Source organism: Brachionichthys hirsutus, chromosome 5, assembly GCF_040956055.1.
Source record: "Brachionichthys hirsutus isolate HB-005 chromosome 5, CSIRO-AGI_Bhir_v1, whole genome shotgun sequence".
Classification (NCBI taxonomy): domain Eukaryota; kingdom Metazoa; phylum Chordata; class Actinopteri; order Lophiiformes; family Brachionichthyidae; genus Brachionichthys; species Brachionichthys hirsutus.
In genome coordinates this window covers 4,850,696-4,911,297 of record NC_090901.1, presented here as the reverse complement: position 1 = coordinate 4,911,297, position 60,602 = coordinate 4,850,696, and the positions used below count along the sequence as shown (strand labels likewise).

The following is a 60,602-nucleotide window of genomic DNA, read 5'->3' as shown; positions in this document are numbered from 1 at the left end:
AAACAACAACTTGTTATCTTGAGTGATCAGCCTTTGCTGGAAGGTTTGTCCTGCTGAATTCTTCACAGTTTCGTGACGTGCTACAGGTATGAGCTTTCCTCCGCAGACTGGGGGGAGATAGAAAGATTGCCCCGTGAGTGAGGGTAGGCAACAGCTGCACCTTCAAGGCTCGAGATTCCTGAGATAAGGATTACCTGTGTGCCAAAGGTCAGACAAAAAAAGAAAAACAATCCCCATGAATACTTATCCTGCCACAGCAACTCCGAAATAGCAGACGGGCTCTTGTTTGATATGACAACTCCCGAGGATAATCTATCACTTTATCACGCCTCTTCATGATTTAATTATTCCCTGTCAAAGGAGAGAAATCTTCCCTCTTTTACAAGCCAGCCAACCGCACACATCATCTTTGTGGTACAGCTAACCCGTCAAGGCAAAAGGGTGGATGAGTAGCCTTGCAGATGAAAGATAAGAAGGGAAACCTGAGCGTCAGGGCAAATATTTAGAGAAGTTTGGGGTAAAATCCGTTGGGTCTTGGGCGGAGTTTCCCGGCACCGTTTCGCCTTGAGCACGAATGTAATCAGAAGTGCAACAACCTTAAGCAAGCTCACAAGTGAGCGGGGAACCCTGCGAGACATGCACAATACTATTCTCCACCTCCTCGCCTGCAAGGCAGATGGGAGGTGACGTCACGTCCCCAGTGTCTTCCCACCCTGATTCGCTCCTCTGTTCACCCAGTGATTAGGGAGGGCAGCTGCTCCCCAGCGTGCTGTTCTGAATGCCCCGTGTCTGACAGCTGACAAACGCCTGCTTTTTCTATCACGGTTGCATTTATGGCCTCACACACAATTCTATTAGTGCAACCTCAACCATACAAGCACATAACTAAGTTTTATGCTGCATTTATCTCAGTCAGACAAATGCAGCAGTGCTGACGCAGGCTCGATAACAATGATTGGAACTATTCTCAAGGACAAAGACTTTTATTTGCTCTTTTATTATTATTATTATTAGTGTTTATCAGTCACAAAAACCTTCTGCCTTGACTTTGTGCTTTATATGATGCACAAACCCCTGAAAATGAGTGAAGGATCAGATGTCGTTTCTGGCATTGTTTGATATTTGAAACCTCTCCATTAACCCACAGACACCCACATTCACTGGCAGAGCGTAACCTTATTTCACGCTGGCTCTCAAATAGTGCTGAGAATTTGTGAGGCAGTTAGTGGCCCTCATTAATAACAGCCTAGCCTGGGTTGACAGCTGCTGATTGGAATGAGGAGCTGCTCCACAGCAGACAGCTACAAATTTCCCTGACAGCCAGGTCTCCATTACTGGACGTCAGCTGCCAAAACAGCAGTAATCAGAGAAGGAGAGAGGAGAGAAAACACGCTTTCTCGCAACGGACTCTCTCCGGTTCCCTCTGCTGTGCCAAATCATAAACACAAACACGGATGTGAACACATGCAAGTTGCTCCTTTATTGCCACCTGGAAACTGCTCAAGCCGCACATTTGATCTGTTTCAGGGGCAGTTATTAAAAGGTTCTGAATTTTTGGCCAACCCTCATGTTCACTAAAATGTAGCCTTCTAGATTTATGTACTTGCAGTACTACCAATTAGCAACAATAAATAACCTGTGAAAGAAATTATTGTCAATTATGAGGAGGAGGAGGAGAGAGGAGGGAAAAGTCTGCACATTTTCACACTATAAATCTCATAAGAGATAACAAATATTAAATCGGTAACGGGTTGCCCTTCTTCCATTTAAGTGTGCCTTCAATACAGATTATGAACAGATTATGCAGATTATGAATTTCTTTTCAAATTCCAATAGGTGAGATTATTAACCATTATAAGTAGGTCATTATCAGCAATCAATATTAAAAAAAACCTCACACTGTATTCAACAGCATGATGATGATGATGATGATGAATATATTTATTAGATAGAATGTTAGAGTACAAGTACAGTCACACAGTAGCATGTATTACAGTACAAATAACGTCAAACATCCTGTCTAAGAGGAGCATTTCAAAAAAGCCCTTGCGGGCTTGTTTCCGTTGAAAGTCCTTCGTACATAAATCATCCACAATTAACAATACAAATAAAAATAAAACCAATATTAAATTACACAATTGATGCAACGTAACATTAGAAAAACAAAAAGAAAATGATTTTACACCGCCAGTGCAAACTAACAAAATTGATTGATACTTTATAGCCCTGCCTGCTATAGTGATTGTTCATTTAAGCATTGGAGAAGCCCGGCGCTGGCGACACGTCCAAGGTGCGCCCCCGCCGCTCACCCGTAGTCAGCTGGGATCAGGCGGCTAAAGCGGTTGAAGACGAGACGATTGAGTTTGTCTCATTTACAAGAAGATGGATGGATGGATATATTGCAGGGAAATCTGACACACATTCGTCTCCCTGCATAATGAAATGTAACAGCTTTAATGATCCCATATATTTTAAATGACTCAACATGCCCAGTCAAAATTTAGCTCTATTCGGACGTGGCAAAATTAACAGTAAACCTCGTAAACACAAGTCACGTGCCACTGCGATCATGATGGCATGCAGATTCCGATTAGCATCTAGTCACTGTGTTTCAGCCCCACACAGCAGTCAGCTGTCAAATCAGACAGGAAGAAGGAAAAATGTGTGCTCTGTTGCTATTAAGGATAGAAACACATGTTTAATTTACAGTATATGACCAATATTACCATGGCAACAGTCAGTAGCTTAAACTGCGTGAGGGTACAGTCATGAATTTGATCTTTATTTGTTTGCAAGGTAGGGCTTTTTTTTTTTTTACTACTCGTAAGGGTACCATGAAACTGTGTGTGTGTGTGTGTGTGGGGGGGTAAGGCATGTGCTGTACAAGAAAACCTCAGATTCTAGAGCAGATCTATTTAAAGGAATTCCTGACTTAATTTTTTTTTTTTTTTTATCTTTTATCTTCTGTTCAACTTCCTGTTGAATTTTTAGGTGAATTTGTGGAAGACTGGAAGATGTTAAAAATGAATGCAAGCTCAAGGTCAGTGGCTTAAGATGGATCCAGGCATTCTCTTTCATCCGTTGTTGACATGGTGACAACCTTGTTTTACTGTAACAAACTACAGCAAGTCGGCATGTTAAACGACCCATTTCTCCATCTCGCGCCTGTTGCTGATCTACAAATCTGCGTACAGACCAGATTAAGTATTAGAGCCTCTTAGATAACTGTGACACGTAAGTCTTTTCCTGAGGCCTTTGTTATTCTAGAAATGCAGCCGCTCTTCATATATCAACCAAACAAACACATGCACATCAATCCTCCGCACGCACATACAGCACAGATGAACACGCATGTACACAAACCGCAGAGCTTTCACGGAGGTGGCAGATGACAAAGAATGGGAGGCTTCATTTTATAGCGGCCTCCTCCTTGTCAGCTTTACTCCTGGCAGCAATAAAGCAGTCCATAATAAAAGCCATATCCCAGAGAAGCAGTCAGGACTGCAGCTATAGATAATCCACTCAGCTCACACGCCATTTTGCATTTCTTGCCCCAGAATTCATTTCGTAGGTTTACGCCAGCATTCTCTGGTTTAAAGCACAATAGAAATGGGAGAGCTATACGACTTAGCTGGGGGATCAATACCAGCAAAGCAATACTGTGACCTGAGCGACAAGTGGGTGAACAAGCTGGTTAACTATCCCTGCTGCATTATCTAAACAAGACATAATTAAACCGTGAGATAATAACTAGTAAGGGGATGCGCATTTTTGTTTATGGAGTCACTTTTTATTAGAGTCAGTCTGTAAAATAATGAGGAAAAAAATTTCAAGACTTCTTACAATATTTGTTTGAGCGGGGAAGAGAATTCATAGAGCACATTGTTTCATTGAATACTATCACTGCCTATGGATCATTCACAACAGTTTATGTCTTTAATGAGCCTATCTCTAAGAAAAAGCATGTCAGATTATAGGCAATTCTAATCACACAAGATTGATTTAATATTTATAACACAAGATGGAGCTGCTCCCTGTCTGCTGCCCCCCCCCCCCCCCCCCCCCCCCCCGAGGATGGACTGACTTGAGCACCAGCAACACGCAGGACATCCGCCTTCGGTGAGCTCCTCTCCCCAATCAACAAATATTTAGACCATTGATTAATCATGAATGAGTTAAAGAGTCTCATCTTATCTTCTATTATTACGAATCTGTCTGTGAGTGTTGAGAAAGTAATACCGATATTAATAAATCATAAAGATAATTAGTGCTTGCGGCGTCAGTTTAATTCAGAAACTAAAAATAATGTGTAAATGCTGAGGATTTCTAGATTTTCAAGTGACATTGTAAAATAAAATGTCAAAAGATGTTTTTGGTGGGAGGAAGCCGGAAAACCTGGAGAGAACACAAACGCTATATGTAATTTCAAAGCAGTATCCCTTAAGTATAGCCTAAGGGAGCACACTCTAACAAGGCAGCATCCCTGATTTAACACAGCATGAAACTCACGTTTGCCATAGATCGCAGTGACAGAAGCTCTCATTACAACCTGGATATGCATGGAACGGTTGTCACAGCGACGGAGGCACAGGGGACAGCCAGGCCTGATTACCAAGAAATGGGATATCTGATCAGGCTTGCCAAATATTATCTTATTAAGTATAGAACTTCAGCTCTTGGTGTCCAACGTGGCAGGGGGGTAACAAATAGAAGCACAGATGCCGACTGAGAGGCTCTCTCTTTTAAATCACAAAGAATGAAGGGAGTTCTGCTGTAACATCTAGTTTTGGCACCTTCCAGCCTCTCGTATCAGAGCAGCCCCCCCCCCCTCCACGGCCTTCTGTCAAGTGTCGCTGGATTGCCAGGTCTGCAGGTGCACAGCCTGTCTGCACAGTGCAGGTGGCAGAGGGGGGGTTCACATTCACCCTCCTCTTGGCTCATTAAAAGCTTCAGCTTCCACCCACCCCTCCACCCCCTTGCCCCCGCCTCATATGGCTACTCACACCACGCTGCACTGATCACACCAATCAAGCTTTGATTTACAGTATTTACTCCGTCCTCCCGTCCCCATTGTAGCAACGGGGAATTTGATGAATGTCCCTCCCCTCCCTGCCTCCAGTGCAGCCAGCATCCTGCTAAATGTGAGCCAATCGCTGGTGGTGGGTGGAGTGCCAAGCCACAGAGTGCTTCTTACCATTGGCAGCCGTCCCAGTGGTGCCTCTGATCGCAGCACAGTGTTAACAACACGTGACCTGGCCCCCGCAGCCCACAGTAATTGAGGTTACATCCCAGGCAATACCTTGATGAATAATTAAAAGGCCAGGAACAGAACTCAGAGTGACTTAGCCAGTGCTCTGGGGTCTAATAACGTGCTTGGGCTGTACTGTATTAGGTAATTCATCCACTGGTGCCGGTTAGGGTCACACACTCGTGCATAAGCGCACATTTGGGTCTTCTTAACAGCAACATAACATTGTCAGTGCTGAGCACGGAGCATGGCTCTGCAGGAAACAACATGAGGAATCATTTCATGGTGCATAGTGAGCTCTCATCGTACCAGTGATGTTGAGCGTAGTTAGAAATGCAGCAAAACCGTCTGTCTGACATCACGTGATGTGCAGGGATGTGATAAAAAACATGAAGACAAACACTCAGAAGATTCAAGGATACTTGAATACCTTTGTATTTTGTCATTACTGTTAGATGTAGCACGACTTCACCGAGAAACATTCCTAGTCTGTGAACCCTCGCTGACAATGGCAATAAACTACTTCTGATTCTGATAACATTCGAAACGCATACATGCACGCTTTGTGTTCTTTGTGTGTGTGAGTTCTTGCATGTGTAACAGGAACTAGTTTGTGACATTGACCATGCTAACCCCATTTATAAGTTGCCACCTGCAAAGGTGATAAAGATGTATGTCCATACCGGCACAGGACGTTAGAGGCGCTAGCGGCACTCGCAGGGTTGCAGAGGTCATTCACACGCTGCTAAAATATGACTCGTTTTATGGATTGCAGCCCCGAGTATAAGATTAGAAACTCCAAATCATTCTGAGTGACAAAGCACAAGAGAAGAAATAGCTTGTGAGGGTAAATTGTTGTAATCATAAGCGATGGAAGCATGCAAATACATTGAGGGAAGAACGAACTTAAAAGTGCAATAACAATCACAGAAAACCGCTGAAGTAATTGCAATGCAAATAATGACAAATTACATCTATTGGCATGAAGTCTCATGGGAAAACATGAAATAATCACAGCATAAATGACACCTGGCTTAAAACATGTACTAAAGTACGCCAGGGGATGCTAATTTCAAACCTTATGGCAGATTTGTATTTCGACCCCACTGACTCAAACGGCTGTTGGCATGTTCTGTGGGTGCAGCGTGTTAGGAGAACACTATGGCCCTTTCCTCTGACAAGCCCCCCCCCCCGTGTGTCACGTCTTCAGCAGCAAGCTGCCAGTGCAGAATAATTAAGACTTCTGTGGCAGTGACAGGGTCACTAGGAGGTATGCAGCATAGCAAAGCTCCTTCTCTCAGCTGCTTCCTCCGTGCGCTGTCACGGCTGCTGCGTATTTATAGCGGCATGGCGCAGCACTCTCCTCTCCCCTCTACCTCCCAGACAGATGTCACCTTCAAGCCAACGTCTCCTGGGCTAAACACAATGCTTTCACCCGCCTAACAAGCGGCGCGCACACACACAGGCGATCAACAGAACAACAAGGAGCTGGAGGACAGCGTCAACGTCGACTCATTCACGCCGACTTAGCCGAGTTGAGCAAACCTGCTTCTCCCATTGAAATGGGCTTCTTTACATAACAGCATAAAAACCGAGCGAGTCAGTTACTGTTAATCTGCAGCATGAAGGCCCTGAGGCAACAACACAACAGCAACAACAACAACACACGCAGACAGGGAGGAAAAGTTACAATATCTGCCACTCCAGGAAACATTTCGGCGAGCGCAGGGCCCAAAATAGTTCTTAATAATTCAGCTGCATGCTGACGCTTCTGGGTGCAAGCATGAGACTTTTAATTTGATTCCATCCATAAATAATATCTTTCAGTGCATTCTCATCTTTGGCGTTGTAAACAAGGCAAACATGTCCTCGCGGCAAACAATAGAAAGATTTCCGCTCATTTAAATTTCCGCACGGAAATATATTTAGGGAATAAGTATGAGAACCAGTGTAATTTATATGTGTGTGTGTGTGTGTGTGTGTGTGTGTGTAATGCAGCTGATTTTATGTCTGTGCCTCAGATAAGAGACGGATGGGGAGCCGCTGTAATGTAAGCCTGCCTGACTGAATGTGTTGACATAGCTTTAATTCAGCTTGATACCAGACACCAGTAGTCTGTCTGAGCCTCTGAGCACAGGGGGGGGGGGGTGTTAACCTCTCAGAGCTTCTCAAAATACACAAACACCAAGCACGACTGGTCAGGAGGGATTAAAATAACTTTACAGAGTGCCTTGCTTACGTACTGTCGTTTCCACACTTGCCTTCGGCGAGCGACGCAACGTTTTCAAACAAAGCAAAGCTCCGGTTCAGAGATGAGTAGCGCCTCCCGGTTAATCATCTATTAGAAGCGTTCCTTTAGATATAACTAGAATCACATTTAGCCCGATGAAATCACTCTGCTCTGCGTATCCAAAAAAAGAAAGTAATAAAGTTCAATTCCAGCACGCAGACACACAAACATCTTGTGTGGGTAATAGATCCATTTCATGACCGCCGCTATGATTTGATTCCTTAACCTTAAGCAGATTGTTAATGTTGTCAGACTATCGGCCCAGCAGTGTGTTCTCAAGGCTAGGGTAGCAGCCTGAGCCCCCCCCCCCCCCCCCCCTATAGATGAAGTGCTGGTTACTCGATATGAGCATGTCTTGCAGGCCATGAGCCTGTCGCTGCCAACGTGGGTTTCTTTTACTGCCGCAGCGGCGATAATCAGCTGATGCTGGCTGTCACCTGACGTGACTGTGAGACAGACAGGGGACGGGCTCAGAGGACACCCGATCGCCCTGCTGACAAGTATCCCCAACCACAGCTGCTCTGCTGGGTCCTCTGTCATCCGGGAAGGCCAAGGGGGAGGGAGGTGGCAACGGAGCCCCACTGAGAAAGGGAGAGGGAGAGAGTACACATTTCAGCACCTCTACACCCCCCCCCCCCCTTACTGGCTGTAGAGCTTCACTAAAGCCCCGAGAGAGCAGGGCAGTGAGCAGACAACCAGCGGCCCCAGGATAAGCCAACAATCAGGTGCTACATTGTTTAGAAGCATTAGCTCAGATTAGAGTGCTATTGTCAATGTCACAGTATCTTTTTCTTTTCATGTGTGTGTGTGTGTGTGTGTGTGCATATATATATATATTGATTGTGTGTATATATAAACACATCTTTCAAGCACTTTCTGATAGACAAGCGACATAATGATTCTGAATCTGAATGACTGTTAACTCGTTTTGGCAGTCCGCTACTGCAGTTTCACATTACCTAATGGCCAACATGCAGAGTGTTCCAATAGCAATAAATCTCTGATAGCCTAATATTAGGACGTCCGTTGGCAAACCGACCAGTCAGATTTTACTATGAACATAAAAGAACATGATTAAAGTATAATGTATAAAGTACAGTTCGATATTGTACCATCTACGACTGTATAGAACCGTTACAGTTCATCTTAACTATATTACAAGTGCTAATAATAAACTACATTAAAAAAAAAGAGACTGACTGAGACAGTTTTGTATATTTTAATGGGACATTTTGCTGACCTAGATGAACTGTCCCTCAAGTCTCCTGATCTGTGCACTCAGGTGGCAGTTTTCATTTGGATTCAGCAGAATGAGAACGTGTTGGATAATGTTCCCTGCTGTAAATAACCCTGCTGCATCTAAGATTTAAATATAGAATTGTGTCCTCTGCTGCTTGGACAGCCATGCGTTGCCTTTAAAAGCTCAGTCGCGTTAATTAGTGTAAACTTAACTGTGGCCCCTTATAGGTGTGGCATATTCACAGGTCACTGGCATGCTGGGTTCATCTGGGGACATGGTGGCGAGTCCAGGTTCTTTGAGCGGGGGGGGGGGGGGGGTTGACCCCTTTGGATTTGATTGGCAGATAAATGGCTCAACCAGAATCTTCTTTCCTGAAAAGTGTCTGTCAGAGTAAACAGCAGCTGGCTGGAGTAAAAGCTGAAGATCAAGTCAGCTTTAAGTGTTAGAATAAGATCCTGGCAGCTCTCGCTGCCATTTAACAGACAGCATACAAGAGTCTCCCTTTGGACCCTCATTAGTAAACCAAGGTGTTGTTATTGCAGTGCAGAGAGAATACCTGCTCATGAACAAACACGCACGATTACATTAATAGGCCTGCTGCACGTTGTCAATGTACAATGAGGCACGGAAGCATCTTTTCATAACCAGGAGTAATTGTAACCTGATTTTTGAACTCTATGACATCAGATATTATTCACATAGCGAGGGGATCAAAGGTTACTGTGAAGGCTCACCGTGCAGATTCAATGCCAGTGTTCTGCTGAGCTGCAGAAAGACACACCCCCACACCCCCCACGTCCCCCCCCAGTCCCCGTCAAATACAAGTGTTGGGGTGTTGAGTGTTGATGTATGCATATCCTCTCGCATGCAGCAGTTAAATTACCAGCGAAGAGGCTTGAAGAGCACTCAGGCTCTCGCTGCCTCAATTGCACGACCTATGATTAGAAAAAAATATTCGTGTCATTTCTTCATACTGAATTTGAGTATTCCATATATAAACACCTCTGCATTAACCAGCTACGGTATCATCAATCTGAAGAATGACAGGGAAATTGATTCTGCCGATCAACGCCCTTTGTCCACGGGTATAGGTTTGCATATGAGACAGAACTATCCCTACCAATTTGTTTGCGCTTTCTTTGGGGTGAAGACAAATGAGATAATTCCCTCCTAGAGGCCACATATCAGAGGCGACTAAAATAGATATGCTATGCTATGATTCTGGCATTTGATTGGCTGAAAAAAGAAGGGAGCGCAGAGGCTCATGTCAGGAAATTCGATATTAGAAATGTCAACTCACAGACAAGGAGGAGGCGAGAGATGATCAGTGTGCTGACAATGGTCGTTATCGGGGCTAATTTTATATACCTGTACAAAAATAGCAAAAGCAATACAATTATTGGCATGGATACATGTAAGCGGCGACAGAAAGTCAAATACCTGTTCCTGCATGCTCCCCCCTGCTGATTTTAACCACTGTGGAGACCAAACCTTTGACCTTGACTTAATCTGTTTATGAACATGCACCACTAACCCACAAAATCAAAGTATCTCATTTCGAATGAACACTGGAAGAGGATTTGTTTCCGTGATGAATGCATTTACTCCATGAAGCCCCGACTGCAGCCTCTTGATCAGAGGATTGTTGGCTGCTGTGCCAAACGACCTCCTGAAATAAATCCCTTTTCCTTGAAAGGCCCAGACTTTCCATTAACCTTAATCTATCACCTGCGTTATTCTGCATGATTAATCAGGGGCTTTAAATAACCGAGGCAGGCTTGATTAATCGAAAGGGGTGAGGTGTTAATTTCAGGCCCTGCAGAGAATGCGCAGAGTCAGCAAACACCTTGTACTTCTATGGCCACTGCCATCTGTCTCCCAGTGGGACTTGTTCCTCCGCAATGCCCCTCGCGACTACGCAACTACACTGCTAACAGATTTCTGACACATATAACACATACAATACAACCCTCTGCTGGGAACTAGCATCCTACGTAGCAGACTGTTTGGAGCCACAACGTAAAGGCTAAAAATCACACAATGCGCTCCAGCAGCTCAATTTCTCTCATTATGCACGAGATGTTTTACTTCACAATGACGTATGTGTCTACGCAACATCATGCAAGCCTGCACTCATCATCCGCCCTGCCCGTTGTAAACCAATGGCTCCTACTCCCAGTGGCCCTTGTGGGGGGGCCGATGGGTGCCACACATTTGACTGTGGTAAATCTCAGAGGGTCTAATGCAGCCATTGCAGCATTATCTTGATTCAGTTTCTAACTGCTTGGCTAGGTGCCCAAAAAGTGTTGAAAATAGTGGAAAGGGAGCTATTGCAAACATTTCTGAGCTAAAAAAGGAAACTTGTATTGATTTACCAACTCTGATCAATATATTGTTAATATAGGTTCAGTTTCCTCTTTCTAACGATTATTGCCTGGCTTGCATTAGAAGTCAGACGTCGGCTTTGGCCGCTGACTTCATTACTCCGTGTGAACATAAAGCCTTTTGATCCATGGTGGTAAACCATTAAATACTGGCGCCTGACTGTAAAATTTATGATGACTATTGGAAATTGCAGTTATCAACTCATAGAACCATGACCCTTGCTCCTGTGAGTATCTGGACCGACATCTGCGGGTCATGTGAGCCATAAAATAAGAGATACGACCATTTAACCAGTGCACTCAAGCTGTTTTAACTTTAGTGCTGAGGTCAAAGCATGCAGGGCCAAGGACCGATCCACTTTCATAACCCCGGAGACAACACCCTCATTTATATTAATATCACAGACAAAAACAGCTAAGAATATCTCTGTTGAAATTCATGTAATAATTATGGTTTGCTTCACACTAGAGCTAAACCTCCCACTGTTATTGTAGCATTGCATTTTACACCCATCTGATAATGACACGGCATACTGGCCTAATGATGTCATAAACACAGCCGCTTAATGTGGCTATTAATACAAGAGGCGCTTCCTCGGCCCGTCGTATTTAATTCATCGCTAATGAAATCTGACAGAGGCACAGAATTAGAAACTGCTTTTCGCATGACGCTATATGCAACATACAGCAAATGCTAATTCACATACTGTTGATGGAAGGTATGAATATATTGTACAGTCCTTGATCTGTGATTTGAGCAAGCAGAAATAACAACAACATTTCCATATCAGGAAATAATTACACATCTAAAGCATTATTCTTTTTATGTTGATAGATTTAATATCAGTCATTATCATTATATTGATTAAGATTGCTGCCACTTAGCACCGTTTTGCTGCTCATGTATCTTATTTCCCCACTACAGAGAAATTGGAGGAATTGAGAGGAACATTCTGTTAATTGGACGTCGAGTGAGGATAACAATATGCTATGCATGGGGAAATTTGCCTTGCAGAGCCAGGCGAGGAATTATAATTGGCCATAAGATGAGGAGCTCAAGCCAGCTGTACACGTTCAAACTGTGACATTGGACTCTTATTCCCCTCTTCTCCGTGAAAATGAGCTCAAGATTTACACCCTCGGGAGACATAATACATGTCACAGCCTACAATAATGGTTAATTTGAAATCATGTAGCACCCCTCTCTCTTGTCGGCTCCCTCATCTCTTCCCTTTTTCTATTTCACTTCCTCTCTCTGCTTCTCTTTGTTGCTCTTTCCACGTAAAAAAAAGAAAAGAAATCATCTTAAAAATTTTCATTTTTTTGCCTCCACCCCCAGCCCTCCCCCGTACGCCATTAAGCCCCATCCCTCCATGCTCTAACGACCAAATGCATTTCCTACATTTTCTCTCTTGCAACCCTTATTATCCTGGAGCTAATGTTTAAATTCAATTGCAACAATCCATATCCAGGCCAATTTACTGTCTCCCTTTAAAAAGCAGACCGCCCAACGCAAGCTTTAGTGAGTCACATCTGTGGAGTGCAGATAAAAGCAGCTGGCTTGCCATATATGATGCATCCCAAAAACAACACTGTTGTTTGCTGGTAATATATTCATACAGAATGTCCTGACAATACACAACCGCCTCCTCCACATGTCGAAAACGCTAAAGCAAATGGGCTCAAAACATGCATGTGCATCCTGAAGCTTATACACACGCACACAAACACACACACACACACACCAATCACATACAGTCTCACATGATCTGTACCGGTTTCTCTCCAGCTGGAGGCAAACTGCAGCAGTGGCTATTAATGTTTCACAACACAGTGTATCTGTGTCTGTCTGTGTGTGTGTGTGTGTGTGTGTGTGTGTGTGTGCGTGTGTCTTTATTTTTTCAAGGGCAGACTGCCTGAAGGAAAGTGCGGGCGGGGGTTGGGTGTTCAGACATAGACAATATTTCCCCCATCTCTCATGCCTCAATGCTTCGCTGCTCACCAGACTCAATCACATGTGCAGCGTGCTTTCATGAATTAATAACGGGCACTTTAGAGGCCTGGCAGGAACATGGTGACCACACACTGATGGAAGTTTAATGAGCAGCACGGGGACCGCACCGCACCGCACCGCCACGGCACTGGCGGGTCTCTCGGTGCACTAGGCCATGTCCTCGGCACCTCCCTGCAGAGCCTCGGTGTTTGGGCTCTCATTACCTAGATAAATATATCTGCCCTCTGGATCAGCCCACAACCCCCCCCCCCCCCCCCCGTTTCCTCCTTTCCTCCCCCAAGAGATGCTATCACAGTCCTGATTACTCTGCCATGCCCTCGGGACAATGGGCTGGAATCACAAGAACACAAACATCAGTCTCAATTCACTCCGCTGCTAAATATCAGGCCTTAGCACAGGAGCAGCTCGGGCTCGCTGTGACAAAGGTTCGGGATCGGCCAGACACAAATCACAGAGAGCCGCGGCTGCTTTAAGCTGCAACGGTGTTTCCACTGGGCAATTATCTCCATCGGATCCCCTTTGGATTCAGGCAGCAGCGGAGGGTAATTACGGAGGTCAGTATAGCGAAGAATGTACCCCCCCCCTCCTCCTTCCCAGTGGCTACCTCCCTTTCCTTCCTCCTTCTTGCTATCCAGGCTCTCTGGGGACTGTCCCCTGATGAGACTCAGTCAATACACTCATTGATTTAAGTTCTGCCACAGACATTGATTTGAAATGGCTGAGGTACGGGGGGGCCCAGGGCACCCCGCCTGTCCTAATGACAAGATCAAATGCATCACACCTCCTCAACTGGCCGGGGCCGACACAACTACACTTCAGACCGGCTACAATCACACAACTAATTCGCTTTTAGGCTCTTGAATTTATTTTTTGCGCTGCCTTCACTTCAATCCATAGGACGTAATTTGACCGTCGATATTCACAATGAATGAGATACAAAAAAAAGAAGAAGCTTAAAGCCATGCTTTGTTATAAAATATTACACTTCAGGGATGAAACTTTATTTTTAGCTGTGAAATAATTGTTGTCTTGATAAAGTGTTCAATTTAAAACAAATCGCTCTTCATCATGATCACTTCTGATACTGTAAAGCACATTTAGATAATTTACATCACAAATGATATTGTGAATTTTTCCCGTACAGAGCTTTTTGACTGTTGTATTAATACTTTAACATATATAAAGCATTGTTATCAGTCTTCCTCGTCAGTTCAAAGCAGGACAAATCATATTAACATATTTTAGTGGTCTTGTTGGTGCAATTTGTATTCAAAGAGTGACTGATGGCTATGGAAGGAGATGTAATATGCACTTGTAGTGAAATGGAAAGGCCTCCTTCTATTCCCCGGTGTGGACGGGGTCTCTTCGTTTTCTTACCTCTTGCACCTCTTGCTCTCATGTTTATATAACAGTATAGTCTCAATCATTCTCTCCAGCTGGCTGAAGGTTACGAGGGGCAAGAGGGGTAACAAATGGGCTTTGCGCACCATCTGAGAACGAGCAGGCTGAAGGCTGGATAATGGCCTGTCATAATGGACAATATAGGCAGAACCCTCCTGAGACCAGGAAACCAAAGAACAAGTAGGCTGAATTATTCATGGTTACCATGGCGGCCCGCACAGCTGCATTACATTAGGCTCTTCATTAGCCGTGCCGTATTCTACAAAAAGCTTGAAACTAAAATGTGACCAATATTTCCATTGAGGGAAGACATTATCATAAGCTCTCAAGGGGGTTTATTCCTGCTTAACGGTGCCTGAGTGCTGACCTTCCTCACCAACAGTAATAATGTGGTGGAGATTAAAATGTGATTCCATCCACGACAAGAGCTTCTCGTGCTTATTCTAATGATGGGCGCGCTGTGACAGCTTGGGCTCGTCTGACACTGCAGTCATTTCCCCACTAATAAGACACTTAACACGGAGCCTCCAGCTCCTCTCCTCACTCTGGGTGCTGCAATGAGCTAGACACAAGTAGGAAGAAATTGCACTCTGGGTAATATTTGCTTTTCACCTCCTACATGCATAGAACACTGTGTCACTCAGATTACATTTAGAAGGTGATATAGAGTGGAGTGTAATGGTTTTTTTCCCACAATGCAAAAGATTGCATGCTTTCTGTATGTGTGTACACAGACGGAATGGTTTTTATTATATACGTTATCAATCCATCCATCTATCCATTTTCCACCGCTTATCCGGGGCCGGGTCACGGGGGCCAGCAGCCTAAGCAGGGAAGCCCAGACTTCCCTCTCTCCGGCCACTCCTCCTAGCTCTTCCGGGTGGATCCAGAGGCGTTCCAAGGCCAGCCGAGAGACATAGTCTCTCCAGCGTGTCCTGGGTCTTCCCCGCGGTCTTCTCCCGGTGGGACGTGCCCTGAACACCTCACCAGGGAGGCGTCCGGGAGACCCCCTGAATAGATGCCCGAGCCACCTCATCTGGCTCCTCTCAACGCGGAGGAGCAGCGGCTCTACTCCGAGCTCCTCCCGGATGACCGAGCGTCTCACCCTATCTCTAAGGGAGAGCCCAGCCACCCTACGGAGGAAGCTCATTCAGCTGCTTGGACCCGTGACCTTGTTCTTTTGGTCGCTACCCAAACCTCCTAACCACAGGTGAGGGTAGGAACGGAGATCGACCGGTTAATCGAGAGCTTTGCCTTTCGGCCACGTTATCAATCATATGCATACATTTATGATGCCATGAAATTATGCAAAAGCCATTCAATAAGCACAAGCGCTCATTGCTGTATTGATTGCTCCATAAACTTGTGATGTTGCTTGCCTGCTGATGAAACAATGGCGAGATGAAAGAGGCAACACGTCAGAGCCGCTGCTATTCCAGTCATCGTGCACAGTCCATCATTTATTCATAGGGGCCAGTCTGTCAGAACAGGAGAGCTCGTGTTGGTCACTGCATTTCTAAACCCACACCTCAGGAATGGCGAACAGCCGAGCAGACGGTTTTATCGTCATAATCATGGCATGTCTGGTATTTGGCTTTCAATTACCAGAAGCATCTCGATTTACATCCTCTCTCCGTTTGCTGGCAAAGACTGGCGGCTCAGTTAATCGTGTCACATTCAACTTGCTTCCATAAAGAGTTCTACAGACACATGTTGACATGCATGTGCTTATCCATTCAGGCGTTCATACATATTGCACGTAGCCAGTTATGCATGCATGACCTTTTATGCATTAATAAATATGCAGGCACAGAAGCCCACCCGCCCATCAAACCACAAACACACAGCGAAGGATCCATTTTCAGGAAAAGCAAAGTGATTAGCAGCACTAATCAATACATTGTCATTATAAGTGTTGACTGTTCCCCCCCCCCCCCCCTAGAGTGAAGATATTGATCCATTCACGCGCTCACCGATCATCGACCCGGCCAGCAATTTTCCCAAACAGATTCTTCTAGATGTGAGGTTTCTAATCCATGGTGGTGTGTGTCTTTGTTACACACACACACGTAGAGGTAAGGATCACACCCTGAAAAGGTTTCATGGATTTAATATGATTTAAGTATGTCCAGGGCAGGCTCAGGACGCCACATCGACTCAAGCCGGCGTGTTTTTTTAATTATTCTCCGTCTCAACACAATCTGTTTAATATCTGGAGCGAGCCTGCAGCTTTTGATCTTTATTAACAGATGGAGTTTGAACATTTGACGTTGGAATTAGAAATGTTACAGTCAACATGTCCACTTCATCACCTTCGTTGTTTACACCCACAACTCGACTGTGATGAACCGTTTCAGGAAACCAGGCTTTTGTCACCAGATGTGCCGTCGTTCAAGATTCCAAATGATTCTAAATGAGTAAATGTAGAACTGTGAATAATGAAATAATCCAATCGATAAAATGTTTCTAGCAGAAGGTCGTTAAATTTTCCTTCTGTCTAGTTTGGCTTTTCCTTCCCTGGCTTCTCTGAGTTCATGGATCCATGCTTACATGCCTGTCGATTAAACTTGGATCAATGTGACATTGAGGTTGACCCAAAACAATATTAACACCTTAAGCATGCCATGTCTTCATCGAACCAATGTGTGATGAAAATGGATTGGCCACTTGACAGAGTTACTTTGGTTGCATTTTGGATAAAAATACGGTTTAGGTTTGAAAAGGCTTTTATGTAATGTTAAACATGTGTTGATCCGACTTTGATGGGTCATTTCTCCCTTGAGCAGCGACTTTCACCTGTTTCTTGTTAGCGTTCTCTCCAAACTACTTAAATCTTTGCCTTTTTTTCTCTGTTTTCTAGTTTATCCTACTACATTTTCTACCCAAAGTTCAAATATTTTCTCAGTGTTTATTCCACATGTTTATTGATGTTTTGCTTCTTTTTTTGGGGGGGGGGGGGGCTTTGCATTAGTTTGACTGTGCTGTGATCATCTACTGCTTTAAACTCTGTGTAAACCTTAAGTTGCACCAGCTCTGGCCCCGTGTCTGGGTCTGGGTCCAATTATTTCTGTTCCCGTCTCTGTAAGCACAAACATGATGATTTTCCCCTCCTGACTGCCTCGACTGTGATCCTCTAAACGTAATCACATTGCAGTTAGTTAGATTTCACAGGGAGCGAGATCGTTAGAAACACTGGCACTGAACACGTTAGCCCGAGGTTTTGCACAATCATCCGATGGTGACGTTTTATTCCATTTTTCTAATCGTGAATCCTCTAGAGTGACCTTTTGCTTCCACACATCCTTAACATTGTCTTGAATATAGAACAAAGACTCTGACTGATTTGGTGCTATCAGTGCTACTGATATCCTGCCTTGTGAGGGAGGGCTGTGAATCTCACACAGGTGAAACAGATACCGCCACCAAAGATGGACGAACTCTTACAACACAACCTGTGAAAATAAATTCACTTTCATACAGTAAAGCATCAAATCCCTGCAGACATTGTGTCTTGAATTACAGTTTTACTTTTCTAAAGGCCAGAGGAAACACTTGACATCAGACGTCTTTATAGTTATTCCACAATTGATGTGTCACAGGAAGTAGTTCATGTATCCACCGAGTTCTCTCTGCATGTAGGCGATACAGTTACTGTTAATCTATCGCTGACACCTAATCTGAGAGAGGCATTCGGATTTTCTGCTCTGTTGTTTTTGAACCAGCACAATGACACAAAACTCAAATCTAAACAAATGTTGTTGTTTCACTTCTACAAATTATACAATCATACTTAATAAAACTTAACTGTCCTGACAAGCCACGAGGTTCACCGTTCAAGGTTCAGGAATCCTAAACATAAATAACTTTCTGAAGAAATTTTATAACTTGCATCTTCCTCAAACTCTAAATAACACTTTGTTTTGGATTAAACTATGATTAGAAAATATGATTGCCATGGATTGAAAAAGAAAGCTTCGATAACTAAGTCTGACGTTTGCATGTATATCACTGCAACCTGTTTATAGTGGCATATTTATTTCCACAGATAGATTGCTGCATAAGTGGTTTGATCTCAGCTGTGCAGTGTCTCCAGTTGGGAATCTAATCAAGTTTGATCTCGCAGGTCCGTGAAGCAGGCGTGAGTCCCTGTCATTCCACAAGAAGCCATGCAGCTCCAAACCGCAGTCACATCTCCACACCGCTTCGCTACCCATTCACATTAACGTGTATTTGAGTTTGGCAATTGGACATTTCATTTCTTATTTTCCAATCAGGAAAACCACAGGAGCTTTCTCCACTTGGTCAAATACAGATCATTTAACAAATCATCCCCCATGCCAGGCTTAATGTCTCGTGCATATTCATATCTTTTTCAAATTACCAATCAAAGTGGCTGGCAGGTCTCCGGTGTGCGCCGGTGTGTCTCTCAGCCATGAATCATTCATGCTGTTTAGCTCACAGTTGTTTGGGTACATCTGGCTCAGGGAGGCGCAGGGTTGGCCAAATGGAGAGGCCACATGGCGGCTCCAGATGTTTTACTTTTGTATATGCACAGCTCGTGAAAAACAACAAGCGCCGCCGCCACCCTAGAGCCTACGCCATCTGGGAGGCTCCAGACAACAGCCTCCCGCCTTCCCCGGTGAATTATTGGACGGCTTTTCTGACAGAGATACGCAGAGAAAGCTGAAACGACTGTGCCATTTACTAAAGGTATAATTTTTTTAATGTTGGTTTCTAAATTAAAGTGATGATTCCCGTTTTAAACCCAATCTGTTCAATTAGTGAGGAATAAAAAAAAAAAAAGCTCCCCAAATGTTAAAACATCCCTTTCACTTCAAGCCAACATTTTTCATGTCATGTGACTTTTTTTATTACATCATTTTATTTATCTATTTATTTATCTATGTATTTATTTGTGTGTGTCTAAACTGTTGTGTCAAAATGTGTGAAGCAAATTAACCTCACTCTATCAATCAATATAAAAAATAATTAACAATCCCGTTCCACCACTAACTTGCATCTTTTTTTTTATTGCAGAAATCAATCACAGTAATGAGGAAATGAGTTCACGTCAAGTTTTTGAATATCTGTCAGGTGTCATTCCGAGTGCCGATTTCTCTGCAGGCTCTTTGTGTCCGATTCCCTATGTGCTACACCCAATTCCCAGATCCCTGCCACTCTTAGTAAAATCATTATTTAGTCCTTTGTTAAGCAAGCAGAGTCCCAGATCACAAATTAATCTTTCATATGTTTCCAAGATCTCGCCTTCTGTAATCCCATCTGTATGAGACACAACAAAGCACAACCAGAGCGCTCATGAATTATTCATTCATTTCTCATGAAAGGCTTTCGTTGTGTCTGTCATGTTTCACTCTTGCAAGGAAAACCCATTGATCCTTGGCTTTTCTCTGTCAACAAGAACAAACAAAGCAGCGTCGCAAATCTGTACATTTTCTGGCGCTCCGACAAAATAGATCTGACAAAAATGTTCTGGCAATAAAGCAATGCATAATATGCATATGTGCATAATGTGTGCACACAAAGACTCGCTCACATACACACACACACACACACAGCGTGCACGCCGCATTAAGCACATCTCCATTCTCTTAACTAATAGCTGCGAGTGCATCCCTCAGGGAGAATGTTTGAACTAGCGAAGCACAGTGGATTAAGTCGCTCGTGTCTCTCCAGTAGTCATTTATCTCCGGTTGTACTGTAATATAATGGCCATGTCTTCTTTCTGACGAGCTGCCTTCATAATTCAATGCAACAGAATAGAGAAAACCTGCGTTGTTAACAAGAAAAGGCCTTAAATCACAAGCACGGAGTGCATTTCCTGTAAAATATTAATGTGGAAAGTGTGTTTGTGTGCAAGGAACAAAGGGCAGAGTGTTGTACATCAATGGCCTTGACAGTGCTTCAGGCTCTGCTTGCTTCAGCTGTGGCACACTATGTATATACAGGGAGCTGAGCGTGGGGGGAGAGAGGGGGTCATTTATAATATATAGGTGAGGTGTTGGGTCTGCTTAGGTTTGTCTGTGTAGCTCTGTGTGGCTTGTCCACACCTCTCTCTGAGCACTTATACCTTATTTACTTTAAGAGCTTTCCTCTGGAGCCTTGTTTGGAAACTTGGAGCGTTGGATTGATAAGACAGATCTAATTCCCTAATACCCGCATTTTTTACCAGGATGAGCCTATCGCCTCACGTGATTGGGAGCAGGCACGGCTCTCCCTTTGAAAGTCACACAGCCTTGTAAGTCCACATTAGTGTCTTGTTACCTGCGATGTAATGAGGTTAGTTGGGGAGGCTGTCTGCAGGGAGCGCCAGTGACGCTCCCGGATCCCAGTTTGGGGGCATCTGACTGGATCCCATTAAGAAGGACACTTCTTAATGGTTTATGTCCATTCACAGTAATGAAAAGATAAATATCAAACCATTTCAAAACACGATATATATTAGTGGGCACTCGCCATTAATCTGAAGGCACCTGTAGCTTGTTATGTTCTCATCACCCTTGCTAATTTCACAATATGCTGCAGCTCTGATATGACAATGTACTTGACTATGTAGATTATACAGCAGCTTGTGAGATAAGAGTGCCGTTGTTGGCCCAGGCCGCCTCTTCCCTGCCTGTCAGCACCAAGCGGAGACGAGCCTGTGGCCCGTTCTGTCTGCTGTTAATCCTGCCTGTTCTGCTTTGTCAAAGCTGCTGTTTGAACAATGGAGCTGTCTTCTTGTCTGCTAATTTAGGAACAAACATTTGCCTGCGTTGCAAACAAGCTCTCCCAGGAAGTGCTATTAATAGGATAATTAAGCAGGCGGTAATGAGCAGGATTACTGCTAATTATGACAAGATTTGTTTTGGCATTTGCCTGAGAGGCAGCGGAGTGTTAAAAGTCTGCACAGGAGTTCATCACTGCACAGAGGCACCTGAGCAAACACGCTGGGACTCAGTAGGGTATGGGTGAGAAGCGTGGGGGGGGAAGCGTGGGGGGGGGGGGGCAGAAGGAGGATTGCAGCAAAATGCAATCCTCGCCTTTAAAACAAGGTCAATGCAACGTATCCCGCTCTGTGCCTGCGCCTGATTCTTCACTTCCTGTCCACGTTCTCCATCACTCTGCACTGTTGACCCGAGGTCCTTGAAGTCCTCTAGCTTCTTTACGTCTATTCCTTGTAACTTCACTGCCCCCCCCCCCCCCCGGGGACCTTCTCATTTACACACATTTACTCCGTACTAAGTTGTTTTCAAAGAGCTTTATTTACTCAGAGCTATTTATCTGTCACGAGACACTAAAAGAAGCAATGTCCCCTTTGAAATGTATTTCATGGGTATAAAATTAATGAGTCTTTCTTGTACTCGAGGTTTTGCGCCTGCAGTGAACAAAAAGGGCAAAAAAGGCAAATCTTCGGTTTCACGCAAACTTTGATTATCTTTCAGTGTATCAGTGTCATTAGCTGCAGTGTTTTTGTCGTTCACTCACATGACAGGAGATTAAATTAGACTGTTCTTTCCAGGGAAGAGGCAGCTGAAAGAATTAAACCGTGGGGTGACTTAAACCAAGATGAAATTCTAATTCACAAAATTCAATCAAAAACTGACAACAAACAAGCCAAGCTGAGGTGAAGGGGAATCGTAATGCGACTGCAGCTAAAGCTCAGACAGTGAGCCGCCTCTATTAAAGCATGCCACACGGCCCAGTAGCTTCAGATAAGACAGCTGAATCCGGGATTTAGAGCTTTGGCTTATCGTCATCTTCACACCGCTCTCTCCCCGAGAGCAGAGAACACGGCCCCCAAATCCTCCCTAACTAGGAACCAAGTTTGTCTTTGGGCTGTAGGTGCATTACATGTTGGGCACAAGGTGCATTAATGGGTTGTAACTCTCCATTAAGTCCTTGATCTCTGATCTGCCTTCAAATATACGGCAGCTTTGGCACGCACAACAAGACTTTCCATTACGCAGCAAAAGCTGGGATAAGATTATAGCGAGGAAGAGCTGCGTGTTTCAGAAATAAAATTGCTTTTATTCCACCCAACATGTGTTCAGTGAGATTAAGGCATAATCTTACAACATTTAATAAGAGCCTGTTTGCGTCCTTCCTGGCTGAGTCGGAGAAAGTGGAGCATGCCTGCTTTAAATCCTGTTTATTAAATTATAAAAAATCCTTCAAGGATCGGGACTCATGCATTTAAATATCTGATGGTATTTTCTAATCGAAAATGAAATACAATGACTGTCGATTTGGAATACTTATTTGATATAAAATCATACAAAAGCTACAGCATCCCTTACCAAGGAATATTGAGTAGAACAGGAGCGATGATCCCTTCTTTTAAATTCAGCATTAAAGAGGGAAAAAAGATAAATTGCAGGATATTTGCCTCCAACAATTTACAATCAAATCCTGCTCCATTCGAAAACACGAGGCCATATTGGAAATCCTCAACCTCAATTTATGTAATCCGAAAGCCCTTGCATGAACTTCAGCTTGAGCTCTGGCTTTCAAGAGGTATTTGGAAGTTAAAGTCTCAGATCAGATTTGGACAGATTAGAATTAAGAGTTGGAAGTCTGGGAGGGGCGGATATGAGGATTTGCGCTGCTCCACAAGACGGCCTTGTCAGTGATAAGTTATACTGAGCCATGGGTAAGAGGATTGCCCGGACTAATCCAAATCAAAAGACATACCATGTGAATTACATCCCGAAACAGGTTCGCTTACAGAGATTAGGAACCTGCATGTCAATCCTGTCATACTCGACTTGGCGTTGGAAGATGAGCTTGAAAGAACAAACACAAACATGCGCTTTGTACCCAGCAGCAACGGCTGGCACTGGGTCGGCTACCGAACTCGTCGGCTCCCTTGATTACAGCTTTTTTTTCCCCCCTCCATTTCCTTGCAAGATTAAATATCCATTGATGAGACTATCTAGGCCAGGCACGCTAATTATTCACACCACATCTAAGACAAGCGCACACATTGATGGTTGGGAATAACCCAGCACTATGTGAGCTGACACCCACATGGCGGCCTGCTCCCATCCCGCCCTCCCACCATCAGCAAAGCTCAGATCTGGTTCAATGAAGCATTTATTTCTCTTCCTGTTTGACACGGGTGATTCTATCAAGGCATCTGGCAGCAAGTACTGTAATACAAGGCTCTCTGTTGAGACGTCAAAGAATGTTACTCTCTGCCGTGGTGGAGGAAAAAAATAGCTTACATTTTTCTCTCTCTCTCTCTCTCTCTCTCTCTTTTTTTTTCTTTCTGCAGAAGTACTGAACAAACAAGACTTGTATATCCCTGGCCCAGAAATGCTTCAAAGAGCACATGTCTGCTGGGACTGGCTGTGAAATGTAGAGCAGCACTGGCTCGCTGAGCTTGCATTTCAGCCAGAGCAAGCTCATAAGAGCGCTGCAGGAATCTGGGCAGCCCTGTAAACCATGAGCCGCAACATGTCTTCCATGCAACGTGGAAACGTGCAACGTTAACAGTGACCACAGTGTCATAACTTATCCGCCACTCGTGCATTTCATGCCGGTTGGACTTGCATGCTCATCGCTGTGGGTTCCGCCCACAGCGATCGCAGAGGGCCCGAGTTCCTCAGAGCCGCAGATAAAAACCGATGAACAGCATCACATTTTGAAGGTGGAATGAATCAGATGGGCCCTCGTGTGTACAAGGGGGTATATACTGGGGTAATAATTACCCTGCACATCAAACCCGGTGAAAAAGGCAGCAAAGCAAAAGCTATTTTGTTGTAGACTGAATGGATGTAAATGCTTTCGGGCACAGTGTAAATGGAGAGCACTGAGACGAAAGCAGCAGGAGCCGGCATAAGAAAAAGCATCAAGCGGTGGTGCAGAACTCTCCGCAGCGCTCTGAAGCATGCCGAATAGAGGTCTCTGGCTGCAGTATAATGGCTCATAAAGCCGCAAATGGCATTTCCACTTCATTCAGTCTCAGGGCTGGGTTCCAAGCGTCTTCTCAACTATGGAATTGAACCCATTAGCAATCGATTAAAGAACCAGCAGGCAGTCACCACTCTTGCCTGCAGGGCAGACTGGCTATGTTAGGGGCGGGGGGGGGGGGGGGGGGCTGATGGTCAGCCAGCCGAGACCCCTGAGGGTTGAGGTTCAAATCTTTGTTTACGTAGAAATAGTGGCGATAAATTTAACCTTGGACCCCCCCCCCCCCCCCCCCCCCCCTGGAGCAGATTGCGAGCAGCCAGTGCTCAGAGTATTGTGCGATTTGATTGACACATTTTGTCACTGATGCCCAAGGTATAAGACCCCGACATAAGACATACCCCCCCGCCCCCCCCAGGACACCTGTGAATCCTCCAGGGACAGCTGGTTGTCCGTTTTAATCAGCGTATTCATAAGTCTTATCGAATCCTTGAGCCGTAGATGTTTGCTCTGACCATGAGATATGAATGATAAGCAATTTGACCTTTGGAAACAGATTAGAATTTCAATCAAGCGACTACAAATCAATCCATAAAATGATATCAAATCAGAGTGTGATTACTTCTGGCTTAATCTTGGGTTTTACTTCTCCGTTTGGATCACGGTGAACATAAAAGTGTATCATTCAGAATGATCATACTTCTCCATCATCCCTGCTCTACTGATGTTTGCGCTCCATGCACAGCAGCCTGTCAGCCTTTGTTCCTGGGTGTGGGGGGGGGGGGGGGCAGCCTTTGCCTGCACGGGCCTCATAACTGACATTTTCAATTACACTGCAAACAGCTTATCAATATGCATGGATTTCCCACCCAATATGGGAGCAAACAGAGTCCGTTCAGAGCGCCGAGTCTGTCAGGGCAGAGAAATAGGGCAGACATGTCAAGGTCAGGATTTTGTTAATGAGGGACAGGCCGCTGAATAATTGAATGGGCTGAGCTGTATCGACTGTTGAAGCAGAAGCGTTTAAAGCGTTGCCGATCGTTAAGGAAAATCCTCCCAGCACTTTGTGTTCCATGGCAGTAATTTATGCACGGGCATCCAAGCGGCCGCCCTACGGTTCACAGCACTGAATGCACAAAGCAATGAGTGGATTAGCCGAGCACACTCTAGAAACGGCAGCCAAGCGTGCGAGTCATTCCTGCGGATGAAGTAATGACTCTCGCTAGCATAATTATTCAACTGTGCATTTTAAATACACAGACAAATGGCAGCGAGAGAAGCGTGGAATATTTGCTCTGCGCACCGAGCACACGCAAGAAGAAGAAAAAAAAAGCTGCTCGCGAGCAGAATGTCGAAAGGCAGGAAGTGATCAATTTGCAAATTAGAAGCACGCTCAAATAGAGAGCAGCACTGGCAGGGACAAAGGATGATGCAGAGGGAGGGAGGCAGGTGGTTCTAAAGCCGCGTGCAGGTTCCTACGGGGAATAAACGGCTGATGAACCACTAAACTCAGTCACAGCCACAACTGTGATTGTAGGCCAAAGATCCTGAGCGTTGCGGGATCACAGCTGCAGATGTAAATACATGTGAACAAGCTGAATAATGCGGCTTTAATCAAATACCCGCTTTTGTTTTGAGCACAGTCTCAGCCATTTTTAATCTGCACCACGTTCCGTGCAAGCTGTTGTTATTGCAGGAGCAAACCCGGGCAGTTCTCAGGCCTGAAAGCCTCCACCCCTCTCTCTTCTCTGCAGGTTGGGAGCTTTTTTTTGGGGGGGGGGGGGGGGTCCTAATCCCTCTATGTAATTACTGCTCCATGCAATGGCCAGACCATCGCTGTGTAAATCAGATTAGTTGACCTAAATCGCTCTCGTTTCCCTCTACCCCATCAAACAATTCCTTATCTACACCCAGAGAGCTAAACAACACACAGACACCACTCCTCCAGCCCCCCCCAGCCCCCCCAAAGACATGGCCTGTTTATTTGATCAGCACAGGAAAGCAAACATGATCCACCACGATACACAAACAGTCAGGGCCGGGCCGGGCCGGGCCCTGCTGGGTGGCCAGACAGCGAGGGTTCGGTTGAAGACATGCAGATAGCCACCGCCATCACGTCCACAACGTCCACAACGTCCACGCCGGGGACATCAACAGCCACGCTGCTCAGAGCGCGGTAAATAAAGGTCACTACGCACGACAGAGACGTATTACTCTACTCGGTACCGCCTCCTCGCCTCCTTCTCATCCAATTTATTCCTCGGGTCATACATTTACAACTTTGAGAGATGAAGAGGAGGGGGTGGAGACGGAACGGGGCGGGGGGGGGGGGGGGGGGGGGTTATAGAGAGGAAATGCAGCTCTTCAGTGGGAATAGAGACAGGCTAAAGTAAAGAAGGGGAACAAATGAGGTCTGTGATCCTGCCTGTCGCCCCCCCCTTCCCCCCCCCCCCTTTCCCCCCCTCTCGCCCCAATCAGCCTGAACCACTGCTCTCAGCGCGACAGCCAGGCCTTTGTTGCCGTCTGAATGGAGGTTAAATATCCTTCCACTGGACTCGTACTCAGAGACCCAGTGCCTTTCACATGCTAATGCCTGTGTTTTTTGTTTTTTTTCCTTTGTAACCATGGTTAGACAGCGGTATTCATGCTAAAGGGTGATGAATAAAGCCAGCGAATGTGTTTTTTTTTTGTCAGCCCCTCTATTCTCTTTCCTCTCATCCCTCCTATTTTCCTCTCTTCCCTCTTTTATCACCGTCTTTGCGAGCCAACTCACATTCCATCCCCCTCCTTGCAGGGGTTTAAAAAAGCACAGATGGTCTCTCCTGACCTGCTATTCATCATTGTGTCAAAAGCTTTGTCAGAATAATGCTCCACAACAATACGCTGAAGGATTTTTTTTTTTTACTTGTTTCTATTGATGAGGCCCGTTAATTCCACAGACGTCTCATTAGGCTTAAACCGCCAATTAATTTCTATTGTTCTTATTAAATGGTTAATTCTTTACATGAACCACACAGCCAAAGCCAGACAGCGTTGCTCCCGCCATGCGGCTAGTGGCGCGTGAAACGGGCAAGTAGAGGGAGAAAATTGAAGAGCAGGAGGGAGCGTGAATTGGAGAGAGGGAGTAGAGGGGCGAGGAGAATGAGAGAAAAAGTGGCGATGAGAGCCGGAAAGAGCGAGGGAGCAAGGAGAGGCCTAACAAAAGGCGCTGGTAATTTGTAGATGCTCTTAACACTAGTCATGGATGGCAACTCATTAACTGCTCGCTGATTTTTTTTTCCTGTCAGGGGGGATCAAGTGCCCCTCAGGAGTAAAGGCTGCAATCATCTGTTGGTGGCAGCAGATAGCACTCAGATCTGATATTAAAAAAAAAAAAAAAATTAAATGATGGAGGAATAAATCAAAATACAAATGGGAACAAAAGAAAGAAAAACCAGAAACTGGGAAGGAAGGTAATAATTTTTCTATTGGAAGTGTGCTCACAAAAGCTATCTTGTGCCTGCACTCCATTATAGCAGTGCAAGCTGTCATTATGGGCAAGGGTATGTGGAAGCCTCATAATATCCAGAGATTGGTAGTTTGTTAGACAGCACGGTACAATTTGCTGCAGCCTTGAAGGATCCTTGAGCCTCTCTTGACAATTTACCGAGGGAATTGCCGGAGCGTTGCCTTTTGTCTGCTGGAGACACAGGGGCAATTATCCAGCCTCCTGTAATGTTCCCCTTACTTTAATCTCCTGGCTGAGAGCGTAAAGCAGAATGGGTGAGGTTTCAGAGTGCCTCTGGGTTCTATTAACACACAACTGCTGTTTCTGTTCAGCCGAGAGATGACTGCGGCGTGACAGACAGGCATCCTCTGGGCTTTTAGGGTAAAAAAAAAAACATGATTATGTCATAATATATTTCTGAAAACAGATCCTTTTGAAAGATTGCCCCTCTGTCCTTTCAATCTAACATGGCTCTGCTTTTGTCAGGTACAGTGGGAGCCCTAAGAATGACAGATGCTTCAATGACCCAAACTGGAATAGAAATAAAGTGTTTAGCAGAAAATAAAACATCAGAGACCAAAAGAAGAAAAGAAGCAAAAAATAAAAGTAAAAATCTGGTTTCACTAAAGATTTCATCACATAAATATCATTAGCCTGATTTACTTAAATGCATCATTCTGGTAATACACTGCAGAGCTGTCTCATTCATAAAATATGCTTTACTGAAAAATATAAATAAATGATATCACAAATAAGATGACAAGTCAATTGTTTGGATACATATTATAGGTGCAAAACTTCATCCATTAGTGTATCAAGTGATAAACGGTAAATGCATTGACTGGATTATAGATTTTCCACTGTCATTTTGAGCAAAAAGGACAAAGATTATGTGGATTTTTTTCTGTTTGTTAGATGATTAATAACTCAGTAGAGGTATTTCATCTTTTTTTCATTATATCTGAATATAAATGCTGCGACCATAAAAGGATACCAACCACACAATTACTGTATGTCCTGCATCATTTAAACCAAACCATAATGATGTTAAGTATCCCTGACGTACGTTCACTGAGGATGTCATTAAAAAAAAATGGGGTATTCAGCCGTCCCAGAGAGAACGGTAGATAGAAGGTGGATAGAATAGGTAGGCAGGATAGATAGGTAGGAAGTAGAAAGAAGAACGATGCAGTGCAGGCTGTTTGCGGTTAGTAATATTTTACATTTACATTTATTCATAATACATTTTGAAATAACTGAATTTCCAAGATTTCAGAGTATGTAAGAGGCTGTTACTCGGATTTATATTCAAAGAAATACTCTACAAGTAATCCCAGGAAGAGGAAGAGGCCGAGGCGAAAGCCAGCTCCCACCGCTTAAGCTCAATAACAGTTTTCTCCATAATTAGCAGTCCTGCTTTTAAACACCTCCAGCTGTGCCTGAATCAAAGAATTGTGAGGAAATGTAATTAGTATGTTGGCATAATGCACATGACAAAAAAAAAAAAAAGTACTTGTAGTTATCTTGTTATCAACATCAAAGAGCATATTGGCATATTGGTTTCTTCTCGGGGAACAGCGATCATACAAATCTAATTACCCTAGTTATTGAATTACTAGACTTTAGTGGAAACGTGTACCGAGTACAAAGGCATTTCCCAAGAGCAATCTAGCACTTTCCTTGAAAAACAACTACTAGAAATGAAGCACGAGTGACATGATGGTGTAAAAAATCATAGTGATAATGTAGCCACATGGCCCTCGGGAGGAATTGAGTTTTTGCTGCTTAACAGCGCTCGAACTGCGATGACACAAACCTGCCCTGTGCAGACGGTCCCTTGACCTCAGTATCTAAAATAGCATCCAGTCCACTACTGTTGCCGTGTCCTCTCTCTGAGCTCACAGACTCCACAGGGCGAAGTGCAACATCACCGTCTCGCAAAGAAAGTCCTGTGAGCATCAGCAGTCTGAACACGGCAGCGAGAGAGGCGCCGGCGGTCGCGGCTGCGGCAATCCAGCCAAATCCAAATGAATCCGGGTCTCCCAGGTTTGTTCATCCTGGTTGGAGGGTGATGACTGCTGTGCTCTGCTGGGGGTGCTTATCTGCTGTCAGCGGTCGCTGGCTTTACAGACCTCATGTTATCAGGGATCAGCCTGTTCAGGGATTGGAGGGCCCACGGAAAGTAAACATAGAACCTGTCCTTTGCTTATCTATCCCAGGAGAGAGTGTGTGCATTATGTGTGTCTGTGTGAGGAGAGAGAGAGAGAGAGAGAGATGCACCGAGTGAGGCGCTTGTTTCCATGGCAACCTCTTCCTTTATCACCCCCCCCTCCCCTCTATAGGAGAACCCTGGTGGTCTTTGTGTAATGCGATTCCACTAGAATGCACTGTGGATTAAAGCTGCACTGCCTTCGGGCCCTAAGCAGGGCAACAGTGAAGACATTATTACCCAGATCAAATGCTGTAATCACCAGGCACTGGGGGGGCTTTCACATCCACTGCGGATAAAACCTAGGACTGGCAATACTCAGGTGATTAGAGGATTATTATTCTGCATTTCAGCACGGTGCCAGTCTCTGGCTGCTGGAAGAGAGAAAAGAAAATGATTCCCTGTGCGATGGATGGGGGGGGGGGGTTGGCGAAAAGCAGAATGTTGTCCCAAAAGACTGACCTGAATCCTGGTGGATGGTAGAAATAAAATAAACACGTAATAAACAGCAGCGTGCGTGAGCAAGTCCACTTTCCAGGATTGAGACTTTAGAAAGTCGGTCAATGTTCTGATGCTCAGAGCTGCAGTTAAACATTGCATCTAGTGTCTGTTCATAATAGACGAGGGCAGCCTCGGCCTGCGCATGAGAACCGACTGAGAGCCCGCTGATCAGCGGAAGGCGAGACAATGACCTCCCCCCTCAGTGTCCAGCAGTAGGCACTCAGGGGGCCACAACCATTCATCTGCAGATATTCCACTGTTTGACTAAGAGAGGAAGAACATTCTACTTGAGCAAGGAGCTTAAGCTACAAAGGCGCACAGGAAGTACACACTTCAGCGATGTGGGAAAAGAAAGGCGACAGCCTTTAACAAAATGAGCCCGTGAGAGCGGAGCACGGCGGCCGGCTCCATGCTGAAAGCATCCGGCGCAGCTTTTAGAATCCAACAAAAACATCTCCGAAGAGGCGGCCATACGAAGGGCTCACAGCTTCAAACACAGAGGACCAGAAGAGCCTCGCTGCGGAGTGGAAGTACATTCACCTCATCCTGCCCAAAAGTACTCAACTACCAAAAGGCCACTCAAGAGAACTGAAGAGTGTTTGCGTCATACTTCTTAAGTGACGCCGCACGAAACCGGCCTCATGGCGTCGCTGGGAGACGCTGGTTGAACAGCAGAGCAGCCAGAACGTCTCGTCTCCTGCCGGCCCTTCTGTTGATGTCAGCTCCTATCTGGTCGCATTTACCGATGCACTCCCATTTACTGTCAGGCAGAGCCTCTGTGCATGCAGAGATGAAGACGAGAGCGAGGGCGAGCAGCCCCCCCCCGGGACGATCGTCGTCTGGTTTGCACCGACATGCAACCTGTCACTACACGCGGCGTCTTTTCCTGAGTTACGGGAGCAGCCACTGCGTCTGCTGGCTTTACGCTCTTCTATCCCAGCGCCGGGCTGCAGCAGGAAAGCAAACATCAACCTGCATTGGCTAAACCTAATGCCTTAATTTAAACCGTTGGAATCATTTCCTTTAAAATGTGCAACGGCTGATAGGCAGCAGCAGCACGACAGAAAATCAACCCAACAGGATGTTTTATAGAAAAACAGTTTATTGATTTACCAACAACTGCCAACTGTACAACCCTTAGCGACGATGAAATGTGAATGCTACACAGTCTTACTTAGTTTTTTCTGTAGAGACTATTCCTGTCTATGAGAAGATTGTAGTTGAATATTATGAAATACTGAAGAAAGCAAACAGAGTACACCCAAAATGTCAAATGTGTAATGGCTTGGCCGACCTCCTTCATAACGAACGATAACCAAGTCGTCAGTCCCAGAGAGTCAAACAAGAGTGGAAAGAATTCACTCCTGACTGATGACTAAACCTTTGCTGAGAGGAGAAATTTAAGATTCATACAATTGTCAACAGACTGAAGTCAAGTCACAGCTGCTTCTCCATAACATTCCTCCACTCGATGGTTATCCGTTTTCAATGTCGATGAAAGCAGCCAGTGTTTTTGGATAGATCTTCATTTCAAAGTTGCTTTTCTGCTGACTGGGGGCCAAAGGGTAGAAGTGAGTGGAAGTCATGATTTTCCCCTTCTTCAAGTCTGAAAAGGGGGGCTTTTCCAGAAGTCCCGGCTGCTAACATCCATGGAACAAATGTCTTTTCTTTTTTTTTTGTATTGAAGTGAAGTGAATAGTGAAGAAAAAAATGCTGTTGTCAGGGAGGAAAAAAAATTATTCCAAATTAGATTTCCGAAAAGGTCAAACTAGACAACGGACGTGAAAAACGCAGAGGAGGGAGAAAACTGAAATAGAATATCCTCTTACAAAGTCCTAATCTAATTTCCATGCCCAGAAGGGACAGAAATTCACGGCGAGAACGAGAAAGAACCATCACAAGCGTAACTGGACACCAAAATATAAATCTATAAAAGGCCTTTTATTACTCCATTATGTACACTTTTCACAGGACCTCCGTGGAGAAGCTCCGGAGTGAAGCGCCGCTTCTAGTCGTGTCGTGGATGTTTATCTCCACAATAAAAAGGATGGGAAAAAAAAAAAAGAAATATCCAACAAACAGGAAAAACAGCAAGACACGATTTTCTTCTTGGGGAAAGTGGTTCTTGCTGTACAAGTGTTGTGTGAGGAAGGGAGGAGCTGAAGGTCACAGCATCCAGGGGCACGACAGAGCTGACATCCATTTCAGTCTGGCAGTGCCAAATGTCCTGCCCCCACCCCGGGGGGCTGCAGGCAACATCCACGCCGTCTGTGTGAGGGAAGGTACGTGGAGGAAGAGTCTTTACCGCTCCTGGTGCACGGGGGGGGGGGCGAGCTCTGATCCAAAGCGGCCCCGCCCTAGTAGATCACTTCATAAACAGTGGCCTTCTTGTCACCGGAACCCGTCACAATATACTTGTCGTCTGTCGAGATGTCGCAGCTCAGAACGGAGGAGGATTCCTTGGACTGAAGAAGTTTAAAGAAGATTAGTTTTACACTACAAGTGAATTTAGGTGAAGATTAGCTGACGATAGGGGCGGATTCGATTGCGGTGATATTCAATTCTGGCCTGATGCCCCTCGTCAAGACTTCGTTGTCAGGTCAATAATTCAGGTTCAGCTTTCACTGAGAGGAAAGTCCTGTCAGACAGCGGTCGCTGCGTCCTCCCTCACAGAGACAACCGTGCAGGCTGCAGACGGTGCATTGATCTACATACCTGGAATATGCTGGCGCCATAAGGAGTCCTCCAGGCATTCAACAGATTGTCCTTCCCAGTGCTTACGAACCATTTACCTGCAGAGAAAACGCAGCACAATCAGACCTCTTCCAGCGAAGGGGAAGTAGAGACAACAATTAGACCAATTAGATTCAGACCATGAAAGGTTTTAACATTACATAAAGCACAACAGTCAGTAACGTCTGTGGTTTTATGCATGCGTGTGCGTGTTCGTACCACAGTAGGCGAACTTCAGGGAGAGGACACAGCTCTCGTGCAGGTGGAGCTGGTACTTGTCAGGTTTAGAGTGGTGGAGCACCTCCACATTGCTGCTCTCCATGCCCACAGCAAGCCATTCCCCAGTCGGACAGTACCCCAAGGAGAAGATCTGGAACGGGACAGATAAATAATTACTGACAGGACTGCAGCTAAAAGGAAACCGTCCTCCACGCGTCGGTCTCTGGGCATCTGTTATCCATGATTTCTTACCTGTGAAGTGAAGTCGTGCTGCTGAAGCTGTCGACCCTCCCTTAGGTCCCAGGAACGAACAGTGTTGTCAAGACCGCCTGTCCAAAGTTTCGTGCCATCGTGGGATATATCTATGCAGCTAGCGCCATCGGTGTGACCCTGGAACTGCCTGCAGTCAAAGTCAGAAAGAATACAACCATTTATTGGCATCTCCTTTTAAAATGACTCATGCGACATCAATCCTGCCACGGGGCCAAAGCCCGCAGAGCGTGACCAAGCGTTTTTTTTCCAACCTAACGAGAGTCTGGTTGTGCAGGTCCCAAACGGCAATGTTTCCGTCGCTGCAGCAAGAGAAGCAGACTTTGGCATCAGGGCTGATGGCCAGGGCGTAACACGCTGGGGCCGAGGAGGTAAGCTCCGCCTTGATGCGTGGTGTCTGAGAAGCCAGATCCCAAATAGTCAATGTGCTGGCCTCCCCTCCGACAATCAATGTGCGTCCATCAGGCAGCAGCTTACAGGAGCGGATGTAGTTATCCCTGTTCTGTTGCAGAGGACAAAACGAATCAATGCACGTTCTGGGCAGTGGAGCCAAAGAGATTGAAGAACAAGGAGCAAAATCCTTCCCTCATCAGACCAACCTGCGGGTATTCTAAAAACCCAGGACAGATTTTAGCTCGCTGTATTGACCCATTTATTTGTTTATATTCAAAATTCAAGACTCTCAAGAATTTATTTGAAATTGCCACGTGAGGTTTATTATTTCTAGTTTCCGCCAGAAGCACTTTCTTCTATTTTACGCAAACACAGACTAAAAAAAAAAAAAAAATCGGCTTCATTTACTGAAAAATTGAGTGCATGTTTGTGTTCTCGTATAACAATGGATAATCCAATTTGGTTAAAGAATGAGGTTGTATATAAACAGTCCATTACCTTTCAAAACAATTGCACAAAGAGATTAAGGTGGGAAAAAAAAACAATGGGATTCAGCCGCGATACTCACCAAACAGTCCAGCTGGGACACGGGGCTCTTGCTGCCAGGTTGGCTGATGTCCCAGATTTTGACACAGCCTTTGCCGCCAGTGTAGACATGACGTGTCGGGTTGCTAATGGTAACAGCGCACACCACCTCTCCGTGGCTCAGGGTGTTGATTTGACGGGCGTGGCGTGGAATGCCAGGGCCGATCAGGGCATCAGGTGGAAAAGGAACTGGCTGCATCTGACCGTCTGCGCTGACGTGGAAGGAGTACGCCCTTATGGAAGAGACAAATGTGCAGCACGGTTTTCTAATGTTGTTTTATAGAAATGCATGACCATATCACATTCGGCGAGTCGCTTACGGTTTGCCACCAGACATGGATGTGAGGCTGGCAGGAAGGCCGGGAGCTCTCATGTGAGAGTGAGGATCAAATCCCTGAAAAATGACAATATGGAAACCTTCAAATGGGAAAATATACTGGACCGGTGATCAAATCCACACGGTGGTATTTAATTAAAAAAAAATCAAGGGTTGACATTTTGAGATGACTGTTAGAGGTTCACTCCACAGGGAACCTTTAACAGAGAGATATGAGAGAGGTATTGATCTTTTCATCTTACTCCTGCCAGGAATGTGAAGAACTGATGCAGAATGGGAATGAGCACATTCCTCAAAATGTCAAACTGTCCTTTTTATCTACATGCAGTGATTGTAAACGCAGCTACCATGGGAGAGCGGCCGTAGGCTGCAGCAGCTGCAGCGCTCATCTGGGGGGAGATGTGCAGACCAGCATACACTCCGGGACTCGTCAGGCCTCCGTTCATTTCATGGTGACCCATCATCGCAAAGGGGGTGGGGTAGGAGCCTGCGATCGACAGAGGGGTACGCAAAGCTGGGGCTGCTGCAGACAAAGACAGGAGGAGGATATTGGTATGTTACGTAACATTACATGGGGAGAGGATGGAATAAGATTATCTCACTTGCTGGAAAGAAGAGAGTGTGGGACGAACCGAGAGCCTCCATGCCTGGTGGTTTGCCCAGGATGGGTCTGAGCCCAGGAGTGGAGCTGGTGCCAGGGGTGGGGGCATCGTTGCGTGGGGTGGGGGTGTTTGACTTGAGACCAGGCGTGGAGGATTTGTCATTCTGTCGAGGGAACGAAAGAGCAGGCACACTCACACACAATCCCGGGAAGCAGGCACTGCGCAGACTGACAATTTGAGAGCCAACTGAACTTAATCCAATCTAATTCTGACAACCCTCATAGTCCCGCACAGTCATAAACTGCTATTTATTCTAAAACCTATTATGGCCACAATGGAGATGGGGCCGTTTTTATCCGCTCGCTGCTTTGGCTTTAATCTTTTAGTGAGACGGGGGGGGTCCTGGAATAGTTAAATACATTGAGCTATTAACAGAGAAGACCTGACTGATCCTGATGCAGCACAATATTATCCCTGACATTTAGTCATGCACTTAAAGCACCGGCCGTCATTCCTAATCCACAACCCGCCCCAGATTTATATGCTCCCTCTGCAACTCGTTTAAACCCTTTCTGTCCTACTTTAATGCTAACTCCTGGTATCTTACATGGCTGAGCTCCTTGGCCTTGGAGGATGGGGTGCTTCCAGAGGAGGCCACCGATGCAGGGCTGTTGGGCGTGTCCTTCTTTGGAGGGCGGGGCTTATCAATGCCATTTTCGGGCGGTGAGTGTGCTGGGCTTGCCCGTGGAGTAGCGGGGTCCTGCAGAAACACAGCAAAAGGATATTGAGGTTGATGTAAAAGCATCATCTCGGTTTTAAAATGTCTCGCTGCGCTGCTTACCTCGTTAGATACATCCACTACCAGGTCATCGCTTTTCTCCCCGTCACTGTCCTGTGAAAACAACAGGCAAATTATTCCACTTGCCTTGTTTTGGGGGGGGGGGGGGGGGTCAAACTTTTTAAATAAGATAATATTTTGCAATCTGTAAATATGAATTTGTGTCTTCTTGGTGGAGCCTGCCCTGCACAAAAGCCCACATAAAAGCCCTATCCCAAGCTAACCAATACTGTTGTGCATCTTCATATCAAATCAACTTCTCTATCTTTTCATGAAAGCAAATAAAAGCTTTAGCGGCTTACATATCTGCTCATGTTGTCCTTCTCCTCCACTTTGCGTTTCTTGGAGTCTAAGCTGTAGTCGGAGGAGCTGCGGTGCTTCTCGCTGGAGGTGCGTAAGCTTTCCGACGGGGATATAGAGTTATTCTGCAAAGCAGGAAACCAAACACGCTTTATTACCGTTTCATCTTCCATCATGAAAGAGCGCAGTGAGTCATTCACAAATTCACAGCGAGCACGCTGCGCCAATCCAAACAGCAAAATTGCCCCATTCACACGGCTGTGTGCGCTGCAGACATAAACTAAAATGCAGCTGCAGGCCCGCTCCAAGCAGTGCCCTGACACCAGCCAAGCCCGCGCTCACACAAGCCTGTCCCTGGCCAACCGGCAGAATGGACTGCTATCTCGACTGAAAGGAGGAGGGCTTGTTTTCCAATCTGGGCTCCCTCCTCCTCATAGCTGGACAACAAACCGCCTCACGGGGACATGAGTCGTGTTTTGTGGCCCGAACAGAGCGCCTTTTCTCCAGAGGCAGTCAGGCTAAGAGAGAGAAAGAGCGTGAGAGTGGGAGAGAAACTGTTATGTTGTGGGCATTGATTGGCTCAGCGCACTTGGGCACGATGTCAGCTCAGGCTCTGCAAAAGAAAGAGAATCTATATCCTGCCAGTGGGCGCAGCGGCGTGGGACCGACTGGTGCTTCTTCGCGGGCCCTGGCTCACAAGACAAGCTGGGACAGATCACTCTGGGACAGAATGGGGGGGGGACGAGGCCAATGTCCAGCGACTTTCACAAGAGTCTTCCTCTGAAGACCAAAAAGCAACAGCGTGGACCAAGTCAGTGGCAGCCCAGAGACGGGAACAATGGCCGCTGGACTAGCAGTCTGGGCAAAGGGCCACTGTCTGCATAATGGCTGACCTTTAAAGAGATGCTTAGCGTGACTCATTAACCAAAGTCACCACTCTGCTATCAGATGACCTGGGACAAGAGCACAGAAACAAAACAGGCCTGCTAATCGCCCCAGGAGTTCCATTTCTTCAGACATGACTGCACCCATTCATCTGGCCCGGCCTGCAGAAACACAATCTCACAGGCCCATCACAAGCCATCAGAAATCGCAGCCGTTCAATAAAACGCTTTACCAGGTCAAAGCGGAGAGGGCGATGAAAAAGGAAAGAAAACAATTCTCCATTTGTGTTCATAAATATTTATCATTATATTTATGCCGAAGGGGAGAAAGAGTGAGCTGGTAAACAAGCGAGACAGTAGAGGAGGATAAAATAAATCCCTTAAGACGGGGGGGAAGTCCAAGTCTTTCTTTAATTGTGATGAAATTACAAGGCTTCTAATCTCTCCAGCATGATACCAGTCATTTCCCTTCTGGATTAAAGCACAGGATTTATATTCCAAACCTCATTTCCAATTAATCATTTTATTAAAAGCAGATTACAACACTGCATGAAATCAGCGGTATGTGGGATGTTGGCAGGAATGTACTTTTTTTTTTTTACATGACATTCACAGTGGAGATGAAAATGTGATGAATTAAGGAGCCACTGAGCCCTAAAATAAAAACTATGTGTGGGTTTTGGACACTCACCGTGTTCTCTGCATTCCAGACATCACAATGGCAGCCGAGGCGATGATGAAACAAAACAAAACAAAACAAAGAGAGAAACGAGGCAGTTAGCATATGATAAAGAAGGCTTCTGGGTGAAGGTGTGGGGATCGGCTGCAGGGCACCGGGCTGCTGAACGGCACCGGGCTGCTGAACGGCCTATGCATCTTGGGCTGGGAATGCAGCCGCTCATTACCCAGACGGAATGAGAACAGACAGGATGTGCTCCTCACCTGCAGGCCTCGCTGTTCAACGTCTGACTCTACACCGACCTGCCAATCTCGCAAAAAGATTTCAGCGTGATAGCATGACCATGAGGCCGAGTTCACGTTTTAAAACTCGATCGTTCACCAACCCCATCCATTAAATGGCAGCTGTTTGTGGGCGTGTGTGAACAATCGCACGTCATTCTAGGGCCTACGCTACAACTGCACGGCACCCGACTGCCGCAAAGGTCGAGCATTTCAGGAGAGCTGCTTAAGGATCTTTTGTATTATTAATTGTTCGTGTATGTGCTTTTGCAAAACTGATAACTTTAAATAAATGGCATTTAATTATCTGTCTATTGTAGCACATGTTATTATCGCTTATTTCATGATCAGTAGGATATTTAATCAATGAATTATTTAATGTAATATGGGCACACATCACATAGGACTAATAATCTAATGATAATCTAATAGTAATTCGAGGTTTGGCTACATTGTCGCATGAAAAGCGTGATTTGGCACATAAACATGAATTCTCTAGAGCTGAATTTGTGTTGCTTTTGATCTGACAGATGTTTTTCGGTGACCACTGCTTGAATCCAGCACCATGACAGACTCCTTTTGTTGTGTTGCTTTCCAGCAGACCGCGTTTTCTTGCGTTTGGACTCAGTTAAAGTTATGGGCATGCATATTTCAACTCGCAGGCATCCCTAGCCTTTTGCATGGCTTGAGATGGCAACTCAATAAAGCATTATTTGGTATTAAAACACATCGCTTCGATGCAAAATGTGCCGTGGTTTGCAGTTCTGTACGGTAAAATAGGATATATTTCAATTCTGGCTAAACAGCTAGTGCAGAACTGCACGCATTTCCTCACCTCTGTGTTCCAGATCGTGGTGGTTCTTCTCATCCTTCACTGGTAGGTGGGCTTGGCTGCCCAGTGCACCCAGCGCTAGCAGGCCTGATCCGGAACCTGCCACCGGAGGAATGCCAGGCGGCTGCAGGCCAGACGGGTGAGGTGGCAGCTGGACGGGAGGCCCATGGGCAGCGTGGCTGAGGTGTTGGGCCTGGAGCTGCTGCTGCTGTGAACAGACAGACACCAAGTGGGTCAGAGGGAAAAGGCAAGGAGAAACAAGACACCATGCACAAGAATGATCAGTTAAACCCTGGCTGGTATTAGCACACACACACACACACACACACACACACACAAATCTATTCCTGTCAGTATCACACGGCCCCTCCCACTCACTGCTGGTTCCATACCAGTATGGGATAAGCGTCAGAGTGCATGAGGCCGACAATAAACCGCTCAGACGCACAATTACACAGCTTTAGATGGTTGAAAACAAAAACATGTTTCCTTCTGCACCAGTTTAAGTCAGCCACACAGAGGAAGCTCGTCTCCCATTAGCACAACGCCGCTACACATCTATGGATCGAATCCTCTGTAGGAACGCGGAGGTACGCTGGTATCTGTTAGCCTGTGGGCGAAACATCTGCCTGCTTTTTAAACACTTCCAAAACACAACAAGGATCACTGCTCTCAAATTCATGTTCCTGCACTAACAGAACATGAATCATTTGCAAATCCAAACTTTAAGAGACTGAGGGAACATTAAGTGCCAGGAGCTGGCAGCCCTTCCCTCGCACTCGGAGTATTTGAGTGCGTGTTTGTGTGCATGTCTGGAAGGCTTTTCCGGGAGCCAGGTCCAAGGGTCCCATACATACTGGCACTCAGTCAACCCTCCAATATTCACCATCAATATTTGAAAGGCATGGGCAAATGGGATGGGAGTTAAAAGGCACTCAGCATGGAAGTAAGCAGTTTAAAGCAAGGTTAAATAATACTTAGCTGAGACACCAATAAAAAAACATCAGCAATTTATTACCAGTCTACGAGCCAGCTGAATAATTCAGCCTGCTGTTGCAGCGTGGGCCTGACTGACTTCAATCGGTGACCATTTATGGGCATTTCAGGAATACTGGTCACTTTGTGACGACTGGGGAGGTGAAACATCTACCCACAAGTTAAGTTCGTACAGAGGAACTTGCAGACTAAGAATCGCAAAAAGATATGACATTATTCCATCTATTCCAATTTCTTATTGACCTCACAACTGTATCTACCCTAAGGACGGAGAAACCCGGATTGGAAAGCAGCGAGGTTTTTAATGTGCTATCTTGATCTTCACCCCATAAGTCAGATGTCGATCTTGTTACGCGGCGTCACAAGAAAGAGAGCGAGAGTCTCTGCTATAATATTATGTCCATGAGGGAAATTACGGAGCCAGGCGAGCGCCATCCTTGCTCATTGTGTTTAATGAGGCGCTGATGGGTAATATGCATGGTTGATCAGCAAGAGCCCTCGTTAGAGGGCCATAAATGAAGACAATAATAAATAAAGAAAGGCGTCTGGCCTATTTCCTCTAATTTAATATTCCAAGATAAAGACCTTCTCTTTGCCCCCATATTTCCCTAAGAATAAATGTAGCCAGAAAAAAAAGCAGTAAATGTATTGTAGTAGTCTCCAGTGTGCGAGCTTCACTAACTGTAAACGCATATAGCACCGGGAACATGTAGCACCCACAGGTTTGTCACGTAGGACGTGTGCACAAACCCGAGTATTTCAACGGCAGCATTGCACACGTAGATATTTGTGTACATGTCACGGACCATGAGATCAGGAAAGGCAGCTACCATGGCTACAGCCGCTCTCTAGCTGCTCTTCTTTCCCTTATTATATACTGCTTAGCAATTGATGGCGTACCAGACAAAAGGCATCTCTTTCAATTCAACGCCATTTTTAATGCAAACCAATTAAGTGGTGTTTATCCACGCGGTCAGTCACCGGGAGAACGGCAAAACTTGATATTTTGTGTGTTTTCTAATCAAAAAGGAGGCCCCACCTGTCAGGTTCATCTCCACGCCAGCAGCTCGCCCTACTTGCATCCTATTAATGGCCCTCAGCGCCATCAATAAGGCATGCAGCTGGCTCCTGGATGCTGCCGGTCTGCCTGGCACGCTCCTTCACCCCACCTTGCTTTACAATATGCATGAGGGTGTTGGCATGCCTACAGAGAGCTTCTCTGCAATGAATAACTAATGGGGAGGCATTCGTAAAACATACAGTAGCTACACTTCCAGCTCCTCTGACATGAGCCAGGGCCAGTGTTTCATAAAACAGACGAGGTGCCAAACTGGACCATATATTAACATCATAAATGGACTCGTCTGTGAGTTTTAATGTTGCTCATTTTAAATGGAGCCAAAGACCAAGAGGGCTGTGGAGTAAAAACCAGCACAGCCGCAAATTCAGTAAAGTTCCAAACGTGATAATCATGAGGCATAAATCAAATCTGCTTTTCTTAGGAACAACTTCTGCTTGCAGCTGCTCTGCTTTGATTAAAGCGGAATAATGCATCCCCTTCGGTCCAACGAGTGAAAAACAAACCGCTCTCCACTCAGCTGCCGAGACACCTACTCAGTCAAAACCTAGGGAGCAATTATCCTGGAACAAAAGGTCACCAAGGGGGCATTAATTGAATTTCAATATGTGCCTCCCAGTCATCAAGTCAGCCTTTTGAGCCAGCCTCTTATGCATACTAAAGACTCTGCAAAATTCAGCTGTAGCAAGAAGATCACTGATAGCCTCAGCTTTGTATCGGGTGTGTGCGTGACACCAATCACTTTTGCTTTAGGAGGGCAGGAGCCCACCTAATCAATAAGGAGCAGATGGTGTTTTTAAGTAGGCGACGAAGGCCATGCATTGCTGCACAGTGCACAGTGCGATGAGCCAAGAGAGCCGAGCTGCAGAGACGAGATGGCTGCCGGCTGTCTGAGCCACCTCAGCTCGCTAGCAACGCCGGCTGTGTTCCGGCTCGCCCTCTGCCTTTTTAATTCCCACAGCTATCCAGGTCAGCAGCGAGGGATGAAGCGCCTCGTTAAAACCTTAGCCAATTAAAGCAATACAGGCTGCGAAGAGGATCTCAAGAGCTCTCAGGCTTGCATTCACATGCCCACAACAAGGCAGAGGAGATGCCATAGAGCCCAAAGCTGCAGCAGCACAGAGCCCAAAGCTGCAGCGACACCTGCAGTGTATGTAATATGCGGCATTATATAGACACACACGCAAAAACATGAAATTAATCCCATACAGAACTCCATGCATCAAGAAGAAACCATTTAAAATGAATGTCTAACGTGCAGGTTTGTCTCTAACTGAGGTCAAATGAAGGAATAAAAAGGGGGGTATACACACGGTGAGAGGCAGATTGGGAAGTCCACGTACCCCGATGATAGCATTCAGCTCAGTCATCGTCACCTGCTTAGCCCGCTCAACAGCCTGAGCGACCTGCTGTTGGTGCTGTGGGAAGACATTTACGAAAGATGACTGGAGCGTCCATGAATTTCACACTTTTGTTTCCATGCTGCTGCAATCTCAACATTTCACAATGTGCAATGCGCGTCTGCCTTTCAGTCCAAAACTGCATCGCAGAGTCAGAGATGCAAATCCAAAACTCACCTCTTGTGACAGGAATGGCATAATTTGAGCTAAGATTGCGTTGAGCCGTTTGGCAATCTCCGTCTGGAAAAACGAAAAAAGAGAAGCGAAAATGAGATGTCAGCGTATGAAATGGCGACTCCACGTAACCCCGCCTTTAATGTTTACACCGATTAAGTCAATTACCGCTGCAATCAGGACTGCTTGACTCGACATCCTCTAAACAGCGCGATATTGACATTTGAAATATTTAAAACATTAGGAGAGCCCAGGGGGATGGAGCACAGCTGTGCTGAGAGTGCACTCCATACTAAACGGATATGAACAGGCTGCAGCGAGGAGAGGATCCTCTCTCTCTCTCTCTCTCTCTCTCTCTCTCTCTCTCTCTCTCTCTCTCTCTCTGGCGCTGCCCCCCTTCCTCTCCATCTTCAACTGTGGTGTCCTGCAGTTAACCTCGGTTAAACCACGCAGCCACGCCCCAGGAAGAAGGGGCCCACTTACCAGACTGCACCGCTTAGTTACTTGTGACAGAGTGGACAGTTTACTTTCAGGGTTTAACTGTGGGGTTGAGCGACGTTTGTAAACCCCCTAATGACCTTGAGGGGATCACCTCAAATCAGCGATCGATACCGTTAGAGGACGAGTGCTAGCCTGCAGCCATTAAGTTAGAGTTCAGTGTGGTGGAGCTCTGCCTCCCTAACCCTGAAGCCCGGTCCATTTCTCATTCAATCAGCTGCTGCCCCCCCCCCCCTCCATGAGTCCTGCCTCCATTTTTCTGCTTGTCTACCAACTACCATGGCAACGGCTGCAGCCCTATCTGGCTGGGATCATTACGCAAATAGGAAAAAAAACCCTCTTCTTGACCGTAACAGGCTTTAAAATCATATTACGTGCTTGGAGGCAGGTCATTAAATTGAATTTTCAGCCTGTCGATCACATGAACACAGCAAATGAATGGTGGATAAAAAGAGCGACGGGAGGTGTGATACAACCCCCCCCCCCCCCTGTAAAAACACTGCACAGCCGGGTAGCTCTGCCTCCTTCTTCTTCCAGGGATGGGAGATGAGACTCTCAGGTTCAAATTCTGTGCCGAGAGCAGAAAAATAACAGCCGAAGCTGCATCATCTATGGAATTTACGAGCTGCAGTTCAACCCAAGGCCGCTGCGGAACACAAACACATCACAGGGATTTTCTCAAATGTTTCATTCGGAGCAGCACACACAACCGCCAGCTTATTTATTACACATGGCAGAAACGCCAGGCGCTTTTGGCAGCCAGACATATTTACCTCTGAGCAGAGCCAGAGAGATCGGAGACTAATGTCCGACAGAACGAGACCTGCTGACCCGAGCTGTAACACGGACAGCCACTTAGTTGGGCAAGCCAGCAGCACAAACAAGCTGAAGAAATAAATATCGGACGAGGCAAAATAAAGCCTGGGATCAGCGACAAACATATAGTAGCATGAGTTACATAAAGTACTGAAGTCCATAAGATAACACCGATTGCCCCTTGATTACTATATGTAGACAAGAGCGATGTCTGCCGTGCAATAAAGGTGACCTACGACCAATAAAGCGATGAAAGGCGTGGATAAAGTTTTATGAACATTAGCGTTAATACAAAGCAGTAAGTGCTCAAGAATGCCCTCAGAAATGGCTGGAAAGCTACAGAGCCTGTATAATCCATGTTTGTCGAGATAAGCCATGTCAATAGCGGTCAAACGTTTGACAGGATTTGCGAAAAGGCCTTGAGCGCAGAGTCCATTCCACTGTAGCTTAGTGCCGCGGTGACAGCTGGACGGACGAGGTCAGGAGGTGGCCGATCCACGGCGAACCGAAACAACGGGCGGTTTCTACACGCTCTGAACACGACATACAAATGCGTGGAACACGCGTCAACTCTGCTCTGCCTCTGCTGCCAAAGTAGATCCAGCGCAGTGCAGGGAGGATTGTTTTTTTTTTTTGTTTGTTCTGCTGGCAGATAAAAATGGGTCTGTTGTCACTTTAAGTAGCTGACAGCTTGGCCCTTGAGAGGCCAGCTTTGCACTGCCACTACACAATTACAGGTACTCGGACCTGTGTAGCACCACTTTAAAGAGCACTCCTCAGGCTGGCTTGTCAATTGTCTGCAGAAAGGTATTCGCCCGTTTGCTATCAGCAGTGGGGGGAAATGGGTTTGACATGCTGATGAGCATTAAATACAGAGAGAAAAGCCACTGGCGGCTGTTGATCACATGATCCATCTATAAACAATACTTGACTAGTCAGATTTCGAGGGCCTCCGATCTGCCCAAGATGACAATATCACCCCTTTTCCAGATTTTTCTAGTGGGAAGAAAATGAGTCTCCGCGCTTCATTGGTGGCTTGTCTAAGCCACAGAATGTGCACGTCTCCACTAAAGTTAGCGTGCACAAAAAAAGCCTCATATCCTTCGTTGATGTGAAGCAGGTCCAGCTCACACTTGCACATGAAGTAATCGACACCGATTTGGCGGCGAGACGGATGCATGAGTCACCGCCATGATTTCACCGATCGGGTCACTCGTTTAAAGTGAAGGACTGCGATTGGAAAACACCAAACTCCTTACAGCAAAAACAGCATAAAACCATATCCGCATTAAAGCGTATGTTAAAATACAATAACTTTCTGTTTATTTAAGTGGATCTGACAGCCCAACAGTTCACACCCTGTAATTATTAAACTCCAGCGCAGTCCCACAAGACAGATTGGGGCTCTAGGAGCGTTTAGCGGCTTGGCCGGCCGCAGCTTCTCCAACCACTTTTCACTGCATGCCTCTTTTTGCATGAACACTGCAGACAGCCTTGCTGGCTGACCAAATTTGTTTTGGCCCTAGATAAAGTATAATAGTTTGCGACTCAGCAAAGGGGTCCCGCAGCCACGGGTCTCGTGTCTGCGTTGGCACTACAGGTAACAGCCAAATCTGATTAAGCCTCAGCAAACCCCGTGCAGCTCGAGGAAACAAGCACCAGATGATGGTAATTACTGGCTGACATCACGCAGCAGAAATTAGCTGTTTGTCTCTCCGTGCTGTCACGGCTGATAGGGGGGGGGGGGGGGGGGGGATCAGATAACAGTGGTGCATCAGTCCATCTGAGCAGCGCTTGTGCGCGCGTGCCGAAATCTGAATTATGTCCCTGCACGGTAATGAAAAAGGCTCCGTTAGAGAAATGGATTTCCTCGCTGTGGAATAAATCTCCTGGCAGGAAAATAATATGCCTATGTGCATCCAATAATCCATCCCAACCCTTCCTGTTAACCACTCCCCACCTCCTCCCCCCTGCCCGAGGAGCTGCACGGATGGGGGGGAGGGGGCACACTGTTTGCTCACAAATATGCCATTCAGCAGGTTAGGGCCCCCACTGATGAATTATTCAAGCGTCTCCATCAGCTCTGTTGAGGTTCCTGATAAAAGTCAGGCGCTAAAATGGATCAGTCGATTAACCTGTTTACAGAGAGCCGGGCTGTTACACCTCCCCCACCTCTCTCCTCTATGATGTGCCTCTGGCGTGTGTGTGTGTGTCTGTCCCCCTCCCCCCCCTCATCTTTCCTCTGGTTGGTGATAAGTGCCTGACAGAAGCCATCGGAGCAGCTCGAACCCTGACAGACATGTGGCAGCGTGACACCCAGCACAGACACTGATGGATCACCCCCTCCACACCAATCCGCCATGTCTCAAATGCTGTCATTAACCGGGCGGGGTGTCGCAGAAGAGGGGGAGAACCTCGCCGGACTGACGACAGCGTGCGTGGCAATCGTAGGGTTACTCATTCATGCAGTCTTTATCTCTTAGAGAATCAGTTTGTTTGATCTGTGGAGCAATATTAGATAGGATCGCTGGATAAAGATAAGGGCACAATAAGTGCCAAAAGGACTTTTACCCCTCCTACTCGGAATGTAAAAATAAAAACACAGGGAAAAGAACTGGCACATCAGCACTCCTCTCTCTCTCTCTCTCTCTCTCTTTAGTCATTAAGTCAAAGGCTAAGCCTGCCAAAGTCTACCTTTAATCTTATCAAAAGGATGAGACAAATCCGGGCTTTGCACAAGTAAAAAAAAAACAGCTGCAGCAATTGTCCAAGCACTGGCACAAGAATGTGTTTGTGTTTCCTTCTCTACATGCAGCAGATCCGCCTGTTTGCAGCCTATTACTGATGCTCACTTCGGGTGGATACTCCTGCCCCCCCCCGGAAAACCACCGAGCGGAAAAATAGCAGGAACATGGCGGCACCTACCTGCTTGTGCATCTCTATGTTCAGCCCGTAGGACATCTCATAATACTGAAACGAAAGCAAGGATTTCAAAGTGAGACGATTGAAGTCGGGGAAAAAGACACATTTGCATTTGCGTTGTGCTCACATTTACTATTCATATGCGGTTATTTGATGTGCGCGGGCGGCGCAGCTTTTCTTTTTTATTTCTATATTAAAATCATGATGTGGATGTAAATTAAAATACTGCACATAAATGGGAACTGAGATTTCCATGACTACACCTACATGATGAAACGTTTTACATCATTGGACTGAAAGCTGAATATAATCCATCCTCAGTGGAGCAAATGTTGAAAATAGACAAACATTCGGCAGTTAAAATCAGACAAATGAAGTGTTTTTAGTCGGCAGCTGCAGTCGATGAATCTATATCTCTTATCGTCTCGCTCGAGCATGAGGAAAGGGTTCAATTTACCGATCAGAATCGTGAACCCTCTGATCTCCAAGATGTCTATTTACTTAAGCCTAACCCAATTGCCCAACGCGCTTGATATTTCAAGCCAGGTCTGAAATGTAATCCGGTGAGCCCACAAGTGGCAGCAAGGGCAGAAATGGCTTTCCAGTCAGCGTCTATTTGATGAGGCCAATGCATTATTCAGTCCATTAGCTTCTTCAAAAAAATGACTCTCAAACAAGAGAGCCATTCTGTCTGAGATCAGAGCCCCACAGCCGTAGTGTAACCCAACACCCAGTGCCGGCTGTGGGATACTTCCCTACATGTTTACCTAACCTCCTCCCCTGTCGGGCTGACATGTCATTTTCCTGTGAAAAGAATGTTTAACTTAAGCCTGCACGTATTGGTTTAAGTCGTCCCCGGCGTGTTTACCTGGGACAACAGAGGACGCTGCCACAGAAGAGCCGTCTGATTGCATCACGTCGGAGCTAAATTCTTTCAGTGTTACACAGACACCAACATTCAGTCAGCACAAAGTAACCTGCAGCGGGTTTCACATCCTCCATTTTGTTTGCTGTGGTGCTCGCCCCCCCCGCCCCCATCAGCTCACACCTAATTTATGGCCGTGCATATGTCTGAGCGTGGAGTCTCCTAGGAGAATAATCAGATCAGCACACACAGAGGGCGACCCTTGGCGATCTGGGGGGGGCGGCGCTTTTGTATAATGGGGCCTCATGTCAGGAAGAGCTCCGCCGTAACAAGCAGCCATGTCACCCTCCCTCTCGCTCTCAACCAGCCCTAACTACCCACACAGGTGATCACCATAGCAAACAGCCTGCCCCCCCCCCCTCCCTCCACCCCAAATACATCGTCAACAAGCCTCGACACTCGGAACCGTAATTGCTCTCCACCGTAACGTAATCTTACCATGACATAGTGGCGCTGCATCTCAGTCTTCTCATTGGCCAGTTTGTCGTACTCCACCTTCAGGCTAAAATAGAAGACAAGGTGTCAATTACAGGGATCTGTGTCACACCAGTAACCCGCCGATAGCTAACCAGCAGTGCGTGTTTCATCACTGCAGGATAAGTACAAATATTAGAGAGTAAATGTCGACACCGCCTCAGCTCTGGTGAGGCCACTGCGACCGTTACCTGTGATACTGGGCCTGCAGGAACTGAAATTCATCTTTAATCCTGTCACAAGACTCTGCGACAGTGAATTTGAAGCCGGGCTGGCCGGGCTGATGCGGAGCCTGAGAGAAGATTAGCAAAAGAAAAAAATAAATCACATCGGTCGAAAGTCTTTTTGCTGCATTGTTCTCCGTGCAGGCGAAGGAAGCTGAAGGCTTATCGTGTAACAATCGACTTGCAATATCCTGCGTGCCACACCAAAGGGCATGAGGCGTGCTTCACGACGCCGGCTTCACGTTGGAGCTCCATTCTCAATACGATGGTGCGTGTAAACACCTCCAGGCAGTGAGAACCACCTCCACACATTTAAAATCCATTTAAATAAAACCACAAACACGTGACAGAGCATGCACTGAGGGGGGGGGGGCACAGGTCTGGATTCATGTGTGCAGAGAGGACGTCCCCCCCCTTACCGGGTGTCGGCCTTGAGGATACATCTTGAAGTTGGACACCCTTTTGTTGATCTCGCCCGGTGTGCAGGTCCGTCGGCAAACAGGGGTGGGGGGGGTTAGGGGGGGGGGGAGGTGGTGAAAGCCTGTGTTGAAAAATGACGCGGTTTAATCAACGGACATAAAAACAAACACAATACAACAGAGCGTCGTTGTGGTTTCAGTCATTTCGGGGGGGCGGGGGGGCACCGCGCGTCTATGAGGCAGCACCGCCGCGCGTCTTTCTTCTCGGTGACCTTATTCGGTCGCTGTTCAGCCCGGTTGTGCGCAGATTCTCGGTTGATACATCTTAAGGGACGTGAAGGCAGCGCGACTTTCTCTCATGCGCTCTTTTGTTCCGGGCTCTAATAAACGACTGATGCTCGGTCAGATGTCGTCGGACGTAAACGCAGGCCGACAATCCGACGGGTTGAGTCCGACGAATAAACATAACTAAAAAAAACAACAACAACAACAATTCTGGTTCTTACGTACCCGAGCGTGCGTCCTGCGCGTCCTTCCGACTTTGGTTCCCGAAGGTAGAAAACAAAAACAAACAAAAAAACCCCCAGAGCAGGCTGTAACGTTAATTCACGCCTTTAATCCCTCCTCGTGTAAACGCGGTGGACGCAGATCTCAAAAAGCATCTTCTCTATCCGGAGCGCACCCAGTAAAGACTGGGGAAGGGGGGGCTCGATTAAAACTGCTTGATATCAGCCTCCGAGGAATGTGCGCCTTTTTGTAGCTGGTTAATCACCCCCCACCCCCCCACCCCCAAAAAAAGAGAAAATAAATACGATTCCAGAATGCGTCGTCCGACCCGGAGAAGCTGGAGATTCTTTAAAAGCGTAACATGGTGCTGCTCTCCCGGTTGCCACACACAGGCAAAGCAGGGCTGAACTGCCGTGAAAGCGCCCGGACGTCCAATCGGATTACGCGGAAGGAATACGGTCACGTCTGCCTATCGGAGAGCGACGGCCCCCACGTGGGGTGCAGCGATGCGATGACATCATCCCGCGCAGCCCACAAGGCGTCCTCCCTCCATCCCGCCGCTGCGTGCAACAACATCGGACGCAGGCGCTGATGTGCGGGACGCTGATGTGCGGGACGCGAATATGCAGATTCCACACCCGCGCCTCATTAGGGTGTTTGCATAAATATTAAGGGGTTTTTTTTGGGGGGGGGGGGGACCACTACCGGGGAGGGAGGTATAAGGCGCAATAAGAATATTTACATTTTGTATCCCCACAGAATGAACTTAAATGTGACGCAATGTCAGCGTGAAACATTAAAAGTAACGAACAACACGTATATGCGGGTTTACTCCCCACAACACCGCAATAATAACTGATCGATTGGTTGAACTTGAAGCTCGGCGTGCATTTTTTTTTTATCTTTTAAATATCTCAGCTTCGCGTCGACCTATCAGCATTCGAACCGCGGGAAGAGACCAGATGATTGCCTTTGTCTGATATGCACATCAGCCATGTCTGAGCGCCTCCCCACGCCTTGTTGTGAAGGCTCGGCTCAGCCACCCCCACGTGGGACCGCTCTGCGGCTTTAAGACCTCCCGTCCAATGGCAGCGCAGCGCACTTACTCCCCGGCTTCCCATTGGTCCAACAGCGTCGAGCCTGTCATTCACGCGGCGGCGTTGTCAATCAATACCACGCGGGGTCAGGCGCTGACAAATGCCTGCGCTCCTCGGCGCTCTTCTCTCGCCTGTGAATAGAGCCCGGAATGGCTGCTTAATTAGCTTCGAATGGCTTTTCTCTCCAGTTCAAACAATCTGTTAGCACCACGTGGTAATGAGAGCCTGCGTTAAACAAAGGAAGAGAGGACGCACGCAAACAGTTGCAGCTTTTACAACCTGTAGTTTTTCCTTTACATGTGAGTCCACGTGTAGTCAAAGGGCTTGTTTACCTGTGCATCACAAAAGCCAGTGGACCTCATCGAGCATTAGAGATGAGCGACAACCCAATATTAACGTTATGTTGTAACGAATGTAGCGCGCCTCCATAATCAAGGGAGCAGAAACAAGACATTTGTCCCCTTTGTTTTTATGAAGAACACAAAAGAAGCTGCATAAATCAGTCGTATGTTATTACTTCTCTGTGATAACAAGCCCGCGTAACCAAGAAAAACAAAAACCAGATGCACGGAAATGGCAGACTAATTATACCTCCTGACTTTTAATGTAAGACGCGCATTTAAATCTGCTAAATTAAAAACAAGATGATGTTCTTTACACATGTAAAACACATTTTATTATTACACTCATTCAAACCAGATAGTCTGTAGGCCTGTTCCGGGGGACTATATAGGTTACAAAACAAGCCTTCATGTTTCACGCCGACTATAGCATGCCGACGCTTTTCGGGAGGGCTGAGGTCATTTTGTCATGTTGAGGTCTGAGCTTGCCCAGCGGTCGTCTAACTTGTCATTCCTGTCAGCCCACCTTGAGGATGTGGGATAACTGTGTTGCTCCAAAAAAAGTATGGAGGCCGTCTGTGAGAAACTCAAGCACACACAAGAGCTGCTGGGCTAATCACAGCCAGGCACCCCCTCATACTTTTCAATAGTGAGTGCCCGGATTAAAGGCAACAAAAGGCCCGGCCAAACCCCAGGGAAGGGGGAAAGAGGGGGGGGGGGGGGTGTCCACCCACTGAGACCCCCACGCTGTTTATTTACACGGAAACCCCAGTCTCAGTGAAACTCCCACCCCTCAGGCATTACACACTGGCCTATTTACAGCGGTGGCTCTAATTCTTGACAGAGCAGGGATTGTCCTCACTTCTATACCACTTTGAACCGAGGAGCATTTCCCTCTCTATACATTCCTCAGATACAGCAAGTGAGGAATAATTACGCCGCTTCCAGAACAATTACTTTAGGTTTTATTGCCCAGTTGTATATAACCGTCGCACTCGGCATGGATTTCTGTGGAAGAACTGGCATTACTCGGCTCAGCTGCCGTTTTGAAATGAGAAGTTTGCAGCAAATGGAACAAGGCAAAGATCAACAACATGGTGGGACCATTTATCCTGAACCCATATTGGGTGTGTTTGGAGATTACACAGTATTGGCTCATTAATGTGACTTGCTGTAAATGAATTGGCCATTTTTCTTTCTCATGCAAGGCTTACTTTCCTGCCCATGAAGCAGAAAACGAGGGGGCCCTGCTACTGCAAAGGTGTGGGCTTATATTGCAGTGATTTACACTTCAGGGCACCGCTAATGCTGTTTATGTGGAGATATACACAAACACACTGCTCACTCACAAACAAACACACACACACACACACACACACATCGTTTGTATCATTCACAGACAGAAAAGCACAAATGCACACACAAACACATCCCAAGCAAGATATTTGTCAAATATAATGACGGCGATCGATGGAATCAGGATGAAGGTCCTTATAAAAGGACAAAAATGCAGACATGAGAGGAAAAAGAGGTCTTTGGAAGGAATCGGGAGCCGTAATTTGCTGCTGGCTGACAGGGACGTGGAGCTAGCAGCTACTCTGAAATTAATATTCTCTGCCATCAACAGACCCACACTGAAAAGTGTGCGAGCAGACATTAATAACAATACATATGTGTTATGGAGTTTTTAATTCAAGAGGTGAAACTTGGGTGAATGCAACCTAATGTCTCAAATCCAAACTTTAGGAAGGATAATTTACTTTTTAGAAATAATTGTTAGTGTTTTAAATTCTGGAAGAAAAAAAAACCCAGCAGTCATATTTGGCATCATTGTAAATGATCCACTTTTATATTGTTTCATAATTTCATTAACTTTCATCCTTATCCATTCCAAAACAGGTTTTCTTTAGGTACATTTTCAAAGCCGATCCATTTACTTCCTATTTTACTGGAGGATCAGCACTACACCAGATTCTTGCCGTAGAATCTGATCTAGAACTTCCACAACAAATCCATGTCAAGTTCAAAATGAATTTGGCTCTGCATGACTGAAAATGAATATAATGTATAGTTTGATGATTTATTTTTAAAACCTGCATGTGCTCGTAGATTCTCTACCAAGTATATATTCATATTTACATGCTACTTTACGCTTCTTTTCTATTTGTCTCTATAAGGTGCAAGCGTTGATGTTTGGCGTGGAGTTGATGTGATATTCAAATATATTCAAACGAGAGATCATTTGGATTGGAGACACTTTAACAAACATGCTAATCACACTATGGTAACAAAGAAACTTTGTGTCCTCATGTGGAACAAAAGTCAGAAAACATTTTAAATTAAAACATCATGTTTGTCGATCCATGTCAATAGTAACCATGACAACATTATAGTCAAGAAAAATCACGTTTTAATTAGCGCACTTTTCATGATATCTATTTTGGTCAGGAGTGACAAACATAATTTTTTATTGCTATGTGCGTAATAAAGATTAGAATATGAGTCCTTCAGGCTCCTTTATGATGTCATCATGTTTCAAGGATATGGTTGTCATGACTCATGAGTATAGTGGACTCTGATAAACTCCACCTGGACACTCGGTATGATAAGTTAAAACACAGAATGTGTGATGTATTTCGGTGCTGAACTCGTGCAGCTGATCTCTGAACTCTGCTTCCCTCATACCGCCTCATCCTCGCACACAAAGTCTCATCTCATTGTCTTCATCCTGTGTCCGCCACACAGCAGAGCTGGAGGATGCCAATTATTTTCTTATGCGGAAGCCCATCTCAACTTAATTTCACTCACACCCTTTGCATCCCCATAGTGACGAACCCCCCCCCCCCCTGCTCATAAAATGCATGGCTGTGTCATTTGTATTGTGAAAACAAACTGCAGATTACAGCTCACAGCTACAGACCAGAGCCTGAAAATGAGTCTGTGTATCGAATATCCCACACTGAACATTCTCAAACAGGACATGCTGCATAATTCAGGACACAACCAGTACGAAACGATTCAGCATTAAACCGATCAGGGGATCAAGCCGTGCCAGTTGATTGAGGAGACCTTGAGCAGCTCAACGACGTTTCTGTCCCTCTAATCCAGTTTGCAAAATGGCTAATGTGATTAAAAAGATTCTTTAGGCCTAAATTCAGTTATGGCTCGTGATTACATTCACATGGCATGGGAATGACTTCACATGACCGTCTCAAAGGAAAATATGTTGTCAAGGTAACAGTCCGTGAAAGAAAAGTGCAATTGGAACTGAGGTCAGGGTCTGCGAGTTGTTTAGCTCAGTGTGTTCAGCGTAGGACGGGGCACATTATAATCACTGACATCAAACAGAGACGGTAGTGTGTACGCCAAAAAGCTCCACAAGTGAGAAATGTGATGAAGTAGCCCTGTAAAGTGCTGAGATGAGTGCAATGGTTGGTAAGCAGAGCCCTTTAACTAGATCCATATTGATGATGCGAGCTGTTAGTATGGCAGAAATCTCCTTATGAGGCTTCGTGCTTCTGATCTCCGCGTTTCACCACTTGTGCCTCGCAGAGGAACATTTCATATTCCCTGGCACGCAGCGATATGGCTCCACTCCTCCATGCCAAATTGACTCCACAAGTGCTCCTATACCTGCTGACTGACACGTGCTTGCTGAAAATGATTCCTCCAACAGCAGCCGGCATTGCCGCTTGCTCTGGAGGACTACTTGATTCTATTATTAAGTTGGAAAAGAGAGACGGAGCGAGGGGAGTGGGGAGAGAGAAGAAGAAGAAGAAGAAGAAGAAGGAGAAGCTTGACTGGGCAGAGAAGAATAATAGGAAGCTGAGGAAGTTATCAGGGCAGGGGGAGAGTGACCCTGCCATCTGACAGGAGATCAGAGAGCTCCTCCAACTGGAACCGCTCATGAGAGCGGAAGAGCAGAACCCAGCGGTGCTCCCCAGAGGATGATGATGCTCCTGCGCAATACTTCCCCGTCAGAGGCGGAGGAAGGATTCGCAAGCTGTATTCACGACCCGTGAAAACCAACAGCGACACATTTACCTGAGATGTGCAACAATTTGTTCATATTGCTGCTACACTGTATTCTACTTAGGGATGTGCTTTTAACTCCACTGCTTTTACCCAACAGTTCTAGTTGCCAATTATTTTTCAGAATAAGAGTTAAACGCAATGTATGATTCAAGATGAAAGGGTCTGGCTTGTGACTGCGGAAAAGGAGGGCCTTTGTCGTGTTTCCGAAAATTAAGAGCTGCATCTCCGATGTTGTAAATCACTGAAGGCTGAAAGCTGATATTATCTAATATTTTATGAAAAAAGCAGCTATTCAGCACAAAAAAAATTAATTAAATACCAAGTGCCAGGCATAACGTTTCTCATTTGAGAACCACTTGCATTTTTGTAAATGCAACTGTAAAATGCTGCTAATGCACTGATGCATTAGTTTTCATATGACAATGACCATATAAAAATAAAATGAGAGGAATAAGAGTAATTATTTTTACCTTAATAACAGTACTCATAAGAGTACTTGCTGACATTACTGCTGCACTTTTAAATTAAGTAGGATTCTGACTGCAGCACTTTAATGTGAAGGACTATTTAGATATTATGTTGGCAATATCTTTATTGGAAATTATTCTGAATACGTCGTTCACCTCTGTACTTAAGTAAAATTAAAAGTAAAGTAACGTTATTGCATTATATAACAATATACAAGTGTAGAAAATCGGGCCCTTTAATAGTTATACTGCTCTATTACGCAGCTGGATGGTAACTGGTGATGATTGAAGTTTCATGCATCAGTTTGTCTATTCTACAAGAAAAAAGAAATCAATACAAGTACCTCAAATTTATACTTCAATGTACTCCTCAAGCAAACTTGAATATGTAGCATGAGCTTGTACGTCACCGCATCATTCAGCAGTCTTCATGTAAATCATTTTGGGTTCCACAGCTTTTTCACCAATATTGAGAACATTTTATTTTATGCCCTTATGAGGCATTCGAGTGTATTTTGACCTCCCAAGAACATAAAAGGGTTAAATGTAGAGCGAGGAGCCCTGTGAGAGAAAGCGAGACCAAATCAACAGATTAATGCCTGTCCTATGAGAAGCTAAGCCTCCTATTTTCATTTCAAATGAGGATAGAAATTGACTTCCTTATTAAATCTAATTATTAGCTGGTGCCCTCCAAACGTCTTCTGCAATTTGCCTGGAGCGTCCAGGCTATTAGCATAAACACCACCACTGGCAAGCTTAAAACAAATGGTATATTTAGTCAGTGTTAATGAGATTAAAGCGTGCTGGATTCACTCTGCTAACAGTGAGCGTCACATCTTCATTATAGATGCCCCGACTTCTCCATTCCCTCTCTCTTTTGTTTGCGTTTCATTCCACTCCGCCGCCTCCCGCTCCTCTCAGCTATTCAACAGCTTGTGTTCAATCTTGATCCAAAAATCCCAGACAATCATAAATAATAAAGGATTACACCAATCTCTGAAAAGATGGTGGCTTGCCAGCAGCAACGTGCACACAGAGAAATAATTGTTGGCCCATCTGTGCAGCAGATTGGTAAGAGAAAGGGTAAACAAGGAGCGCAGCGTACCTGCTGCAGCTTCCACACCCCTCCCTGCTCTCTCGCCTTCTAGCCAGGCAACATGAAAGGCTTTAATGTCATTCGCCCCTGCTGCAGAATCCACCGGCTCGTTCCAAGAGATCTTTTGATTAGGATGGTTTCAGAACCAACGACTGACAAACTGTGCCTGTCAGGAATCTAACAAGGCTTGGGGTTATCTCTCCATCAGCAGAGAGCAGGGCTGAAACAGAGCACAACGCCAGTCAAATAGAGCAAGGATGGAGGATAATTGACCAGGGGCATGATCATATTTGCTTGTCATACAACACAGCGCTGCAGAAAGCGAAGTGAAGTCATGAAAGTCTCATTAATCACTCTTCTGTGGGCTAAGGCTGGATTTACTGGCATCGTGTAAACCAATACGCGGCCAGAACAACTGTTAGGGACGGACATATAAACCTGCGCCCAACATCGCATATACTTAACAGGAGAAATTGATTTTGTTGGTAGACTCTGCTCAGAGGTGAATCAATGCCTTTTGATGTGAACTTATTAGTAGGCTGCTTTAGATTCATGGGTCAGAGAATAAATCAATAATAGATTCCGCATGGTTCCACCATGTGTTCAATAGACTGACTGGCTCCAATTCTCTGTCTCATGATTAAGACATGATTATGAACCATCACAAAATAGCACTTGGAAAATAACCGCAACATCCTGGATTTTCACATCACAGCTGTCTCCACCTTTAAATAGGAATGTAAAACAAAAGCAGAGACTCGCTGCTTCGCAGTCCACACATGTGGAAAAATGGCCTTGTAGCTTTCCATCCACCCCAACTGGAGGACTCTCATTATGGTGTAAGATTTATACATGCATGTATGGAATGAGATAGATGGTGATAAATAATGTGGGGATTCGGGATCAGGGAGGAGACAAAGGACAGGGCAGAGCTGTAATGAGCTGCATTTATGTGCAGCGATGCTCGGCCTGTTGACAGTGGTTAATGAAGTTACAGTTAGTTGGGAGACCTGCTGGCAATAATTAAGCTTACTGCCAGTGTCGGCGCCGGAAAGGGAGGTGCTGAAGCAGTAATGGGAGGAGAAAACACAAACAGCAGCAACACAAAGAGACAAACAGAGAGGAGGACCAGATAACTTAATCGTGAACAGGGAGCGCCTGATTTTACATTTGATTTATACAATTATAAAAAGCTGCTACAACAGGAGAAAATGATATGAGGCGCAGGATTCAAACATATATAAGAGATGCAGGAATTATTTGACACCTAAACTGAGGCTACAGTGTGGACTGGATTCTGCAGAAGCCGCAGCTTTGACATCTGGAAATGCTGCCGCTACCGCCGAGTTATTAGAAAGTGGAAGAGAAGTCGATTGACTGTCACAGAGTCTGAGTGGAGCTCAGTGTGTGCCGTCTTAACCACATCTCCATCGTAGCCTGTAATCCAGCTCACCACCCATGCAAGCCACTGCTGCTGGCTGCCTGCGCAGATCAAGCCTCGCTGTTTGTTTATGCAGCACATAGACCCGACCATTAAAAGTGGGAAGCCTGTCAAAAATAAAAGGAGACTTTTCATGTTTGAGGGTTGCAATTGTGGCTCTTGTGTGATGTTTTTCCTCAACACTGACCCCTTGCTTTGAGGTCGGAAAGCCGCTTAACCCTGGGCTGTGGAGCCAGCCGATTGGCTGGGGCAGACGCAGTATTTTTGAATGTGGTGGCCTCGTGGGAGCCTCCGGCAGAGGTACTGTGGTTGCATGCAATGACTCTGACTGTTTAAGCAAGGCAGCCTCTACACATCATTAAATTGGCTCCTCAGGCGAGGAAGCCAAAGATCCTTCATAAATGTGCACATCATATCCCTCATTATGTCCCGGTTACCTTTCCTCATGCAGCAAACGTCTGGAAAAGTTGCCAATGTAATGACCATTGAAGATAACAAGGTAAAGTAGCATTCTTGGACTGAGTGCCTAAAGTTATTTGCATAAATACCTCAACATAACGTGCATTTCCTCGTATACAGACTGCTTAAAAAGGATGCAATCCGTTTAAAATAGCTATTCCAAGCACAAAGACTTTCAAATACCAAAGGAGTGCAAGGAAAATGTGGAAATTTGCTATGTAGTTAAGTTGCGACAGCCACCAATTAGGTTTACGATTCGGGCGCCTTTGGGCCACTGTCGCCAGGCCTCAGTCTCTGATGTCATTACACAAATCTGCTGCCGTCTGACAGGAAAGCAACAAGGCTGGCGGACACAGGGGGGAGAAAAGGAGAAGGAAAGTTAGCTCGGCTCCTCTCTGATAGCAGCAGATAAGCCAGCCTTGGGGTCTCTTATCTCATCTATGGATTCTGTGTAAGTCTCAGTCTGACAGATTGCATCATCAGAGCCTGTTGGGGACAGAGGACGGTCGCTGGGGGGGACCCGGATGACTCTCTTCATGCGACAAATGCATCTCTTCCGCCCTTCGTGGACTAACAGAGCAGGGCCGTGGACTGCTGTGCTAGATGGCTCCTCTCAGCCTGTTAAATTGAGTCCCCAGAGGAACCCGAATTAAAACTGTCAACATCCATTCAGTCCAAAACGTTCACCCCTTAGCATTTGTTTTCACTGTCAACTGCCCACTGTGTGCAGTGATAGTGATATTAGTGGACAGCACGCCTCGCTTTGAATAAACGTCTGAATTACAGTTACGTGTCGGCGTGTCCTGATGGGAGAAGTGCTGACCGGACAACATGGGACAGGCCCTCTGCTGTCGAGGGAGGCATAGCTGTAGCAAATGACTGGGAGGGGGTGTGTACAAAAACACACCCCTCCCTGTTTGCCTGAACATCTTTCAATCTATCTACTATCCGTGCAGCCCATTCCAGACAAACAGACAGTCAGACACGCCACATCTGGCGATCAACCAATGGAAAGGCCAACCCCTTTTCCTTTTCTTCCTGCTCTCTGCATCTGTCATCCCACCCAGAGAGGGGAAGTGGTGAGGTCGGAGCGGTTGGCCAGACGGGGCCAGCTGTGCGACCACAGGCCTCCGAGTGTGTGTATGTGGGAACGAGTGAGGGATCCACAGGCCTTATTACAGCCCCGACTACACTGGGCCTCACAAACAGCCACTTCACAGCCAGCGGCAGCCACTGAGAGGAACACGGAGGGATTTGTCCCGCGACACCGTAAGAAAGTATGCCTGCATTTTACTGCCAATCACAAACAAGTATATCTAGCAAGGTAATGTTTTTAGAACATGCATAAACATGGAAAAATCCTTAACCTGCTTACTTAAAATAAACCGATTAAGTCAAAGAAAATAGAAATTTACTCAAGTCATACAGACGATAAATAACCCTGGCAGTTTTTAGAGGGATGTGTTGTACTAGAGTCTGCTGCCAACTCGTATCAGCCGAAAGCGACTGCGGTGGGACTGCATCGTCAGCCGGATCACAGGACAGAAGGTCTTGGGTGATGATGTCACTGTTTTGCCTCAGCCCCCAGGGCAGTGAT

The 60,602-nt window shown here is 45.8% G+C and overlaps 1 protein-coding gene across 2 annotated transcripts; it reads right to left on the bottom strand.

Moving 5' to 3' along the window:
• Positions 1-31,772: 31,772 nt before the first annotated feature.
• On the bottom strand, positions 31,773-49,646 carry tle3a (TLE family member 3, transcriptional corepressor a). Of its 2 annotated transcripts, none has more exons than XM_068739317.1 (20): positions 49,563-49,646; positions 49,111-49,211; positions 48,884-48,947; positions 47,524-47,568; positions 43,288-43,350; positions 43,024-43,128; positions 39,640-39,844; positions 38,536-38,543; positions 36,963-37,085; positions 36,664-36,714; positions 36,430-36,582; positions 35,853-35,985; positions 35,565-35,743; positions 35,204-35,277; positions 34,867-35,116; positions 34,160-34,407; positions 33,888-34,035; positions 33,636-33,786; positions 33,399-33,475; positions 31,773-33,148 (listed from the first exon to the last, which is right to left on the bottom strand). In XM_068739317.1, the coding sequence occupies exons 1-20, from the start codon at positions 49,584-49,586 to the stop codon at positions 33,041-33,043; spliced, it is 2,310 nt and encodes a 769-aa protein (XP_068595418.1). In that variant the 5' UTR covers positions 49,587-49,646; the 3' UTR covers positions 31,773-33,040. The 2 variants fall into 2 exon arrangements, with proteins under 2 accessions (XP_068595418.1, XP_068595419.1); XM_068739318.1 differs by having other exon boundaries at positions 39,640-39,841.
• Positions 49,647-60,602: the final 10,956 nt, after the last annotated feature.

Excerpts from the sequence above, each read along its gene's own strand:
- tle3a (XM_068739317.1), bottom strand. The coding sequence starts at position 49,586 with ATGTATCCTCAAGGCCGACACCCG. Across the intron at positions 35,278-35,564 it reads ACGGCCGCTCTCCCATGGTA|GGATTTGATCCTCACTCTCA; the intron begins GCTGCGTTTACA and ends GTCATTTTTCAG. Across the intron at positions 33,476-33,635 it reads CCTGAAGTTCGCCTACTGTG|GTAAATGGTTCGTAAGCACT; the intron begins GTACGAACACGC and ends TTTTCTCTGCAG.